Consider the following 72089-nt stretch of genomic DNA (forward strand, 5'->3'; position numbering starts at 1 on the left):
ATTTCCACCATGCTTGCTAATTATTCTTTTAAGGGTGGAGTAGCAAAGAAACTTGGAGACCCCGGAGTACCTACTATACCTTGCTCCATTAAAAGAAATTATATTAAAACTGCTTTATGTGATCTTGGATCCGGTGTTAGTGTTCTGCCTTTCTCTTTATATCGTAGACTTGACTTGAATAAGCTGACACCTACCAAAATATCTTTGCAAATGGCTGATAAATCAACTGCTATACGTGTCGGTATTTGTGAGGATGTGCCTGTTGTGGTTGCAAACGTTACTATTTTAATGGACTTTGTTATTCTTGATATTCCCGAGGATGATAGTATGTCTATTATTCTTGGAAGACCTTTTCTTAATACTGCAGGGGCTGTTATTGATTGCAACAAAGGCAATGTCACTTTTCATGTTAATGGTAATGAGCATCTGGTACACTTTCCGAGGAAACAACCTCAAGTTCATAGTATCAACTCTATTGGAAAAATTCCATCGATTATATTTGGAGGTTTTGAATTTCCTCTTCCTACTGTCAAGAAGAAATATGATATTCTTATTATTGAGGATGTGCATATCCCCGTTGAGGTAACTTAGTGTTATTCGAAATTTCTCCGGTTTCATGATTATCGGAATGAGTTTGTTAACAAGACTTGATCAACCTTGTTAGTGGATTCTTTTTGATGAGCATGAGATGGATGAAACTAGAAGCACAAACTTCTGTACCCTCTCTATACTTTCTGTTATCTATATTAAATAAAGTAAAAATAGTATTTTCTGTGTGTTTCCTGACTTATCTGTGCAATACAAAAATATCCCGAAAATAAAAGTCCTCAGAATGCCATGCCAATTTAATATGATTTTTTCGGGAATATTTGAGGATTTACTGTGCAAAAATTACTGCGGGAGGAGCTGCCACCTGGCCACGAGGGTGGTGGGCGCCCCCCCTATAGGGCGCGCCCCCTCCCTCGTGGGCCCATGGTGGCCCTCCTCCACTTATCCCAGCACCCATCTTCTTCCTCTATCTCACACAAACCCTAAAAACCAACTCAAGCACGAGTTCCAGCCACTTTTGCTGCGATTTTCAATCTCCTTGCTCAAAGCACCTCTCGCAAAACTGCTTGGGGAGATTGTTCCTTGGTATGTGACTCCTCCATTGGTCCAATTAGTTTTTGTTTTAGTGATTTATTCTTTGCAAATTTGTGCTGCATAGGTGACCATGTTCTTGAGCTTGCATGTCAAATTTATATGGTTCCAAATAGTTCTAATGCTCGATATAGGCTCTAGGCACTTGTAGGAGTAGTTGCTATTAATATTATTGAAGTTGGTTCACTTTTGTTTGAAGTTACTAAAAATTTCAGAATTTTTCAGAGAAAAACAATATGTTTAGGAAGATGTTCCAAGGTGGTTCCTCTAAGCAAGGACCCAAGATTGCTATGCGCGATGCTGACGAGGATCCACCAAGAGACGCTCCAGTACGGCCTTGCGAATGGCCATCGAAAAAATTTATGGACCGTGCGGGAATTAAAGAAGAATTCAAAGCATATTTGTGCAATGCCGGTCTTGAGGATTTTGAGGCTAACAAATGCCCCCAATATCATGATCTCACAAGTTCATTTGTGAGGAGGTTTGAGTATTCATCTTCGCGTAATTCTTCTTCAGTCATGTTTGATCTTTTTGACAAATCTTATACCATGGACTTAGAGGATTTCACCTCTGCTTGCGAACTTCCATCATGGGGCAGTATTTGGGATCCCCCTAAATCTGAATTTAGAAACTTTCTTGCTAGTATAACTGTGGGGGAATCTAGAGATATAATGCAGGCTACCATAGGGAGCATTCACTTTCCTGCTATACATTATTTTGCTCTCTTCATCGGTATATGCATAAATGCTAAGGATGAAGCATGTCACATGTGTGTCCCTCATCTCAGCATTCTTAGGAGTGCTGTGTTAGGAGACCAATCTTATCATATGGGAGCCATTGTAGCTCATAGGTTGCATCATAATAGACATAATGGAGATTTCTTTGGAGGAATTTATGCAACCTGCTTAGCTCATTTTCTTGAAATAGACATTCGTGAGGGTGATATGGAGTTGCCTCCTGCATATTTAGATTATAACTCTATGGCTTCGCACCAGTTTGTCGAGAGGCCTGAATCACCTCTCTTATATCGTTTAATTTTTGATAAACGACGTGTTTTCCGTATTACTCTCCCTGCTCCTGCCTTCTTTGATTCATAGACAAAAGGAAGATATGTTATTACCAGAGAGGAGGTAGAAGAGTACAAGAGAAGAGCGAAGGCAACTCGACTCCACGCTACAGCTCAGCAGGCGATAACCGCTGCACATCAGTATGATCCCGACTATCCTTCCTGAACACAGTACGACCCCAACAACTATTATTATGGATATCCGCCAGGCCAGCCGTGGCCATAGACCAACTTAGGCCAAAAGCCTAAGCTTGGGGGAGTACGTATTTCTCACCGACATTACATTTATGATTCACACACACTCATTACTAGATGTTGGTGCTCATACTTTTTCACTGTAATATCCATGCTAGTTTATTTTCCTTTTCCTGCTTTCTTCTTGTGTGTTTGCTAAACCTTAAGAAAACCAAAAAAAATAGTAGTAGTTTATCTTTCTGCTGTAGTAGTAATAATTAAAAAGAAAACCCAAAAATATTTCCCGTTCTTCTTTTGCTTGTTGGGAGCTTTCCCATGTAAATAGTTTTATTTCTTTTCTTTTCTTTGGGGGTCGGTAGGAGAAGACCACAATTAAATTGTTGAAGTGGCTCTTATATGCATTATTGTTGATTTAACCAAGAGCCCATATTGCCTTGTCTTCTCCTGTTTATTGAATGCTCGCAGATTCCAGCTTAGTCCAATGCACGTGCACTCTTAGTATTATTCACACCGTTCGGTCGTGCAAGTGAAAGGCAATTATGATGATATATGATGGACTGACTGAGATGAGAAAAGCTGGTATGAACTCGACCTCTTTTGTTTTTGTAAATATGATGAGTCCTCGTTCTTGATTCAGCTTATTATGAATAAACATGTTTGCAATGACAATTAGAGATCATAGTTGCTTGTGCCATGCTTGATTAGCTATGAGTTATAATGGTTTACCTTGTATGCCAACATGCTATTGAGATGATTATGATGTGGTATGATGGGGTGGTATCCTCTTTTGAATGATTTAAGTGACTTGACTTGGCACATGTTCACGCATGTAGTTGAAACAAAATCAACATAGCCTTCACGATATTTATGTTCATGGTGGATTATATCCTACTCATGCTTGCATACAATGTTTATTAATTTTAATGCATGTACATGGCTGTTGTCGCTCTCTAGTTGGTCGCTTCCTAGTCTTTTGCTAGCCTTCACCTGTACTAAGCGGGAATACTGCTTGTGCATCCAATCCCTCAAACCCCAAAGTTACTCCAGATGAGTCCACTATACCTTCCTATATGCGGTATCTACCTGCCATTCCAAGTAAATTTGTATGTGCCAAACTCTAAACCTTCAAATAAACATTCTGTTTTGTATGCTCGAATAGCTCATGTATCAACAAAGGATGTCCTTATCTTCCGTGTTAGGCGGTTTATTCTCAAGAGGAGTGGACTCCGCTCCTCACTCACGAGAAAATGGCTGGTCACCGGGATGCCCAGTCCCATGCTTTATGCAAACTAAATCAAAATTAATTGCAAACAAAACTCCCCCTGGGACCTGATGTATGTTGGAGGCACTCGTTGTTTCGAGCAAGCCATGGATTGATGCTTGTTGGTGGAGGGGAGTATAAACTTTACCATTCGGTTTGGGAACCGCCTATAATGTGTTTAGCATGGAAGATATCGCCATCTCCTAGTTGCTACGTTGACAATGAAAGTATACCGCTCAAAATACAATTTATCTCTATTTCAAAACCAAGCTCTGGCACCTCTACAAATCCCTGCTTCCCTCTACGAAGGGCCTATCTATTTACTTTTATGTTGAGTCATCACCCTCTTATTAAAAAGCACTAGCTAGAGAGCACAGCCGTCATTTGCATTCATCACTGTTAATTTATATTGGGTATGACTATGATTGGATCTCTTTTAACATGAATTACAATGTCTAGTCAGTCCTTGATCTTTAAAGGTGCTCTGCATTTATGTTTTGCGGTCTCAGAAAGGGCTAGTGAGATACCATCTTGTTATATCATATTATGATTGTTTTGAGAAAGTGTTGTCATCCGAGATTTATTATTATGACTTGCTAGTTGATTATGCTATTGATATGAGTAATTGAGAAACCTGAGAATTATTGCAAATGTGGTTAGTTATGATCTATGCTGAAAACTTGAATACTGGCTTGACATAGTTACAACAACAAGAGCAAACAGAGTTTGTAAAAGTTTTTCTTTCTTTCTTTCAGATTGTCAACTGAATTGCTTGAGGACAAGCAAGGGTTTAAGCTTGGGGGAGTTGATACGTCTCTGTCGTATCTACTTTTCCAAACACTTTTGCCCTTGTTTTGGACTTTAACTTGTATGATTTGAATGGAACTAACCCGGACTGACGCTGTTTTCAGCAGAATTACCATGGTGTTGTTTTATGTGCAGAAAACAAATATTCCCGGAATGACCTGAAACTCCACGGAACATCTTAGAAAAAAACAATAAAAAATCCTCGCCAAAGATGAAGACCGGGGGCCCACACCCTTCTCACGAGGGTGGTGGGCGCCCCCCCCTAGGGCGCGCCCCCCTACCTCGTGGGCCCCCTGTTGCGTCTCTGACTCCAACTCCACCTCCATATATTGAGTTTCGATGAGAAAAAAATCAGAGAGAAGAAATCATCGCGTTTTACGATACGGAGCCCTAAAACCTCTCTGGAGGGCTGATCTGGAGTCCGTTCGGGGCTCCGGAGAGGGGGATTCATCGTCGTCGTCATCATCAACCATCCTCCATCACCAATTTCATGATGCTCACCGCCGTGTGTGAGTAATTCCATCGTAGGCTTGCTGGACGGTGATGGGTTGGATGAGATTTATCATGTAATCGAGTTAGTTTTGTTAGGGTTTGATCCCTAGTATCCACTATGTTCTGAGATTGATGTTGCTATGACTTTGCTATGCTTAATGCTTGTCAATAGGGCCCGAGTGCCATGATTTCAGATCTGAACCTATTATGTTTTCATGAATATATGTGAGTTCTTGATCCTATCTTGCAAGTCTATAGTCACCTACTATTTGTTATGATCCGGCAACCCCGAAGTGACAATAATCGGGACCACTCCCGGTGATGACTCTAGTTTGAGGAGTTCATGTATTCACTATGTTCTAATGCTTTGTTCCGGTTCTCTATTAAAAGGAGGCCTTAATATCCCTTAGTTTCCAATAGGACCCCGCTGCCACGGGAGGGTAGGACAAAAGATGTCATGCAAGTTCTTTTCCATAAGCATGTATGACTATATACGGAATACATGCCTACATTACATTGATGAACTGGAGCTAGTTTTGTGTCACCCTATGTTATGACTGTTACATGATGAACCGCATCCAGCATAATTATCCATCACTGATCCGATGCCTACGAATTTTCCATTTACTGGTTTACGTTTATTTACTTTCCCGCTGCTACTGTTATAATCACTACAAAATACCAAAAACATTACTTTTGCTGTCTTTACTTTTGTTGCCGTTGCCACCACTATCATATTACTTTGCTACTAAACACTTTGCTGCAGATACTAAGTTTCCAGGTGTGGTCGAATTGACAACTCAGCTGCTAATACTTGAGAATATTCTTTGGCTCCCCTTGTGTCGAATCAATAAATTTGGGTTGAATACTCTACCCTCGAAAGCTGTTGCGATCCCCTATACTTGTGGGTTATCAGCCACCATGCGCGCCTCCTCCGCGCGGGCGGAGACGACAATGGCACGCTAATTCCTCCTCGCCGGCGTGCTGGAGCACGCGCTCTTCTTCCTCTTCGTGCGCTGCGTGCATAGACGCGGCTCCACCAGCTGCTTGCGTGCTTGGCAGAGCGGTGGCATCGCGAGGAGGGACTGCAGACGACGTGAGCGGGCGAGCCTTTGGCTTCGTGGCACAGGGATGTCGGCGACACGGCAGTGATGGGCGAGAAATTGTTGGCCGGAGCAGGCGGGCGCCGGCATGCGCAACGGCGGCGGCATATTGATGAGTGCGCGTATGGGAGCTTAGTTTATTTTTATATAGGGTTGGTCAAAATTAAAAGGAAAACGTACTAGTACACGTAAACATTAGACTTAGGCAGCACTTTATTAGTTACCATAGCCACGATACGGAATCCTGTGCAAGCGCGTGAACCGCGGCCGTGCGGTCGGTACAACGGTGCGTCACCGTGTCGCGCTCAAAGGACATCCACCGAACCTTTTTGTGTGTGTGAAAACAATCCCCGAATATTACTCAACTTTTTTTCCTGGAAAAGTTCTTGACGCGACAATATTTCCATATATTCGAATTTAGCTCCAGTTCGTGTTTATTTGGATTTGGACGTTTTAGGTGCGCCCTAGTTTTTTAGTACTGATTTTGTGTGTGTGACTGAGAGAGAACGTGTGTATGTGTCCATATGTGTGTTGTGGCGGAAGGGCGATGTGGAGACGGTGTGCGTGTGATAGAGACATAGAGAGGTGTGAATGTGCAAATGATCATGCATGAGTGAGACATAGACAGATGGCGATACGTTGTGTATACATGAGAGAACGGTCTTCTATTTTACTTGTGTGTGTGTGAGAGAGAGAGAGAGGAGCATCCGTAACACAACAACCATCTCTCTCGATTCGTCCGTCGCTCGCACGACCGCATGTAAGACATGCATCAACGCGCACATTTTGACACCCTCACCCGACCCCTGCCCACCTCAAGGCTCGCACATCGCTCTTTATCTCGCACGCACAATCTCTTCGTGAATACCCTGTTTAGCATGTAGCTTTCTGTCACATACACACACATTTCTCTCCTTAGGTTTATTTTCTCTCAATATCTGACACACACACACACACATAGCACAGAACACACACACACCCTCCCCCGAGCACACAATTAATCCCCATCCAAGGTTATATGGAGACCACTCTCGCTTGTGCTTCTCTGCACCCTAGCATGCACAACACCTCAATCTTCAAAGAGGGCATCGAGGAGATCGAAGACGGTGAACACACTGCGCTAGAGAATCCGGGGCCATTTGGAAGCAGGATGATGTGACGACGGCTGACTGACTCCTCCCCCCACCCTCTCTCTCTCTCGGACAAAATTACCAATCGCTTTCTCCCCCGCACAAATTTATCAATCCCTCAACCCATGAGATCCTTCCCCTCTCGTCCATGTTTTTCCAGCTCTCTCATCAAACCTGTTGTCTCTTGTCCTTCCACCTGTATAGAATCCAGATGCACACGCATCTCACGTATATTACATGTCTCCATATTTCTCACAGAGCTAACTTCTTCCCCCCTCTCTCTCTCTATCTCTCTCTCTGTTTCATTAGGTTTGTCTCCTAATATCTCGTCCACATACATACAATCTTTCCCGCCCTATCTGCTCCATCTTCGCAACCTCTCTCTGCACGTTTCATTCACACATTGGGATATGTTCAAAATGTTGCTTTTATAATGGCTGATGTAGAGTTATTGTTGGTTTTGTTGCATCCTACAAAGTAATAACTATGAAATGCATTTTGATTGTCATTTGATTGGGATTATGTGAGTCTGAGCATGTTGTGAAGTACTATAGACCTCGTATACATCTTGGAATTCGACAATGATTGTAACTATTGAATTGTATAGACCATTACATTCGAAGTCAGTAGCCTAATATATTTATTTTACAATTTAAACAAATGATTAATTCACTACATACTAAGAAAACAAATGTGTACACCCTCCATTTTTATTTAAGTCCGCGTATTAGCATTGGTCAAAGTCAAGTTTTGTAAACTCTCAGAAAGTTTATAACAAAAAATATTAACATATACAGTAACAAATAAATACCATTAGATTCATTATTGAATGTACTTTCACATCATAAATATCTGCTATAGTAAATGTTTATATTTTTCTATAAACTTGGTCAAACTTTAGGAAGTTTGACTTTGGTCAAACCTAACATGCAGAGTTCACTAGTACTACTCGCTAGTTGCTTAGCTGAATCACCCAACACGCCACACGGGGAGTTCAGTGTCACAAAATTTTGATGTCGGTGGGAAAATCTCCCGCGACCCTGATTCGAGTAGTGGGAAGTTACCATCATAGCCTTCGAAACAGGCCTACGGATGACGGTTGGTAGGGGGCTGTTTTCGTAACTTCAGGTTCACCCTACCCAGCCAACCCCACCCCGGCACATAGAGTAGTACACCTAAATACTCCCCATTTTCTATCCCCACCGCAAAATAGACTTCTCCACGGCACCGCAGTGTAACGCCCTCGATGCGGCTATAGCTCCCACGTGTCGAGGCACGACTTAGAGACATAACCGCATTGAAAGCAATGTCGCAAGTTAGGCAATCATCACAACATCCCATGTAATGTATAATAAAAGGGGGAGATACATAGTTGGCTTACACTCGCCATGTCACATCAAAGTACATAAATAACATCCATCATACAAACACTCATGGCCCGACTACGGCGCCAAAATAGAAAAGAACCCAACATGCGACAAGGCCCCGAATCAAAACCCAACTAGGCACCACTACTGATCATCAGGAAAAGACACGTAGTAACGCTGAGAGTCTTCGTCAAACTCCCACTTGAGCTCGCACTCGTCACCTGGAGCGGAATCACCTGGACCTACATCTGGAGTTATAGTATCTGTGAGCCACAGGGACTCAGCAATCTCGCACCCTCGCGATCAAGACTATTTAAGCTTATAGGAAGGGTAAGGCAAATATATGTGGAGCTGCATCAAGCGACTAGCATATATGGTGGCTATCTTATTCGCAAAAGAGAGCGAGAAGAGGAGGCAAAGTGCGAGCGTGAAAAACTAGAGGAACAACCTGCGCAAGCATTACTCCAACACCGTGTCCACTTCCCGGACTCCGCCGAGAAGAGGCCATCACGGTAACACACTCAGTTGATTCATTTTAATTAATTAAGGTTCAAGTTATCTACAACTGGACATTAACAAATTCCCATCTGCCCATAACCGCGGGCACGGCTTTCGAAAGTTCAATCCCTGCAGGGGAGTCCCAACTTAGCCCATGACAAGCTCTCACGGTCAACGAAGGAATAGACCTCCTCCCAAGACATTCCGATCAGACTCGGTATCTCGGTAACTCAAGACACTTCGACAGGTTAAAACAAGACCAGCAACACCGCCCGAATGTGCCGACAAATCCCGATAGGAGCTGCACATATCTCGTTCTCAGGGCACACTCAGATGAGACTAGCTACGAGTAAAACCAACCCTCAAGTTTCCCCGAGGTGTCCCCGCAGGCAGCTCAGTTCGGACCAACACTCAGAGGGAGCACTGGCCCGGGGGGTTAAAATAAGATGACCCTTGAGTCTGCTTGAGTCTGCAGAACCCAAGGGAAAGAAAAGGCTAGGTGGCGAATGGTAAAACCAATGTTGGGCATTGCTGGAAAAGCTTTAATCAAGGCGAAATATCAAGGGGTTCCCATTATAACCCAACCGCGTAAGGAACGCAAAATCCGGGAACATAACACCGATATGACGGAAACTAGGGCGGCAAGAGTGGAACAAAACACTAGGCGAGAGGCCGAGCCTTCCACCCTTTACCAAGTATATAGATGCATTAAGATAACATAGCAATATAATGATATCCCAACAAGTAAATAAATGTTCCAACAAGGAACGGCTCCAATCTTCACCTGCAACTAGCAACGCTATAAGAGGGGCTGAGCAAAGCGGTAACATAGCCAATCAACGGTTTGCTAGGACATGGTGGGTTAGAGGTTCAACATGGCAATTGGGAGGCTGACAAGCAAAAGTAGGCATCGTAGCATTGGCATAGCAAGAGCGAGCAAACTAGCATAGCAAAGATAGTAGTGATTTCGAGGGTATGATCATCTTGCCTGCACAGTTGTCAGAGTTGACTGGATCCTCACAAGCAAACTCAACGGGCTCCTCGGTAGCGAACTCGTCTCCCGGCTCTACCCAAACAAGACAAACAAGCAACAAGGATACAATCAACCACGTGCAAGAACAAGCAATATGATGAAATGATGATATGCTATGCGGGATGCGATGCGGGATGCAAAATGCAAGATATGACAGGAAATGCATGAACCTGGCCTCAACTTGGAATTCCAAGGGTGCCACTGGAAAGATGAGATGAAATCGCTTGAAAACGATATAAAGATCATCGGAATCGGAGTTACGGTTTGGAAATGGCAAGCGTTAAAAATGACACCGGTCTGCGATTTACAGCAAGTAGGCATCTAAATGCAATGAATGAACATGCTACAGCCACCAAACATGACAACAAAATACATGGCAGGGATGCACACAAGATGCTTAACAAAAGACTAGCACTGAGCTACGGCCAATTCATCCATTATGAGGTTCAAACAAGCATGGCAAAAACGCAAATGCAAAACAGATTCCAGACTTAGTGAAATTAACACTTGTCTGAAATTTCAGATCACGAAGCCCTCTTCGGAGCAGCAAAACAACATGATACATGACCTGATTAAGACAAGTAAGAACATGGCATGGAGCTACTCAACAAGCTTAACAAAACCCAAAGTGACCTGGGGCCAAAAGGGTTCACAAAATATACTAACGGGCACACGAACATAGCTAAAACACAATCAGTTTTCAGACTTAGTGAAAACTGAGACATGCTGAAATATAACTCACGAAGGCATGTAAACGAGCTCGATGCACTCACTACGGTGCAAGTCATGGCAAGGCAAGCATACATCCATTAAGAAGGCACAAAATTCTAGCTAGACATGGCAAGAACAATGGCATAGCATGCACGGATCAACTACAATAGCATCGGCAAAATCGCAAACGAGTTGACGATCTGCCCAGATTCACCACGAAGCAAAAGTAGAGCTCGATTGACTCAAGCTAGGTTGCTCCATAATTGCAAACAAAGACATGGTATGGATAGAGCATAACATGATTAACAAAACTCCTTTACTGATCATCCTCAAAAGAGGCACGGATCACTAGGAAACAAGCTGAACATATGGCATCATGAACTAAATAATCCCAGACTTAGTGAAAACTACTAAGTCCCTGAAAACAGATTTACCGGGTGCCTCACTTTGCAAGCTTGCACAAGTCACCACACACATCCTAAAAATGCATGGGTTGCACCTCTGGAAAGATAACAATACTTAACAAAACATATGAAGGACTCACAGGCATATCATGCACACAATAATCATGGCAAAAATGACAAAAGTCTAAGATGAACTAGCAGATCTGACAATTAACTCACGAAGCCTCTTCTAACAGCATTTCGGGCATCAAGATAGAGCTCAAATGAAAATGATGCAATGGAATGAAATGATGTACTCGTCGAGACGAACATTTTGATATACTATATGTCCAAATCGGAGCTACGGATGCGGAGATACGCAGGTCAAAGTTTGCATAAAAATTAGGGTTCGGGAGGGAAAAAGTCAACCGAGATATTTTTCAGATCCAGATCCAGCGCGGTTCCCGATGCACTCGCCGAGTCTCGCCGGAGTTCCTGTTCACCGGGAAGGAGGATGACGCCGGAGGGGGAGAAGATGACCGGGGCGGCGAGGAGGTCGGTGGAGAGGGCGGCGGAGCCGGCCGCGGGTGGCGGCGGCGGCGCGCGGGCGGCCGCGCGGCCGGCGAGAGCGCCGGCGCGGGCGACGCCGGGCGGCGTGGAACTGGCCCCGCGCGGGGCGCCTCGGGCCCCGCGGGCCGGCGCGTGGGGAGGAGAGAGAGGAGGCCTGGGATGTTGGCGGGCGGCGCCTCGGTTGGTTGGCGGGCGGCGGCGGGTGACGTGGCGCGACGCCACTGGCCGGAGCGAGGTGGAGGGCGGACGTGTCCGTCGGTGGAAGAAACGTCCGGGCGCGAGGTGGAAGAGGACTAGGGTTTGTACCGCGAATGTTTCGGAGGGGATCACATATATATAGGTAGAGGGAGCTAGGAGAGTCCAAATGAGGTGCGTTTCGGCCACGCGATCGTGATCGAACGCTCTAGATGATGGAGCAGAGTTTGGTGGGTTTTGGGGCCAAATTGGAGGGGTGTTGGGCTGCAACACACATGAGGCCTTTTCGGTCCCTGGTTAACCGTTGGAGTATCAAACGAAGTCCAAATGATACGAAACTTGACAGGCGGTCTACCGGTAGTAAACCAAGGCCGCTTGGCAAGTCTCGGTCCAATCCGGAAATGTTTAATCCCCACACACGAAAGAAAGCTAGAAATGACCACCGGAGGAGAACGAAGCGCCGGAATGCAAAACGGACAACGGGGAAAATGCTCGAATGCATGAGATGAACACGTATGCAAATGCAATGCACATGATGACATGATATGAGATGCATGACAAACGACAACAACACACGGAGACAAAGACCCGAACCCGAGGAAATAAATATAACTTAACGCCGGAAACGGCAAGAGTTGGAGTACAAATAGGGAAAGTTACATCCGGGGTGTTACAAAAAGTTACATCCGGGGTGTTACAACACTCCACCACTACGAAAGGATCTCGTCCCGAGATCTAGGACTGAAAGAACTCCGGGTACTCAGAACGGAGGTGATCCTCGCGTTCCCAGGTAGCTTCACGGTCGGAATGGTGTGACCACTTGACTTTGAGAAATTTGATTGACTTGTTGCGAGTCTTGCGTTCAGTCTCTTCAAGAATAGCAACTGGGTGCTCACGATAAGAGAGATTTCTTCTTGGAGCTCAATGTCCTCGAAGTTGACGGTGCGGTCAGGAGTCTTGAAGCACTTTCGAAGCTGAGAGACATGGAACACGTCATGAACATTTGCAAAGTTTGAAGGAAGCTCGAGTTGATAGGCGAGGTCGCCTCTCTTGCTGACAATCTTGAAAGGTCCCACGTATCTAGGGGCAAGCTTCCCTTTGATACCGAAGCGACGAGTACCTTTCATAGGAGAGACACGGAGGTAAACATGATCTCCGATCTCGAAAGCCAAATCACGGTGCTTACTATCATAGTAGCTCTTCTGGCGGGATTGGGCTGCTTTGAGGTTATCACGAATGACTTTGCACATTTCTTCTGCTTCTGTGATTAAGTCGTTACCCAGCAGCTGACGTTCACCGGTTTCAGACCAGTTGAGAGGGGTACGGCACTTCCTGCCATACAGAATTTCAAATGGGGCCTTTCCCGAACTTGCTTGAAAACTATTGTTTAAGGAGAATTCAGCATAAGGAAGACAATCCTCCCACTTCATGCCGAAGGAGATCACACAAGCCCTGAGCATATCTTCAAGAATCTGGTTGACACGCTCAACTTGACCGCTTGTTTGAGGATGGAAAGCAGTGCTGAAGCGGATGTTGGTGCCCATGGCCTTCTGAAAAGAATCCCAAAACTTAGAGGTAAAGATGCTGCCACGGTCTGAAGATATCACTTGAGGAACACCGTGCAGAGAGACAATGCGAGAGGTATAGAGTTCCGCCAATTGAGCTGCAGTGATCGACTCTTTTATAGGAAGAAAGTGAGCCACTTTGGTGAGTTTATCAATGACAACGAATATAGCATCATTGCCACGCTTGGACTTTGGAAACCCAGTCACGAAGTCCATTTCAATGTGGTTAAACTTCCATTCTGGAATGGCAAGAGGTTGGAGGAGACCAGCTGGCCTTTGGTGTTCTGCCTTCACTCTTCTGCAGACATCACATTCATTCATGAATTGAGCAATCTCGCGCTTCATTCGAGTCCACCAATAAGTTTGCTTAAGGTCCTGATACATCTTTGTGCTCCCAAGGTGGATGGAGAGGAGAGAATTGTGAGCCTCGTTTATGATTACTTTACGGAGGTCACCTTTGGGCACAACAATACGATCCTCGAAGAAGAGAGTGTCCTTGTCATCAAGGCGGTAGCACTTGTACTTGGACTGACTCTTGGCAATCCCAATCTTCACCTTTTTCACCATAGCATCAAGAAGCTGGGCTTGGCGAATCTGGTCTTCCAAGGTAGGAGAGACTTGAAGGTTGGCGAGGAAACCTTGAGGAACAACTTGCAGATTAAGTTTGCGGAAAGCTTCACAAAGCTCGGGTTGATAAGGCATAAGAATCAGACTGTTGCAGTAAGCCTTTCTACTCAAAGCGTCAGCAATCACATTGGCCTTGCCTGGAGTATACTCGATACTCGGATTATACTCTTGAATCATTTCGACCCATCGAGTTTGCCTGAGGTTGAGATTAGGCTGAGTGAAGATGTACTTGAGACTCTTGTGATCAGTGAAAATATCCACTTTTCTTCCCAATAGAAGATGTCTCCAAGTCAAAAGAGCATGCACAACTGCCGCCAACTCGAGATCATGAGTGGGGTAGTTCTTCTCATTAGGCTTCAACTGGCGAGATGTATAAGAAACAACTTTCTTCTCTTGCATCAATACTGCGCCAAGACCTCGGAGAGAGGCATCACAAAAGACCTCGTACGGCTTGGATTCATCAGGCGGAGTCAGAACTGGAGCAGTGATCAACTTCTAAAGAGTTGAAAGCAATATCACACTCCGGAGACCAAACGTACTTGACGTACTTCTGAAGAAGATTTGAGAGAGGCTTCGCGATCTTAGAAAAGTTTTCAACAAATCTTCGGCAATAGCTTGCGAGACCGAGAAAACTTCGGAGTTGCTTCACGTTCTGAGGAGGTTCCCAATTCACAATTGCAGACACCTTCTCAGGATTCACGGAAATTCCCTTGGCAGAGATGATATGACCAAGATAAAGAACCTCATCGAGCCAAAATTCACACTTGGAGAACTTGGCATAGAACTGATGTTCTCTGAGCTTATCAAGAACCAAACGCAAGTGCTTGGCATGATCTTCCTTGTTCTTCGAGAAAATCAGAATGTCGTCGAGATAGACCAAAATGAAGTCATTGGTGTAGGCGTTGAAGATGAAGTTCATCGTGCGAGAGAACGTCGGAGGAGCGTTGGCAAGGCCAAAAGACATGACAGTGTATTCATATGAACCAAAGCTTGTTCTGAAAGCTGTCTTGGGAATATCTTCTTCACGAATGCGAATCTGGTGATAACCCATACGGAGATCAAGCTTGGAGAATACTTGGGCACCTTTGAGTAGTTCGAACAGCTCATTGATGTTGGGAAGTGGGTATTTGTTCTTGATGGTCTTCTTGTTCACTGGACGGTAATCAACACAAAGTCGGTCCGTTCCATCCTTCTTCTTCATAAAAAGAACAGCACAACCCCATGGAGAAGAACTAGGCCGGATGAGACCCATTCTTTCTTGCTCATCGAGTTGCTTCTTCAGCTCCTTCAACTCTTCAGGTCCGAGCTTGTAAGGACGTTTGCATACAGGTTCCGTACCAGGCTCAAGATCTGTAACGAATTCAACTGGCCGGTGCGGAGGCATTCCTGGAAGCTCTTCTGGAAAGACGTCTTGGTATTCGCAAACGACTGGAATTTGCGAAATAGCGTCCAATTCACCCTTCTCATTGAGAGAAAACAGACGGATGGAATTATCCCGAGCGGCAAAGACAATTACATCCTCAGACAAATGAGTCAATTGAATCTGCCTGGCTGGACAATCAAGCTGAGCCTTGTGCTTAGAAAGCCAATCCATCCCGGGAATAAGATCAATATCCGAGTTACCAAGAACCATTGGAGAAGCCAGAAACTTGAAATCACCCATCAAGATAGAAATATCTGGAACCATCAAACTAGAACTCAGACGCTTAGCTGGAGAGACAACTTGCATAGCTCTAGGTAAAGCCTTAGTACTAAAATTGTTCTCCGATGCAAATGGGAATGACATGAAGGAATGCGATGCACCAGAGTCAAAAAGTACTTTTGCAGGAATATCATTAACATGAAGGTTACCCATGATCACATCTGACGAGTCCTGTGCCTGAGCTGCATTCATCAAATTGACCTTGGCATGCTTGGGGTTATGCTTGACCACAGCTGTACTTGCCGATCTGACAGGAGGAGGAGTGGGAAGACGCCTCTGGTTGAAACACTTGTTGGCATAGTGACCCTTCTGTTGGCACTTGTTGCATGTGACCTCTGAAAGCGGACGGTGATACGGAGCACTCGATCTTGGAGCTTGAGACGAAGCCTTGTTCTGAAAGCCAGGGTTGGGTGGGTGGGAAGAACCACTGCCACCTTTGCTCTTCTGCTGATACGGCTGACGGAACGGAGGAGGAGGAAGCCAAAACTTCTGCTTCTTGGCCACTTGAGTAGAGGAAGAAGGAGTAACATCTCTGACTCGCTTCTTGGAAGCATCACACCTCAACTGAGCAGCCTCTTGTTTCAGTGCCATGTTGTAGAACTCATCGTATCTCAAGGGCTCAAAGAGGACAAGAGCGAGCTGAATTTCTTCTCTGAGACCACCCCTGAACTGATATATCATGCTCTTCTCATCAGGCACGTCCTGCTTGGCAAAGCGGGCAAGCTTCTAGAACAACTTGTTGTAGTCATAGACAGACAAAGAGCCTTGCTTCAGATTGCGGAATTCCTCACGCTTGCTTTCAATCACGCTCTAGGGAATATGATGAGCTCGGAAATCTCGACGGAAATCATCCCAAGTGATAACACGTCCACCTCTGGAGTCCTTGTACTGCTGGAACCATTCTGCAGCTTGATCTTTGAGTTGGAAGGAAGCGAACTTAACAAAGTCCTCAGGCCTGACGTTACTGCACTCGAAATGCTTACACAGATCCACAAGCCAATCGTCAGCATCGGTTGCCTCAACACAATTGCTGAAAGTCTTTGGCCCGTTAGCAAGGAACTGGTTGAGTGTAGCAAAGTGACTCTGATTGCTGCCTTGATTCCCTTGACTGCCTTGATTGCGCTCTTGAAGAATTTGCATGATCAGCTGTGTGTTTGCATTGGTTGCGGCCATCACAGCTTGCCATGCCTCTGGAGGAGGTGGAGGTGGTGGCGGATCAGGATTCGGAGTCGTGCGCGTTGGAGGATCCATCCTGAAGAGGTTGACCACCATTAGCACATTGACAGATAAATATTGAAGCTGAATCCAACGGAATGAAAATTGCAACATATTGTCTTCACATTCGAACAAAATGAACGAATGCATTCCTCTTCAAATGGTCACATATCCATAAATTGAGAAGCCACGTAGAATTAAGGTAGAGAAATAAATCAACAAGGTACGGATCAAGAACGAATAATCGGTAAGAAATCCCAATCTCAAACCAATATCCGTGGAAGAAGAACTAGAGCTACGAGAATTCCCACCTATGAAACTCCCGAAACTTTCCGGTTATGCAATCATGTGTTGGGGATACAGGGGAAGCATAATATCTCACCCAAACTAGCAAATCCTACATCCAGCTGTATCCATCCTTCAACACATAACCAAGAAACCTTCGGAAACCATCTACCTCAACCTTCGAAAAGCATCCGTTATACAAGTTATGGCGATACTCCCGAACTCCCACCCCAGTACTGGGTGGCGTCGAGGTTATCTCACCAACGAACTGCATAAAAGAGATTTTCGATGTCGGCGTACTAAACTCAGGTATTCCAGAACTGCAACGATAAAATTATGATGACAACACCTCAGAGCTCAACTCCCCGGGACACTTCCACTAAACCCCTGACAGGAGGCACCAAGTCAATGTTCTCATCATAAAACCATCGGAACGATTCCAAGATACCCGCGTGATCCTAAATTTTTTTTAGTGAAATTTGAGAAGAGAAGAGTCAAAACTCTATGTCAGGATGCCTTACCAGAGCGATGAGGAGACTGGGAAATAAAAATAATTCCTAAGCTCTCCAATATATAATTCCTAAAAGACTCAAAACATTTTTCTAGACACAACTCGTCCGCTAATAACGATCAAGCAATGGGGCTCCTAAGGTCGGGGAAGGCTCTGATACCAACTTGTAACGCCCTCGATGCGGCTATAGCTCCCATGTGTCGAGGCACGACTTAGAGACATAACCGCATTGAAAGCAATGTCGCAAGTTAGGCAATCATCACAACATCCCATGTAATGTATAATAAAAGGGGGCGATACATAGTTGGCTTACACTCGCCACGTCACATCAAAGTACATAAATAACATCCATCATACAAACACTCATGGCCCGACTACGGCGCCAAAATAGAAAAGAACCCAACATGCGACAAGGCCCCGAATCAAACCCCAACTAGGCACCACTACTAATCATCAGGAAAAGACATGTAGTAACGCTGAGAGTCTTCGTCGAACTCCCACTTGAGCTCGCACTCGTCACCTGGAGCGGAATCACCTGGACCTACATCTGGAGTTATAGTATCTGTGAGCCACAGGGACTCAGCAATCTCGCACCCTCGCGATCAAGACTATTTAAGCTTATAGGAAGGGTAAGGCAAATATATGTGGAGCTGCATCAAGCGACTAGCATATATGGTGGCTATCTTATTCGCAAAAGAGAGCGAGAAGAGGAGGCAAAGCGCGAGCGTGAAAAACTAGAGGAACAACCTGCGCAAGCATTACTCCAACACCGTGTCCACTTCCCGGACTCCGCCGAGAAGAGGCCATCACGGTAACACACTCAGTTGATTCATTTTAATTAATTAAGGTTCAAGTTATCTACAACTGGACATTAACAAATTCCCATCTGCCCATAACCGCGGGCACGGCTTTCGAAAGTTCAATCCCTGCAGGGGAGTCCCAACTTAGCCCATGACAGCTCTCACGGTCAACGAAGGAATAGACCTCCTCCCAAGACATTCCGATCAGACTCGGTATCTCGGTAACTCAAGACACTTCGACAGGTTAAAACAAGACCAGCAACACCGCCCAAATGTGCCGACAAATCCCGATAGGAGCTGCACATATCTCGTTCTCAGGGCACACTCAGATGAGACTAGCTACGAGTAAAACCAACCCTGAAGTTTCCCCGAGGTGGCCCCGCAGGCAGCTCAGTTCGGACCAACACTCAGAGGGAGCACTGGCCCGGGGGGGGTTAAAATAAGATGACCCTTGAGTCTGCAGAACCCAAGGGAAAGAAAAGGCTAGGTGGCGAATGGTAAAACCAATGTTGGGCATTGCTGGAAAAGCTTTAATCACGGCGAAATATCAAGGGGTTCCCATTATAACCCAACCGCGTAAGGAACGCAAAATCCGTGAACATAACACCGATATGACAGAAACTAGTGCGGCAAGAGTGGAACAAAACACTAGGCGAGAGGATGAGCCTTCCACCCTTTACCAAGTATATAGATGCATTAAGATAACATAGCAACATAATGATATCCCAAAAAGTAAATAAATGTTCCAACAAGGAACGGCTCCAATCTTCACCTGCAACTAGCAACGCTATAAGAGGCGCTGAGCAAAGCGGTAACATAGCCAATCAACGGTTTGCTAGGACATGGTGGGTTAGAGGTGCAACATGGCAATTGGGAGGCTGACAAGCAAAAGGTAGGCATCGTAGCATTGGCATAGCAAGAGCGAGCAAACTAGCATAGCAAAGATAGTAGTGATTTCGAGGGTATGATCATCTTGCCTGCACAGTTGTCAGAGTTGACTGGATCCTCACAAGCAAACTCAACGGGCTCCTCGGTAGCGAACTCGTCTCCCGGCTCTACCCAAACAAGACAAACAAGCAACATAGATACAATCAACCACGTGCAAGAACAAGCAATATGATGAAATGATGATATGCTATGCGGGATGCGATGCGGGATGCAAAATGCAAGATATGACAGGAAATGCATGAACCTGGCCTCAACTTGGAATTACAAGGGTGCCACTGGAAAAATGAGATGAAATCGCTTGAAAACGATATAAAGATCATCGGAATCGGAGTTACGGTTTGGAAATGGCAAGCGATTCAAAAATTGACACCGGTCTGCGATTTACAGCAAGTAGGCGTCTAAATGCAATGAGATGAACATGCTACAGCCACCAAACATGACAACAAAATGCATGGCAGGGATGTACACAAGATTCTTAACAAAACTCTAGCACTGAGCTACGGCCAATTCATCCATTATGAGGTTCAAACAAGCATGGCAAAAACGCAAATGCAAAACAGATTCCAGACTTAGTGAAATTAACACTTGTCTGAAATTTCAGATCACGAAGCCCTCTTCGGAGCAGCAAAACAACATGATACAAGACCTGATTAAGACAAGTAAGAACATGACATGGAGCTACTCAACAAGCTTAACAAAAGACCCAAAGTGACCTGGGGCCAAAAGGGTTCACAAAATATACTAACGGGCACACGAACATAGCTAAAACACAATCAGTTTTCAGACTTAGTGAAAACTGAGACATGCTGAAATATAACTCACGAAGGCATGTAAACGAGCTCGATGCACTCACTATGGTGCAAGTCATGGCAAGGAAATCATACATCCATTAAGAAGGCACAAAATTCTAGCTATACATGACAAGAACAATGACATAGCATGCACGGATCAACTACAATAGCATCGGCAAAATCGCAAACGAGTTGACGATCTGCCCAGATTCACCACGAAGCAAAAGTAGAGCTCGATTGACTCAAGCTAGGTTGCTCCGTAATTGCAAGTAAAGACATGGATGGATACAGCATAACATGATTAACAAAACTCCTTTACTGATCATCCTCAAAAGAGGCACGGATCACTAGGAAACAAGCTGAACATATGGCATCATGAACTAAATAATCCCAGACTTAGTGAAAACTATGAAGTCCCTGAAAACAGAGTTACCGGGTGCCTCACTTTGTAAGCTTGCACAAGTCACCACACACATCCTAAAAATGCATGGGTTGCACCTCTGTAAAGATAACAAGATGCTTAACGAAACATATGAAGGACTCACAGGCATATCATGCACACATTAATCATGGCAAAAATGACAAAAGTCTAAGATGAACTAGCGGATCTGACAATTAACTCACGAAGGCCTTTTCTAACAGCATTTCAGGCATCAAGATGAGCTCAAATGAAAATGATGTAATGGAATGAAATGATGTACTCGTCGAGGCGAACATTCTGATATACTATATGTCCAAATCGGAGCTACGGATGCGGAGATACGGCAGGTCAAAGTTTGCATAAAATTAGGGTTCGGAGGGAAAAAGTCAACCGAGATTTTTTCAGATCCAGATCCAGCGCGGTTCCCGATGCACTCGCCGAGTCTCGCCGGAGTTCCTATTCACCGGGAAGGAGGACGACGCCGGAGGGGGAGAAGATGACCGGGGCGGCGAGGAGGTCGGTGGAGAGGCGGACGGAGCCGGCGGCCGGTGGTGGCGGGCGACGGAGGCCGGGGCGGCGTCGGGCGCTGCGGGGACCCCTGGCACGGGGCGGCGGTGATGGAACTGGGCCCGCGCGGGCCTGCCTCGGGCCCCGCGGGCCGGCGCGGTGGGGAGGAGAGAGAGGAGGCGCCTGGGATGAGGTGGCGGCGCCCGGTTGGTTGGCGGCGGCGGCGGGGTGACGTGGCGCGACGCCACTGGCCGGAGCGAGGTGGAGGGCGGACGTGTCCGTCGGTGGAAGAAACGTCCGGGCGCGAGGTGGAAGAGGACTAGGGTTTGTACCGCGAATGTTTCGGAGGGGATCACATATATATAGGTAGAGGGAGCTAAGAGAGTCCAAATGAGGTGCGGTTTTCGGCCACGCGATCGTGATCGAACGCTCTAAGACATGGAGCAGAGTTTGGTGGGTTTTGGGCCAAATTGGAGGGGTGTTGGGCTGCAACACACACGAGGCCTTTTCGGTCCCTCGGTTAACCGTTGGAGTATCAAACGAAGTCCAAATGATACGAAACTTGACAGGTGGTCTACCGGTAGTAAACCAAGTCCGCTTGACAAGTCTCGGTCCAATCCGGAAATGTTTAAACCCCACACACGAAAGAAAGCTAGAAATGACCACCGGAGGAGAATGAAGCGCCGGAATGCAAAACGGACAACGGGAAAAATGCTCGAACGCATGAGATGAACACGTATGCGAATGCAATGCACATGATGACATGATATGAGATGCATGACAAAGACAACAACACACGGAGACAAAGACCCGAACCCGAGGAAATAAATATAACTTAACGCCGGAAACGGCAAGAGTTGGAGTACAAATAGGGAAAGTTACATCCGGGGTGTTACACGCAAACTTCATGCTCCTCCCCTTCTACATCGGCGCACTCGTCCATCGCAGCACATCTGCCTCATCGACAATATCGTACGCCGCACTGGAGCTAGTCCACCGTCGTTGTCGTACACGGAGCCTCTTCCCCATCACCGTCTTCCACGGTCTCGGATCTGCTTCCCGGAAACCGACGCCAAGAGCAGAAGCACCACCATCGTGGACAATGAACTGACTCCCGCTACCAACTATGACTCACAGAGGCCGCCGCGACCATCGTTCTCCTCCTCGATTGGTAATGTGTGTATTGAATCACTTAGCAACACATGTGCAGTTCCAGTTTTGGTCATACCTACCCTTCAAATTTCATGGGTGCTATTGTTCCCATAAAAGTAATTGGTTATAGCCTCCATTTTCCAACAGAATATCAGCTTGTAATTGTGCGTCGCTCCTGTATGCGCTGTGCTTGGGTAGGTTTTTCATCTGCAACCAGTAGTGTGGCGAATGATGGATTTTTTTAGAACTAGCAAGATGCCCATGCGTTGCACGCATCAAGATGCATTTGTATGAGTAGTTTATCTTGTGGGAGAAAAGGATGAACGAGGGAAGGCCTTATTTGCAAATCTGGAGAGGGTTGTGGGTATCTTTTTGCAAAATTGCCATTGTTTCATTCCTATCTGTCAGATATAAATCAGACGGCCTATATTGCAGGATGGAAGGCACACCATCATCACCAACTCTGTTTTTATAAGAAAAGAAAAAAGTAGAGAAAAAAGTAGAGAGTAGAGAAGTAGAGATAAATACTAAATATAAAATAAATATAATAGTAGTGAAGAGAGTAGAGATAGCAGAGACGTCGGGAAAGGATTGCACGCGCGCGGGAAAAAGCGGCCGGGCGTGCGCTAGTTTTGGCGCGCGGCGTCCGGCGTGTTATAAAATCCAACGCCCTCTCACCGCTCTATGCCTTGCCACCGCTCTCTCCCCACTCTGTGCCTCGCCACCGCTCTCTCTCTCCGCTCTTTCTCGCCTCGCCGCCGCCATGCCACCATGCCGTCGCGTCACTGGGAAACTTGGGGATACCCCGGAGTCCGCGCGCGCCCCTCCGGCGGCTTCTCCGCCGAGATCCGGTTCCGCAGGATGCTCCTCGGCCTCAGCAATTTCGGCACCACCAACAAGGCCGCCCACGCGTACGATGCGGTGGCATGGCGCCTCTGGTGGCCTCATAGAACATTGAACTTCCCCAACGTGCCGACGCGGGAGCGGGCACAGCAGATCGCGCCTCTGCCGCGGCTTATCACCAACGAGGATCGTCACGACAACCGGAGGCGGGAGCACCGTCTCGGCATCGCCGAGATGGATGAGGAAGCCATGGCGCTGTGGCGCCAACACTTCCCACAGGACATCAGCAACGAGCGCGAGTTCTACACGCAAAGGAGGGCGGAGAGGGATAAGAGGAGGGCGGAGGTAGCCGCCTATCGCGAGACAAGCGTAGGAGAAAAGTGGACGCTCAATTCAACATGAGGCTAGGAGCAGGGTCACCCTGGGAATCCGACAACGATCGGTATCTTCACGCCTATAGTCAGACTTCGGAGGAGGACATCACCGAGGAGGAGTCGGACGATGAGGAGTAGTTGAATAATCTATTTTTTATCTATCTATGCTGAGAACTATCCTCCACTCTCTAGTCTCTACTCTCTATCTCTACTTCTCAATATTAACACTGTAAATGCTTTTTTAAAGCATCGCGCATTGCGATTCTGTTGGATATGCTCTAACATGGCAGACGAGTGCTTTAATGCGCGAGTATTACTTGTAGTATATTTTTCTTGCCGTGTTGAGATTTTAAAACCACAAGTGCGAACATGTAGAGGAGCAATGAAGACCAACACGGGATATTGGGGACATCTTCAAGGAGCGTGGCAAGTTAAAGAGGAGCTGCACCTAACCTGTAAAACAAGCTTTGATAAGTAACACCCTTTCAATTACTTTCATTTAGCCTCGTGTTCTTCGATGTGTATATGTTGTAGTTTCTGTTTCTCTTAAGCCTCGTGTTATTCGATGTGCAATAAGAAGAGTCTTAATCATCCTAATGCTTTCGTTTTTGGCTTGATGTAGGAAGTGGGTGTTCTCACCTTGTAGTCTATTTTTATATTTTTTTCCTTTTCAATTCACTTCTCCCAGTTCTGTTTATCTGGCTTCTACTAAATGGATCTAGGTTGCTAGTATTGATCTAACAAAGAAGCAACTTCATGTCAGGATGCAGTTCCCGCGAGGAGGGAAGTATGGTCAACCTCGGGATCATGTTTCCAAAATGAGGCTAGATTACACACAAGGTGCCAGTTCCCTAATGATGCTGGATTAGACACAAGGTGCAAATTCCCAGATGATGTTGGATTACACACAAGCCAGGTGGAGTCGTCAGTTGTTCGTGTCCTCGTGGCTCTAGTAAAGGCTGAAAGAAAGCGTGCAGCCACCCTTGAGAATGAGCTGAGGTCCTGAAGAAGCGAAAAGAGCAATCATATGCTCTCTTCACCCATGCCAAAGAAGAGATGGAAGAAGCTAGAATTAAGCTAGAAGAGGCAGAGCAGGCTAGGCGTCTCTTGCTATCTAAAACTGTTGTCAATACAAAATTTCCTTCATAGTAGCTAGGCTCAAATGTTTATCCAGTCAGCATGCCTGTTGTGATGTCCGTGCATCTACTAATGTGGCACAATTATTTTTCGGGTCATGTAATAACAGCAATTACTTTCCAAACAATAACAGACAAAGCATTGGACATGGTATAGTTCACGCGCAAGCCCGACATTCCAAGTTCACCTTCCACATCAAACTCATGTTCACAGATATCTGCACATTCATACATAATTTCCACAACCATGATTCACTTCAAAGCCAAAAAAATTGAGTAGAGTTATGAATAAAGAAAAACCTCTAGTTCCTGCTACCAGTGCGAGCACAACAAGTCAAGACCATGCGTAATTAATTATATTTTGGTCATTTTTTGTGTTCTAAAATGCCGACCGGCTCGCGGAAGGACGTGTTGCCAGCACATGAGCGGATTCAATGAAGGCAGGCGGGGCAGTCTGAAGCCGGTTGCATGCGGCGAGGAGGCGTGTTCAGCCGGGCCTGCAGCGAGTGGGGCCCTCTGGGCCGACGTGCCGGTTTAATGCCTGCGCTATGAGAGGTCGCGTCCGTGTCAGAGCAATCACTCCCTCCAATCCTTTTTGTTCGGGTATAACAAAATCTCGTTTTCCATTCACATTTTACAAGTAAAATTCATGGACAAACTTTGACCCAAAATACGATGGGGACTAGTAAACCAAAACGGACGTAGTAGTTTTTTTAATCAAAGAAGGGTTTCCCCCTTCCGATTTTCATTACTAAAAACCAACATCTAAATCTAAACCATAGTATTTGCCCTAGAACTGTTGGGGGACGTAGTAATTTCAAAAAATTTCCTACGCACACGCAAGATCATGGTGATGCATAGCAACGAGAGGGGAGAGTGTGATCTACGTACCCTTGTAGACCGACAGCGGAAGCGTTGTGACAACGCGGTTGATGTAGTTTACGTCTTCACGATCCGACCGATCCAAGCACCGTTACTCCGGCACCTCCGAGTTCTTGGCACACGTTCAGCTCGATGACGATCCCCGGGCTCCGATCCAGCAAAGCGTCGGGGAGGAGTTCCGTCAGCACGACGGCGTGGTGACGATCTTGATGTTCTACCGGCTCGCAGGGCTTCGCCTAAGCACCGCTACAATATGATCGAGGTGGAATATGGTGGAGGGGGGCACCGCACACGGCTAAGGAACGATCACGAAGATCAACTTGTGTGTCTAGAGGTGCCCCCCTGCCCCCGTATATAAAGGAGCAAGGGGGAGGGCGGGGCCTAGGAGGGGGCGCGCCAAGGGGAGTCCTACTCCCACCGGGAGTAGGACTCCTTCCTTCCTTGTTGGAGTAGGAGAAGGGGAAAGAGGGGGAGAGGAAAAGGAAAAGGGGGCTGCCCCTTGTCCAATTCGGACCAGAGGGGGGGCGCAGGCCTCCTTCCTTTTGGCCTCTCTCCTCTATTCCCGTATGGCCCAATAAGGCCCATATACTCCACGGTGAATTCCCGTAACTCTCCAGTACTCCGAAAAATACCCGAATCACTCAGAACCTTTCCGATGTCCGAATATAGTCGTCCAATATATCGATCTTTACGTCTCGACCATTTCGAGACACCTTGTCATGTCCCCGATCTCATCCGGGACTCCGAACTCCTTCGGTACATCAAAACTCATAAACTCATAATATAACTGTCATCGAAACCTTAAGCGTGCGGACCCTACGGTTCGAGAACAATGTAGACATGACCGAGACATGTCTCCGGTCAATAACCAATAGCGGAACCTGGATGCTCATATTGGCTCCTACATATTCTACGAAGATCTTTATCGGTCAGACCGCATAACAACATACGTTGTTCCCTTTGTCATCGGTATGTTACTTGCCCGAGATTCGATCGTCGGTATCTCAATACCTAGTTCAATCTCGTTACCGGCAAGTCTCTTTACTCGTTCCGTAATACATCATCTCACAACTAACTCATTAGTTGCAATGCTTGCAAGGCTTTATGTGATGTGCATTACCGAGAGGGCCCAGAGATACCTCTCCGACAATCGGAGTGACAAATCCTAATCTCGAAATACGCCAACCCAACATGTACCTTTGGAGACACCTGTAGAGCTCCTTTATAATCACCCAGTTACGTTGTGACGTTTGGTAGCACACAAAGTGTTCCTCCGGCAAACGGGAGTTGCATAATCTCATAGTCATAGGAACATGTATAAGTCATGAAGAAAGCAATAGCAACATACTAAACGATCGGGTGCTAAGCTAATGGAATGGGTCATGTCAATCAGATCATTCACCCTAATGATGTGATCCCGTTAATCAAATAACAACTCTTTGTCCATGGTTAGGAAACATAACCATCTTTGATTAACGAGCTAGTCAAGTAGAGGCATACTAGTGACACTCTGTTTGTCTATGTATTCACACATGTATTATGTTTCCGGTTAATACAATTCTAGCATGAATAATAAACATTTATCATGATATAAGGAAATAAATAATAACTTTATTATTGCCTCTAGGGCATATTTCCTTCAGTCTCCCACTTGCACTAGAGTCAATAATCTAGTTCACATCACCATGTGATTTAACACTAATAGTTCACATCTTTATGTGATTAGTTCACATCTTCATGTGACCAACACCCAAAGGGTTTACTAGATTCAGTAATCTAGTTCACATCGTTATGCGATTAACACCCAAAGAGTACTAAGGTGTGATCATGTTTTGCTTGTGAGAGAAGTTTAGTCAACGTGTCTGCCACATTCAGATCCGTATGTATTTTGCAAATTTCTATGTCAACAATGCTCTGCACAGAGCTACTCTAGCTAATTGCTCCCACTTTCAATATGTATCCAGATTGAGACTTAGAGTCATCTGGATTAGTGTCAAAACTTGCATCGACGTAACCCTTTACGACGAACCTTTTTGTCACCTCAATAATCGAGAAACATATCCTTATTCCACTAAGGATAATTTTAACCGCCGTCCAGTGATCTACTCCTAGATCACTATTGTACTACCTTGCCAAAATCAGTGTAGGGTATACAATAGATCTGGTACGTAGCATGGCATACTTTATAGAACCTACGGCTGAGGCCTAGGGAATGACTTTCATTCTCTTTCTATCTTCTGTCGTGGTCGGGTTTTGAGTCTTACTCAATTTCACACCTTGTAACACAGACAAGAACTCTTTCTTTGACTGTTCTATTTTGAACTACTTCAAAATCTTGTCAAGGTATGTACTCATTGAAAAAAAAACTTATCAAGCGTCTTGATCTATCTCTATAGATCTTGATGTTCAATATGTCAGCAGCTTCACCGAGGTCTTTCTTTGGAAAATTCCTTTCAAACACTCCTTTATGCTTTGTAGAATAATTCTACATTATTTCCGATCAACAATATGTCATTCACATATACTTATCAGAAATGTTGTAGTGCTCCCACTCACTTTCTTGTAAATACAGGCTTCATCGCAAGTCTGTATAAAACTATATGCTTTGATCAACTTATCAAAGCATATATTCCAACTCCGAGATGCTTGCACCAGTCCATAGATCGATCGCTGGAGCTTGCATATTTTGTTAGCACCTTTAGGATTGACAAAACCTTCTGGTTGTATCATATACAACTCTTCTTTAATAAATCTATTAAGGAATGCAGTTTTGTTTATCCATTTGCCAGATTTCATAAAATGCGGCAATTGCTAACATGATTCGGACAGACTTAAGCATATATACGAGTGAGAAACTCTCATCGTAGTCAACACCTTGAACTTGTCAAAAACCTTTTGCGACAATTCTACCTTTGTAGATAGTAACACTACTATCAGCGTCCGTCTTCCTCTTGAAGATCCATTTATTCTCAATTGCTTGCCGATCATCGGGCAAGTCAACCAAAGTCCATACTTTGTTCTCATACATGGATCCCATCTCAGATTTCATGGCCTCAAGCCATTTTGCGGAATCTGGGCTCACCATCGCTTCTTCATAGTTCGTAGGTTTGTCATGGTCATGTAGCATGACCTCCAGAACAGGATTACCGTATCACTCTGGTGCGGATCTCACTCTGGTTTACCTACGAGATTCGGTAGTAACTTGATCTGAAGTTACATGATCATCATCATTAGCTTCCTCACTAAGTGGTGTAGTAATCACAGGAACAGATTTCTGTGATGAACTACTTTCCAATAAGAGAGAAGGTACAATTACCTTATCAAGTTCTACTTTCCTCCCACTTACTTCTTTCGAGAGAACCTCCTTCTCTAGAAAGGATCCATTCTTAGCAACGAATGTCTTGCCTTTGGATCTGTGATAGAAGGTGTACCCAACAGTAACTTTTTGGGTATCCTATGAAGATGCACTTTTCCGATTTGGGTTTGAGCTTATCAGGATGAAACTTTTTTTACATAAGCATTGCAACCCCAAACTTTAAGAAACGACAACTTTGGTTTCTTGCCAAACCACAGTTCATACGGTGTCGTCTCAACAGATTTAGATGGTGCCCTTTTAACGTGAATGCAGCTGTCTCTAATGCATAACCCCAAAACGATAGTGGTAGATCGGTAAGAGACATCATAGATTGCACTATATCCAATAAAGTACGGTTATGACGTTCGGACACAGCATTATGCTGTGGTGTTCCATGTGGCATGAGTTTGTGAAACTATTCCACATTGTTTTAATTGAAGACCAAACTCGTAACTCAAATATTTGTCTCCGCGATCAGATCGTAGAAACTTTATTTTCTTGTCACGATGATTTTCCACTTCACTCCAAAATTCTTTGAACTTTTCAAATGTTTCAGACTTATGTTTCATCAAGTAGATATACCCATATCTGCTCAAATCATCTGTGAAGTTCAGAAAATAACGATACTTGTCGTGAGCCTTAACACTCATCGGACCGCATACATTAGTATGTATTATTTCCAATAAGTCAGTTGCTCGCTCCGGAGAACGAAGTCTTAGTCATCTTGCCCATGAGGCATGGTTCGCAAGCATCAAGTGATTCATAATCAAGTGATTCCAAAATCCCATCAGCATGGAGTTTCTTCATGCGCTTTACACCAATATGACCTAAACGACAGTGCTACAAATAAGTTGCACTATCATTATTAACTTTGCATCTTTTGGTTTCAATATTATGATTATGTGTATCACTACGATCGAGATCCAATGAACTATTTTCATTGGGTGTGTAACCATATAAGGTTTTATTTATGTAAACAGAACAACAATTTATTCTCTTACTTAAATGAATAACCGTATTACAATAAACATGATCAAATCATATTCATGCTTAATGCAAACACCAAATAACACTTATTCAGGTTCAACACTAATCCCGAAAGTATAGGGAGTGTGCGATGATGATCATATCAATCTTGGAACCACTTCCAACACACATCGTCACTTCACCCTTAACTAGTCTCTGTTTATTCTGCAACTCCCGTTTCGAGTTACTAATCTTAGCAACTGAACTAGTATCAAATACTGAGGGGTTTCTATAAACACTAGTAAAGTACACATCAATAACATGTATATCAAATATACTTATGTTCACTTTGCCATCCTTCTTATCTGCCAATCACTTGGGGTAGTTCCGCTTCCAGTGACCAGTCCCTTTGCAGTAGAAACACTTAGTCTCAGGCTTAGGACCAGACTTGGGCTTCTTCACTTGAGCAGCAACTTGCTTGCTGTTCTTCTTGAAGTTCCCCTTCTTCCCTCTGCCCTTTTCTTGAAACTAGTGGTCTTGTCTCACATCAACATTTGATGTTTTTCTCGATTTCTACCTTCGTCAATTTCCGCATTACGAAGAGCTTGGGAATCGTTTCCGTTATCCCTTGCATATCATAGTTCATCACGTAGTTCTACTAACTTGGTGATGGTGACTACAGAATTCTGTCAATCACTATCTTATCTGGAAGATTAACTCCCACTTGATTCAAGCGATTGTAGTACTCAGACAAACTGGGCAAATGCTCACTAGTTGAGCGATTCTCCTCCATCTTTTAGCTATAGAACTTGTTGGAGACTTCATATCTCTCAACTCGGGTATTTGCTTGAAATATTAACTTCAACTCCTGGAACATCTCATATGCTCCATGACGTTCAAAACGTCTTTGAAGTCCCGATTCTAAGCCATTAAGCATGGTGCACTAAACTATCAAGTAGTCATCATATTGAGCTAGCCAAACGTTCATAACGTCTGCATCTGCTCCTGCAATAGGTCCGTCACCTAGTGGTGCATCAAGGACATAATTCTTCTGTGCAGCAATGAGGATAAACCTCAGATCACGGATCCAATCCGCATCATTTCTACTAACATCTTTCAACACAATTTTCTCTAGGAACATATCAAAATAAATACAGGGAAGCAACAACGCGAGCTATTGATCTACAACATAATTTGCAAAATACTACCAGGACTAAGTTCATGATAAATTTAAGTTCAATTAATCATATTACTTAAGAACTCCCACTTAGATAGACATCCCTCTAATCCTCTAAGTGATTACGTGATCCAAATCAACTAAACCATGTCCGATCATCATGTGAGATGGAGTAGTTTCATTGGTGAACATCACTATGTAGATCATATCTACTATATGATTCACGCTCGACCTTTCGGTCTCCATGTTCCGAGGCCATATTTGTATATGCTTGGCTCGTCAAGTATAACCTGAGTATTCCGCGTGTGCAACTGTTTTGCACCCGTTGTATTTGAATGTAGAGCCTATCACACCCGATCATCATGTGGTGTCTCAGCACGAAGAACTTTCGCAACGGTGCATACTTAGGGAGAACACTTCTTGATAATTAGTGAGAGATCATCTTATAATGCTACCGTCAATCTAAGCAAGATAAGATGCATAAAAGATAAACATCACATGCAATCAATATAAGTGATATGATATGGCCATCATCATCTTGTGCTTGTGATTTCCATCTTCGAAGCACCGTCGTGATCACCATCGTCATCGGCGCGACACCTTGATCTCCATCGTAGCATCGTTGTCGTCTCACCAATCTTATGCTTCCACGACTATCGCTACCGCTTAGTGATAAAGTAAAGCATTACAGCGCGATTGCATTGCATACAATAAAGCGACAACCATATGGCTCCTGCCAGTTGCCGATAACTCGGTTACAAAACATGATCATCTCATACAATAAAATTTAGCATCATGTCTTGACCATATCACATCACAACATGCCCTGCAAAAACAAGTTAGACGTCCTCTACTTTGTTGTTGCAAGTTTTACGTGGCTGCTACGGGCTTAAGCAAGAACCAAGCTTACCTACGCATCAAAACCACAACGATAGTTTGTCAAGTTGGTGCTGTTTTAACCTTCGCAAGGACCGGGCGTAGCCACACTTGGTTCAACTAAAGTTGGAGAAACTGTCACCCGCTAGCCACCTTTGTGCAAAGCACGTCGGGAGAACCGGTCTCGCGTAAGCGTACGCGTAATGTCGGTCCGGGCCGCTTCATCCAACAATACCGCCGAAGCAAAGTATGACATGCTGGTAAGCAGTATGACTTATATCGCCCACAACTCACTTGTGTTCTACTCGTGCATATAACATCAACACATAAAACCTAGGCTCTGATACCACTGTTGGGGAACGTAGTAATTTCAAAAAATTACCTACGCACACGCAAGATCATGGTGATGCATAGCAACGAGAGGGGAGAGTGTGATCTACGTACCCTTGTAGACCGACAGTGGAAGCATTGTGACAACGCGGTTGATGTAGTCTTACTTCTTCACGATCCGACCGATCCAAGCACCGTTACTCCGGCACCTCCGAGTTCTTGGCACACGTTCAGCTCGATGACGATCCCCGGGCTCCGATCCAGCAAAGCGTCGGGGAGGAGTTCCGTCAGCACGACGGCGTGGTGACGATTTTGATGTTCTACCGTCGCAGGGCTTCGCCTAAGCACCGCTACAATATGACCGAGGTGGAATATGGTGGAGGGGGGCACCGCACACGGCTAAGGAACGATCACGAAGATCAACTTGTGTGTCTAGGGTGCCCCCCTGCCCCCGTATATAAAGGAGCAAGGGGGAGGGGGCGGCCGGCCTAGAAGGGGCGCGCCAAGGGGAGTCCTACTCCCACTGGGAGTAGGACTCCTTCCTTCCTTGTTGGAGTAGGAGAAGGGGAAAGAGGGGGAGAGGAAAAAGGAAAAGGGGGCTGCGCCCCTTGTCCAATTCGGACCAGAGGGGGGGCGCAGGCCTCCTTCCTTTTGGCCTCTCTCCTCTATTCCCGTATGGCCCAATAAGGCCCATATACTCCCCGGCGAATTCCCGTAACTCTCGGTACTCCGAAAAATACCCGAATCACTCGGAACCTTTCCGATGTCCGAATATAGTCGTCCAATATATCGATCTTTACGTCTCGACCATTTCGAGACTCCTCGTCATGTCCCCGATCTCATCGGGACTCCGAACTCCTTCGGTACATCAAAACACATAAACTCATAATATAACTCATCGAAACCTTAAGCGTGCGGACCCTACGGGTTCGAGAACAATGTAGACATGACCGAGACATGTCTCCGGTCAATAACCAATAGCGGAACCTGGATGCTCATATTGGCTCCCACATATTCTACGAAGATCTTTATCGGTCAGACCGCATAACAACATACGTTGTTCCCTTTGTCATCGGTATGTTACTTGCCCGAGATTCGATCGTCGGTATCTCAATACCTAGTTCAATCTCGTTACCGGCAAGTCCTCTTTACTCGTTCGTAATACATCATCTCACAACTAACTCATTAGTTGCAATGCTTGCAAGGCTTATGTGATGTGCATTACCGAGAGGGCCCAGAGATACCTCTCCGACAATCGGAGTGACAAATCCTAATCTCGAAATACGCCAACCCAACATGTACCTTTGGAGACACCTGTAGAGCTCCTTTATAATCACCCAGTTACGTTGTGACGTTTGGTAGCACACAAAGTGTTCCTCCGGCAAACGGGAGTTGCATAATCTCATAGTCATAGGAACATGTATAAGTCATGAAGAAAGCAATAGCAACATACTAAACGATCGGGTGCTAAGCTAATGGAATGGGTCATGTCAATCGATCATTCACTAATGATGTGATCCCGTTAATCAAATACAACTCTTTGTCATGGTTAGGAAACATAACCATCTTTGATTAACGAGCTAGTCAAGTAGAGGCATACTAGTGACACTCTGTTTGTCTATGTATTCACACATGTATTATGTTCGGTTAATACAATTCTAGCATGAATAATAAACATTTATCATGATATAAGGAAATAAATAAATAACTTATTATTGCCTCTAGGGATATTTTCCCTAGAACTACCAGGTTCAACATCTCGCAACATATACCCATACAACCATACGCCAAGGAGGTACGTAGTACTATGAATTCCATTTTTGCTCCATACCAATCGTTCTAAAAACTACTTAGTACTTATAACGCGCCATTGAAAATCGGAACTCTTAACCCCGCTAAAAATGATATTTTAAACATGGCTACTCGATCTGTGGCAACTGGCGAGCCACCGCCTCCAAGTCGTTCACCTGTGGTCCCGACCATCAACTCCTACGGATCAAATTATCACGCGAGCTGACTATTCCTACAAAGGTGCGCTCCACCATGTACCCGGTACCCGCGAATGCAGCAATCGTGCACCTAGGGTTTTAGGGTTTATTTTTTAATGTTGCCTTCACGTAACACTCATGTGTGCGAGACATTGAGATACCGACTGCGCGCGTGCGCCTCTTCTCTTCGTATATGTACTCCATCGTTTGTCTGGTATCCAAAAAATTATAATAACTACTAGCAATGTGCCAATGCGTTGCCACACGATCAGAGTAGATTAATAAATATTCACCGATTTGATAGAAAAAAAGTCTTGTTTTGAATTACGTATATCACTAAAAATATGTTATGTTCCACTCAAAATATATTCCTTTGTCGGTTTTCATGAGATAAGGGAGGAATGTTGTTGGTTTCAAGATTCAAGAAGTGGTATATGTCTAATTTCTACTCTTACTAGCAAGATGCCCGTGCGTTGCACGGAACATCAAGATCTTGTGGGAGAAAAGGATGAACGAGGGAAGGCCTTATCTGCAAATGTGGAGAGGAGTGTGGGTAAATTGTGATACCACAAGTATAGGGGATCGCAACAGCTTTTGAGGGTAGAGTATTCAACCCAAATTTATTGATTTGACACAAGGGGAGCCAAAGAATATTCTCAAGTATTAGCAGCTGAGTTGTCAACTCAACCACACTTGGAAACTTAGTATCTGCAGCAAAGTGTTTAGTAGCATAGTAATATGATAGTGGTGGTAGTAGCAACAAAAGTAAAGACAGCAAAATTAATGTTTTTGGTATTTTGTAGTGATTGTAACAGTAGCAGCGGGAAAGTAAATAAGCGTAAACCAGTATATGGAAAACTCGTAGGCACCGGATCAGTGATGGATAATTATGCCAGATGCGGTTCATCATGTAACAGTCCTAACATAGGGTGACACAGAACTAGCACCAATTCATCAATGTAATGTAGGCATGTATTCCGTATATAGTCATACGTGCTTATGGAAAAGAACTTGCATGACATCTTTTGTCCTACCCTCCTGTGGCAGCGGGGTCCTATCGGAAACAAGGGATATTAAGGCTCCTTTTAATATAGAAACAGAACAAAGCATTAGCACATAGTGAATACATGAACTCCTCAAACTATGGGTCATCACCGGGAGTGGTCCCGATTATTGTCACTTCGGGGTTGCCGGATCATAACACATAGTAGGTGACTATAGATTTGCAAGATAGGATCAAGAACTCACATATATTCATGAAAACATAATAGGTTCAGATCTGAAATAATGGCACTCGGGCCCTAGTGACAAGCATTAAGCATAGCAAAGTCATAGCAACATCAATCTCAGAACATAGTGGATACTAGGGATCAAACCCTAACAAAACTAACACGATTACATGATAAATCTCATCCAACCCATCACCGTCCAGCAAGCCTACGATGGAATTACTCACGCACGGTGGTGAGAATCATGAAATTGGTGATGGAGGATGGTTGATGATGACGACGGCGACGAATCCCCCTCTCCGGAGCCCTGAACGGACTCCAGATCAGCCCTCCTGAGAGGTTTTAGGGCTTGGCGGCGGCTCCGTATCGTAAAACGCGATGATTTCTTCTCTCTGATTTTTTTCTCTCCGAAAGCAAATATATAGAGTTGGAGTTGGCGTCGGAGGGCATCCAGGGCGGCCACGAGGTAGGGGGTGCGCCCTAGAGGGGGCGCCCACCCTCGTGTGCAGGGTGTGGGCCCCTTGGTCTTCATCTTTGGCAAGGATTTTTATTATTTTTTCTAAGATGTTCCGTGGAGTTTCAGGTCATTCCGAGAATATTTGTTTTCTGCACATAAAACAACATCATGGCAATTCTGCTGTAAACAGCGTCAGTCCGGGTTAGTTCCATTCAAATCATACAAGTTAGAGTCCAAAACAAGGGCAAAAGTGTTTGGAAAAGTAGATACGATGGAGATGTATCAACTCCCCCAAGCTTAAACCCTTGCTTGTCCTCAAGCAATTCAGTTGACAAACTGAAAGAAAGAAAGAATAACTTTTACAAACTCTGTTTGCTCTTGTTGTTGTAACTATGTCAAGCCAGTATTCAAGTTTTCAGCATATATCATAACTAACCACATTTGCAATAATTCTCAGGTCTCATAATTACTCATATCAATAGCATAATCAACTAGCAAGCCATAATACTAAATCTCGGATGACAACACTTTCTCAAAACAATCATAATATGATATAACAAGATGGTATCTCGCTAGCCCTTTCTGAGACCGCAAAACATAAATGCATAGCACCTTTAAAGATCAAGGACTGACTAGACATTGTAATTCATGGTAAAAGAGATCCAATCATAGTCACACCCAACATAGATTAATAGTGATGAATGCAAATGACAGCTGTGCTCTCCAACTAGTGCTTTTTAATAAGAGGGTGATGACTCAACATAAAAGTAAATGGATAGGCCCTTCGCAGAGGGAAGCAGGGATTTGTAGAGGTTCCAGAGCTTGGTTTTGAAATAGAGATAAATTGTATTTTGAGCGGTATACTTTCATTGTCAACGTAACAACTAAGAGATGTCGATATCTTCCATTCTAAACACATTATAGGTGGTTCCCAAACAGAATGGTAAAGTTTATACTCCCACTCCACCAACAAGCATCAATCCATGACTTGCTCGAAACAACGAGTGTCTCCAACATACATCAGGTCCCAAGGGGAGTTTTGTTTGCAATTAATTTTGATTTAGTTTGCATAAAGCATGGGACCGGGCATCCCGGTGACCAGCCATTTTCTTGTGAGTGAGGAGCGGAGTCCACTCCTCTTGAGAATAACCCACCTAACACGGAAGATAAGAACAGCCTTGGTTGATACATGAGCTATTCGAGCATACAAAACATAATGTTTATTTGAAGGTTTAGAGTTTGGCACATACAAATTTATTTGGAACGGCAGGTAGATACCGCATATAGGAAGGTATAGTGGACTCATCTGGAATAACTTTGGGGTTTAAGGGATTGGATGCACAAGCAGTATTCCTGCTTAGTACAAGTGAAGGCTAGCAAAAGACTGGGAAGCGACCAACTAGAGAGCGACAATAGCCATGTACATGCATTAAGATTAATAAACATTGGATGCAAGCATGAGTAGGATATAATCCACCATGAACATAAATATCGTGAAGGCTATGTTGAGTTTGTTTCAACTACATGCGTGAACATGTGCCAAGTCAAGTCACTTAAATCATTCAAAGGAGGATACCACCCCATCATACCACATCATAACCATCTCAATAGCATGTTGGCACGCAAGGTAAACCATTATAACTCATAGCTCATCAAGCATGGCACAAGCAACTACGATCTCTAATTGTCATTGAAAACATGTTTATTCATAATAAGCTGAATCAAGAACGAGGGGCTCATCATATTTACAAAAACAAAAGAGGTCGAGTTCATACCAGCTTTTCTCATCTGAGTCAGCTCATCATATATCATCATAATTGCCTTTCACTTGCACGACAGAATGATGTTAATAATATTAAGAGTGCACGTGCATTGGACTAAGCTGGAATCTGCGAGCATTGAATAAACAGGAGAAGACAAGGCAATATGGGCTCTGGGTTAATTCAACAATAATGCATATAAGAGCCACTTCAACAATTTAATTCTAGTCTTCTCCTACTGACCCCCAAGGAAAAGAAAAGAAATAAAAACTATTTACACGGAAAAGCTCCCAACAAGCAAAAGAAGAACGGGAAATATTTTTGGGTTTTCTTTTTAATTATTACTACTACAGTAGAAAAATAAACTACCACTAATTTTTTGGTTTTTCTTAAGGTTTATCAAACACACAAGAAGAAAGCAGGAAAAAGAAAATAAACTAGCATGGATATTACAGTGAAAGAGTATGAGAACCGACATCTAGCAATGAGTGTGTGTGAACATAATTGTAATGTCGGTGAGAAATACGTACTCCCCCAAGCTTAGGCTTTTGGCCTAAGTTGGTCTATTGCCAGGGATAGCCTGGCGGATACCCGTAAGTGTAGCTAGGGTCATACTGGGACGAAGAATACTTGGGATCATATTGATGTGCAGCGGTTATCGCCTGCTGAGCTGCAGCGTGGAGTCGGCCTGCCTCCGCTCTCCTCTCGTACTCATCTGCCTCCTCTCTGGTGATAGTGTATCTTCGTTTTGCCTGAGCATCAAAGAAGGCAGGAGCAGGGAGAGTAATACGGACAACGTGCCGTTTGTTAAAAATTAAACGATATAAGAGAGGTGATTCAGGCCTCTCGACAAACTGGTGCGAAGCCATAGAGTTATAATCTAAAAAGGCAGGAGACAACTCTGTATCACTCTCACGAATGTCTATCTCAAGAAAATTAGCTAAGCGGGTTGCATAAATTCCTCCAAAGAAATCTCCATTATGTCTATTATGATGCAACCTACGAGCTACAATGGCTCCCATATGATAAGATTGGTCTCCTAACACAGCACTCCTGAGAATGCTAAGGTCAGGGACACACATGTGACATGCTTCATCCTTAGCATTTATGCATCTACCGATGAAGAAAGCAAAATAATGTACAGCAGGAAAGTGAATGCTCCCTATGGTAGCCTGCATTATATCTCTGGATTCCCCTACAGTTATACGAGCAAGAAAGTTTCTAAATTCAGATTTAGGGGGATCCCTAATACTACCCCATGATGGAAGTTTGCAAGCAAGAGTGAAATCCTCTAGGTCCATGGTATAAGATTTGCCATAAAGATCAAACATGACTGAAGGAGAATTACGCAAAGATGAATACTCAAACCTCCTCACAAAGGAACTTGTGAGATCATGATACTGGAGGCATTTGTTAGCCTCAAAATCCTCAAGACCAGCATTGCGCAAATATGATTTGAATTCTTCTTTAATTCCCGCATGGTCCATAAAATTTTCCGACGGCCATTCGCAAGGCCGTATTGGAGCGTCTCTTGGTGGATCCTCGTCAGCATCGTGCATAGCAATCCTGGGTCCTTGCTTCTTAGAGGAACCACCTTGGAACATCTTCCTAAGCATAATGTTTTTCTTTGAAAAATTCTGAAATTTTTAGGAACTTCAAACAAAAGTGAACCAACTTCAATAAAACTGATAGCAACTACTCCTACAAGTGCCTAGAGCCTATATCAATCTTAGAACTACTTGGAACCATATAAATTTGACATGCAAGCTCAAGAACATGGTCACCTATGCAGCACAAATTTGCAAAGAATAAAGCACTAGAACAAAAACTAATTGGACCAATGGAGGAGTCACATACCAAGGAACAATCTCCCCAAGCAGTTTTGCGAGAGGTGCTTTGAGCAAGGAGATCGAAAATCACAGCAAAAGTGGCTGGAACTCATGCTTGAGTTGGTTTTTACTAATTACCAAAAAGTATAGAGAGGGTACAGAAGTTTGTGCTTCTAGTTTCATCCATCTCATGCTCATCAAAAAGAATCCACTAACAAGGTTGATCAAGTCTTGTTAACAAACTCATTCCGATAATCATGAAACCAGAGAAATTTTGAATAACACTAAGTTACCTCAACGGGGATATGCACATCCCCAATAGTAAGTATATCATATTTCTTTTTGACAGTAGGAAGAGGAAATTCAAAACCTCCAATTATAATCGATGGAATTTTTCCAATGGAGTTGATACTATGAACTTGACTCGTAAAGTGTACCGTATGCTCATTATCATTAACATGAAAAGTGACATTGCCTTTGTTGCAATCAATAACAGCCCCTGCAGTATTAAGAAAAGGTCTTCCAAAGAATAAAAGACATACTATCATCCTTGGGAATATCAAGAATAACAAAGTCCGTTAAAATAGTAACGTTTGCAACCACAACAGGCACATCCTCACAGATACCGACAGGTATAGCAGTTGATTTATCAGCCATTTGCAAAGATATTTCAGTAGCTGTGAACTTATTCAAGTCAAGTCTATGATATAGAGAGAGAGGCATAACACTAACACCGGCTCCAAGATCACATAAAGCAGTTTTAATATAATTTCTTTTAATGGAGCAAGGTATAGTAGGTACTCCGGGGTCTCCAAGTTTCTTTGGTATTCCACCCTTAAAAGTATAATTAGCAAGCATGGTGGAAATTTCAGCTTCCGGTATCTTTCTTTTATTAGTAATGATATCCTTCATATATTTAGCATAAAGATTTGTTTTGAGCACATCAGTTAATCGGATACGCAAAAAGATAGGCCTAATCATTTCAGCAAAGCGCTCAAAATCCTCATCATCCTTTTTCTTGGATGGTTTCAGAGGAAAAGGCATGGGTTTCTGAACCCAAGGTTCCCTTTCTTTACCATGTTTCCTAGCAATAAAGTCTCTTTTATCATAACGTTGATTCTTTGATTGTGGGTTATCAAGATCAACAACAGGTTCAATTTCTACATCATTATCATTATTAGGTTGAGCATCATCATGAACATCATCATTAATATTTTCATTAGGTTCATGTTCATTACCTGATTGTGTTTCAGCATCAGACATGGAGATATCATTTGTATTATCAGGTGGTTCAGCAATAGGTTCACTAGAAGTTTGCACAGTTCTATCATTTTTCTTCTTCTTCTTTTTAGAAGAACTAGGAACATCAATATTATTTCTTTGAGAATCTTGCTCGATTCTCTTAGGGTGGCCTTCAGGATACAAAGGTTCCTGAGTCATTCTACCAGTTCTAGTAGCCACTCTAACAGCATAATCATTTTTCTTACTATTCATTTCATCAAGCACTTCTTTTTGAGCCTTATGTACTTGTTCTACTTGAGTGGTAACCATAGAAGCATGTTTGCTAACAAGTTTAAGTTCACCTTTAATATTAGCCATATAATCACCCAAGCGTCTAATCATATAAGCATTTCCCTTTAATTGTCTACCAAAATAAGCATTGAAGTCATCTTGCTTAAAGATAAAGTTATCAAACTCATCCAAGCACTGACTAGCAATTTTAGTTGGAGGGACTTCAGCTTTATCATATCTATAGAGAGAATTTACCTTTACTACCTGTGTCGGGATATCGGGATCAGGAGGTTCTTCAGTAAATAAAGAATTGAGATCATATGTTTCTTCAACAGGCGGTATATTAAGACCATGTATTTCTTCAATAGGAGGTAAATTCTTAACATCTTTAGCTTTAATACCTTTTTCTTTCATAGATTTCTTTGCCTCTTGCATATCTTCGAGACTGAGGAATAGAACACCTCTCTTCTTCGGAGTTGGTTTAGGAATAGACTCAGTAATTGGAGCAGGAGCTGGCTCAGGAGGTGCCCAATTATTTTCATTTGTCAACATATTATTCAATAGAATTTCAGCTTCATCCGGTGTTCTTTCCCTGAAAAGAGAACCAGCACAACTATCCAGGTAATCTCTGGAAGCATCGGTTAGTCCATTATAAAAGATATCAAGTATTTCAGGTTTCTTAAGAGGATGATCAGGCAAAGCATTAAGTAACTTGAGAAGCCTCCCCCATGCTTGTTGGAGACTCTCTTCTTTAATTTGCATGAAGTTGTATATTTCCCTCAAAGCAGCTTGTTTCTCATGAGCAGGGAAATATTTAGCAGAGAAGTAATAAATCATATCCTGGGGACTACGCACACAACCAGGATCAAGAGAATTAAACCATATCTTAGCATCACCCTTTAATGAGAACGGAAATATTTTGAGTATATAAAAGTAACGCGATCTCTCATCATTAGTAAACAGGGCGGCTATATCATTTAACTTAGTAAGATGTGCCACAATAGTTTTAGATTCATAGCCATAAAACGGATCAGATTCAACCAAAGTAATTATATCAGGATCAACAGAGAATTCATAATCCTTATCAGGAACATATATAGGTGAAGTAGCAAAAGCGGGGTCGGGTTTCATTTTATCTCTAAGTGATTCTTTGTTCCATTTAACTAATAACCTCTTAAGCTCATATCTATCCCTGCAAGCTAAAATAGCTAAAGAAGATTCTTTATCAAAAACATAACCCTCAGGAATAACAGGCATATTTTCATCATCACTATCATCATCGTATTCAGATTCAATAATTTCTTTTTCTCTAGACCTAGCAATTTGTTCATCAAGAAATTCACCAAGGGGCACAGTAGTATCAGGCATAGAAGCAGTTTCATCATAAGTATCATGCATAGCAGAAGTGGCATCATCAATATCATGCGACATATCGGAACGAATAGTAGAAGTAGGTTTAGGTGTCGCTAGCTTACTCATAATAGAAGGTGAATCAAGTGTAGAGCTAGATGGCAGTTCCTTACCTCCCCTCGTAGTTGAGGGATAAATTGTTGTCTTAGCGTCTTCCAAGTTCTTCATAGTGTCCAGCAGATATAAATCCCAAGTGACTCAAAGAATAGAGCTATGATCCCCGTCAATGGCGCCAGAAATTAGTCTTGATAACCCACAAGTATAGGGGATCGCAACAGCTTTTGAGGGTAGAGTATTCAACCCAAATTTATTGATTTGACACAAGGGGAGCCAAAGAATATTCTCAAGTATTAGCAGCTGAGTTGTCAACTCAACCACACTTGGAAACTTAGTATCTGCAGCAAAGTGTTTAGTAGCATAGTAATATGATAGTGGTGGTAGTAGCAACAAAAGTAAAGACAGCAAAATTAATGTTTTTGGTATTTTGTAGTGATTGTAACAGTAGCAGCGGGAAAGTAAATAAGCGTAAACCAGTATATGGAAAACTCGTAGGCACCGGATCAGTGATGGATAATTATGCCAGATGCGGTTCATCATGTAACAGTCCTAACATAGGGTGACACAGAACTAGCACCAATTCATCAATGTAATGTAGGCATGTATTCCGTATATAGTCATACGTGCTTATGGAAAAGAACTTGCATGACATCTTTTGTCCTACCCTCCCGTGGCAGCGGGGTCCTATCGGAAACTAAGGGATATTAAGGCATCCTTTTAATATAGAAACAGAACAAAGCATTAGCACATAGTGAATACATGAACTCCTCAAACTATGGTCATCACCGGGAGTGGTCCCGATTATTGTCACTTCGGGGTTGCCGGATCATAACACATAGTAGGTGACTATAGATTTGCAAGATAGGATCAAGAACTCACATATATTCATGAAAACATAATAGGTTCAGATCTGAAATAATGGCACTCGGGCCCTAGTGACAAGCATTAAGCATAGCAAAGTCATAGCAACATCAATCTCAGAACATAGTGGATAATAGGGATCAAACCCTAAAAAAACTAACTCGATTACATGATAAATCTCATCCAACCCATCACCGTCCAGCAAGCCTATGATGGAATTACTCACGCACGGTGGTGAGCATCATGAAATTGGTGATGGAGGAGGTTGATGATGACAACGGCGACGAATCCCCCTCTCCGGAGCCTCGAATGGACTCTAGATCAGCCCCCCGAGAGGTTTTAGGGCTTGGCAGCGGCTCCGTATCGTAAAACGCAATGATTTCTTCTCTCTGATTTTTTTCTCTCCGAAAGCAAATATATAGAGTTGGAGTTGGCATCGGAGGGCATCCAGGGGGCCCACGAGGTAGGGGGCACGCCCTAGAGGGGGGGCGCCCCCACCCTCGTGGACAGGGTGTGGGCCCTTGGTCTTCATCTTTGGCGAGGATTTTTTATTATTTTTTCTAAGATGTTCCGTGGAGTTTCAGGTCATTCCGAGAATATATTTTTTTCTGCACATAAAACAACATCATGGCAATTCTGCTGAAAACAGCGTCAGTCCGGTTTAGTTCCATTCAAATCATACAAGTTAGAGTCCAAAACAAGGGCAAAAGTGTTTGGAAAAGTAGATACGATGGAGACATATCAAATTGCCATAGTTTCCTTCCTATCCGTCAGATATAAATCGGACGACCCGTATTGCAGGATGGCAGGCCCACCATCATCACCAACTCTGTTTTTTATCCCTACTCTTATAAAAATCATAGTCGGTGATGATCATGTGCCTGCCATCCTGCAATATAGGCCGTCCGATATATATCTGACGGATAGGAAGGAAACTATGGCAAATTTGCAAAAAGATACCCACACCCCTCTCCACACTTGCAAATAACGCCTTCCCTTGTTCATCCTTTTCTCCCACAAGATAAACTACTCATACAAATGCATCTTGATATTCCGTGCAACACATGGGCATCTTGCTAGTTGTTGCAAAAAGCCCATGTGTGGGAGAGAGAGAGAGAGGGAGAGAGGAGGAGGACGGAGTGCATGTGTTGAAGGAAATATGCCCTAGAGGCAATAATAAAGTTATTATTTATTTCCTTATATCGTGATAAATGTTTATTATTCATGCTAGAATTGTATTAACCGGAAACATAATACATGTGTGAATACATAGACAAACAGAGTGTCACTAGTATGCCTCTACTTGACTAGCTCGTTAATCAAAGATGGTTATGTTTCCTAACCATAAACAATGAGTTGTTATTTGATTAACGAGGTCACGTCATTAGGTGAATGATCTGATTGACATGACCCATTCCATTAGCTTAGCACCAGATCGTTTAGTATGTTGCTATTGTTTTCTTCATGACTTATACATGTTCCTATGACTATGAGATTATACACCGGAGGAACACTTTGGGTGCTACCAAACGTCACAACGTAACTGGGTGATTATAAAGGAGCATTACAGGTGTCTCCAAAGGTAGATGTTGGGTTGGCGTATTTCGAGATTAGGATTTGTCACTCCGATTATCGGAGAGGTATCTCTGGGCCGTCTCGGTAATGCACATCACATAAGCATTGCAAGCATTACAACTAATATGTTAGTTGTGAAATGATGTATTACGGAACGAGTAAAGAGACTTGCCGGTAACGAGATTGAACTAGGTATTGGATACCGACGATCGAATCTCGGGTAAGTAACATACCGATGACAAAGGGAACAACGTATGTTGTTATGCGGTCTGACCGATAAAGATCTTCGTAGAATATGTAGGAGCCAATATGGGCATCCAGGTCCCGCTATTGGTTATTGACCGGAGACATGTCTCAGTCATGTCTACATTGTTCTCGAACCCGTAGGGTCCGCACGCTTAAGGTTACGATGATAGTTACGTTATGAGTTTATGCATTTTGATGTACCGAAGGTTGTTCGGAGTCCCGGATGTGATCACGGACATGACGAGGAGTCTCGAAATGGTCGAGACGTAAAGATTGATATATTGGAAGCCTATGTTTGGACATCGGAAGTGTTCCGGGTGAAATCGGGATTTTACCGGGTTACCGGGAGGTTACCGGAACCCCCCCGGGAGCCATATGGGCCTTCATGGGCCTTAGTGGAAAGGAGAAAAGGGCAGCCCAAGGGGGCTGCGCACCTCACCCCTCCCCTAGTCCTATTAGGACTAGGAGAGGTGGCCGGCCACCCTTCTCCCTCTTTCCCCCTTTGGGAATCCTAGTTGGAATAGGATAGGAGGGGAGTCCTACTCCCGGAAGGAGTAGGACTCCTCCTGCGCCACCTCTCCTTGGCCGGCGCCCCCTCCCCCCTTGGCTCCTTTATATACTGAGGTAGAGGCACCCCAAAACACACAAGTTGATCCACGTGATCTATTCCTTAGCTGTGTGCGGTGCCCCCTGCCACCATATACCTCGATAATACTGTAGCGGAGTTTAGGCGAAGCCCTGCTGCTGTAGTTCATCAAGATCGTCACCACGCCGTCGTGCTGACAGAATTCTTCCCCGACACTTTGCTGGATTGGAGTCCGGGGATCGTCATCAAGCTGAACGTGTGCTCGAACTCGGAGGTGCCGTAGTTTCGGTGCTTGATCGGTTGGATCGTGAAGACGTACGACTACTTCCTCTACGTCGTGTCATCGCTTCCGCAGTCGGTCTGTGTTGGGTACGTAGACAACACTCTCCCGTCTCGTTGCTATGCATCACATGATCTTGCGTGTGCATAGGAAATTTTTTGAAATTACTACGAAACCCAACATGTGTGACAAAGACACAAAGAGTGTGTGTGAGAGAGGTATCAGCTTAAAATGAGGCGATAGTGTGTGTGTGCACGATCGAGAGGGCGTGTCTCAAGAAGGGAAGAAAAATCTACATAGATACAAGGAGCAGGAGAGAGACATGTATGCGATAGTGGAAGCACGAGTGTGTGGGTGTGTAAACCTATCTAGAGGCTAGTCAATAAATGTTTGTGAGAGAAATACGAGTCGGGGTGCGAAAGCGAGAGTTTTGTGTGTGTGTGAGAGAGATGATAGTCGGGAATGGGAGTGGAAGCAGAAGTTGTGTTTGTGTGTCAGAGAGGGGGGATTTTGTCTGATCAGTAAACAAATGAATAATGTCAGTCTGGAATGGAGATGAAAAGGAGACCGCAACAAATGTTTTGTCTATAGGAGAGAGAGAGTAATTTTAGTGGTATGATTCATATCTAGAGACATATAGGGTGTGTGAGAGAATCCCATAGAGAGAAAGACGAGTGGAGACTGTGTGTGTGGCGGTGAAAAAGAAAGCTTAGGTACCTAGTGATACGAGAGAACGATAGAGACGTGAGAGTTAATGAAAACCGTGTAATGTATAATGATAGGGAGAGTGTGAAACTTCTCAAGGGAGACATCGAGAGACCATGTTTGCGAGGATAGGAGAAACATGAAGTGAGCATGCGGGTGAGCTGGAGAAAAGAGAGTGATAGCTACATGAAGGAGCATGCATGCGAGAGAGATGGGCGTGAAAGGATTGAACGTAAAAGGGCTTCAAATATTTGAATTCGAGATGATGATACATGTAATCCATACTCGAACCAAAATTGATCTATCAAACATGCATACTCATATGAATTCACGCACATCAATGTTATTTAATATGTAGATATTACTGATCCATACATTTTAGTAGAACATAATTTGGTTTAATTTTTTGAATTCAACCTTATGATTTTGAGATCATTGTATTTGTAAATCATATTATACATATAAAGGAGCAGAATTCTTTGTTGTGCTTTTGAAAGTATATATAAAAAATGATGTATATAGAATTTTATTCCAATCGAAAATGGATCCCGCCCGAAAAAAATAGAATACAAACGGGATTAGAATTGAGTTGGCACGGTAAATATGCACTCTGCAAAATTTGAACGACGCGGGGAAAGTCGCAGTAACCGCCCCAAACCAAAATCTGCGAGATGGAAGTTACTACTGCCTATCCCTGCCACGCAAAGCCTATCTGCTCAATTTTTTTAGGTTTCGATAGGGGTAGGTTTGTAATTTCACTCAAACGTGACATAATCGCCTCTCACCCGGATCCATACATGGTGGGCGCCAAAACACAGTGTGTCCTCGACCGAAATCGACTCCCTCCCCGATTCATACACGGTGGGCGCCAAAAACAAACTCTCGTCGGCAAATATTCGGTGTATGCGAGATTACCGTCCTATCTCCAACCAACTAATATTGATGTGATGTAGGAAATTTGAAACGGGGGCTAAGTTTGTAAATTTCCTCGCATTTGAGACAAGCGCGCCCTGGAGACATGGTTCCCCCTTCCTCTCCACCTACATTTCCCCATTCGTTCCTCCAAAACACCCTCTCCACCCCAGCCTCCTCCGTCCGCCACCCCATCCACCGTCGTCCTCCTCCACCATGCCGGAGCTGATACCCCGACGCCGCTATCCATTACAAGAGACCGACCTCTCTCATCCACGGCTTCAGACTAGGATCCTTGCATCCCGTCCTCTCGCTTCATCCCCGCCGTCATCCACCTTGCCGGCGCCGCTCCTACGACCGTCTCGTCCACCGCGCCCCTCCGCCACCGTCTACCCTCCTAGATCTGCTTCCACGCCGCCGACAGCCATCGCTACCACAGCACCGTTAAATTCTCAGTAGATGCATACATGGTGCCGCACCAAAGGCAGTACTCTTTCATATCTTCTCAACTTATTTATCGCAGCAAGAAAATAGATCGCCACTGCTTTACTCTGATTTCTTGTCCATCACTTACTTGCTAGTTGAAAGCAAACATTGCTTGTGAAGTTGCCTTTGTCCGGTTTGCACCTTCAGATCCGCCATGGCATGCTCAACACCATACTCCCAATGCTTATGGTTTTCCCCTTTTATACTCCACACTAGCTAAATCACAGTAGACTAAATTTCAAAATTGGGTCAGTTGATTTTTCAGAGCTCGCCGGAGTTCGCCAGTGTGAACAAAGGGGCTCGGGTGGGGACGGTGGTTGTGGGGGGCGGTGGTGGGGCCTCGCTGAACGAAGAAAACTCGACGTGGGTGGGGGCGGGGGTGGGGGTGACGGTGGCGTTGGAACACAGGCGGTGGTGGCCGGCGGCCCGTGTGGTGTTCTGTATGGGAAGAATCAGAGACAAGGAAGAAGAAGGGTTAGGAGACGTAGGATCTCCATCCAACCACCTGAAATGGTCAACTGACCCAAATGACAAAAGTCACGCGAGTTGCATGCAGACATGCCTTTATAATAAGTACCATCATCGTACCTGCTTAGCACTGCTCCTGAATCCATCAAGCTAAACAACGTGCCACTCATAATCCTACTTTACTTCCGAAAAAGAACGTGCACCACATATAGAGAGACAGCAGGGAGTTGCTTTCTTAATGTGCTCTGGTTCATCATGTGTGGGCACTGCGCAACGAACATTTTATTATCCAAAATATGCTTGCTCTTCTTTAGCATGTTCCTCTTCCGTTCTTCTTTAATAAGTACTCTCTCTGTTCCTAAATACAAGTCTTTGTATAGATTCCACCATGGACTACATATGGAGCAAAATGAGTGAATCTACACTCTAAAATGTATCTGGATACATCTGTATGTGATCCATAGTGGAAATCTCTACCAAGACTTATATTTTGGAAAGGAGGGAGTATGATAGTAGTACAATATGTTCCTTGTAGTGAAGATGAGCAGGGACATTTGCAGTGTAGAGGTCTATACGGTCGGTTGTGATGGACACTATGAACTCTTTGGGCCTCTTTGATTTGTAGGATTTTGTAAACATGGGAATAGGATTTGTAGTGGACTGCCCACTTGAATCCTATAAGAATGGCAAGGAAATGCGGGGAGCTGTGTCGCCTTTGAGAGTTACACTGATATTAACAGTACCGCACCTTCAGTTGAAGAGAGATGGTATCTGAAGCCTTTCTAGCCGTACCAGCAATACTAGCACATATATTCCAGCAAGTTCCACTTTGCTGATTTTACTCTGATGCTTACAGTTTTCCCGTTATATGTACACTATGATCTGTGTAGCTGCTTTGTGTCGCACTAGCAGCAGTCCACTCTTGAAGCTAAACACTGCAATGACTTACAAAATTGGCACCAAGGCATTGAGTGATTGTGCATATCTTGCATATATTGTCTTGCATTTCTTCTACTTTGTTGCACTGTCATCTGCTTAGTTTACTCATCATATATGTCGAGATGCCATGCCCATCCATTATCAATACATATTCCATCTGTCATCATACCATGTTTTTTCACACAAATGATGTTCTTGTGCATCAGACATCAAAAAGGAAGAGGGTGATTGCCGAACCTCAAGGAGCACCAGCAAAGTCCTTGAAAAACGTGGTTGTGCCGGAGAAATCAGACAACACCCCACTTATATCGGCTGTACAACCAGTGACACAAAACGTAGGACCGACTCCAGCAGACTGTACCCATACTTCACTAGCCACACCACTAGCCCCACCACACAGGACCTGCACCCAGCAAAAGGTATGCTGATTTCAGTTGCCATTGCACCAGCCGTACCTCAGAAAAATCTCACTCCAGCAAAAAGTATAGCAAGTCCACTGGCCGAAGACCTATCCCAACTGCAGAGACGGCCAAATCCTGCTGATTGGAACCCCATTCCAGTTATTCCCAGTTTAAAAGACAATGCTTTCAACGTTGTTAGGGACTACGTGCATATATTCCCATCACGGGAAGATTATAGTGAAGACAAACACCATTTTCGCATCTTCCTGGCCCACTTACGTGTAAGTGCTATTATTCATGGTGATTATTTTCCTGTTTTCTGCTGATTGAACACATCAATGATTTACATTAAATTGTTGTAAGTAGGCGAGGGTCAATCTGGATAGTCATGACGAGCAAATCTTGCTTGCGCTTTTCAAGGAAGCATTGTAGCAGTATCGGTGTTACCAAAGGAAATCACACTTTGATGGCAAGTCTATAAATGAATTTCTGGTGAAGTCTCCTGTGCTAAATTTAGAAGACATTGAATGGAAAAACCTTTTAATGCACTGGTATCCTTCCGAGGATGAGGTACTGTCTATGATATCGCATGAAAATTTCAACTTCTACTTTTTCGCATGTGCCTTACGGATCTTTTTTGCAGGAAATCTGCTCGAAAAGGAATTCCAGTTTGAAAAGAACGAGAGGATATCGCAAATCTGCTGCCCGCTGCTTTGCTCTTGTTAGTAACTATTGTCATGTATCACTGTACTTGCATACATACCTGGTTCATTATGTGACAGCAGTATGCATGATAGCTTGCTTATCAATTGTTCGCTCCAAATTATCTGATCTGTATGAATGGTTACATTAGTGTAGAATATATCCAATGCCAATGAAATTTTCTAGCTCTGCATTGTTCTTGTAAGTACCTGCTGTCCTTCATCAGTGTACTTATATTAACAGGTAGTTGTTCATGTACCATCACTCTGCAGCTTATTTTCCTTTGCCCTCCATTTTCTACACATAAGATCTATATTTACTCTTACCATAAGGTTGGATAACACCGATTGTACTAAAGAAGTTTAGCTCTGCATTGCTCTTGGCTGTACCTTTTGCTTGTATCGCTGTACTTACATTTATAGCTACTTGGTTATGTAGCATCACTCTTCATCTTATCTTAAATATTCTCCATTTTTCATTATATTGTCACATCTATATTTGCTCTTAACAAAATGTAGAATAAAGGCAATGGTTATGAAGAAGATTTTGTGGCAAACTTCTTGAATTGCCCCCCCCCCCATCAGCATGGACAAGGGCTTTATAGAGCCTGCCTTCACCAATAATGTAAGTTTGTCCATCTCAAGCCTTCAAACTTTGTTGTGTATATTTGGTTAGGCATGACTACAACAGTTGTTTATTTTTGGTGTTTGCATCAAATTGCATGTTTAAAGTTTATTATGTACTTCATAAACAAAAGTTTGTCCTTCTCAATTTAAGTTTTCAGTTGTACAACCAAGTTCCTTCTTCATACCATGTAAATTAAACTATACAAAGCAACTGAGCTTATTTTCCCAATCTGAAATGGGATAAATTGACAGCACACTAACCATTGATACTTATGAGTTCTTGATCTCTAATCCAATGGTGTCGTGAAGCTGCCAAATCCTTCACAATGTCATCCTGCCATGTCTTGACCTAAACAATACCATATTGTGTTAATGCTATTTTAAACTGTGTCACTTTATTCGTCAGTAATAAATGTGATGAATTGTCAGCACTGATACTTATAGAGAAGGACTGATTTGGAAACTCAGGATGAGGTAACATGTGCTAATACCTCTGCTATCTTCAAGAATTCTTGGTGGCAGTATCGGAATTACCTGAAGAAAACATACTTCACCAGCAAAGAAACTCATCAAATTCCCTTACATTCTCCTAAGACACATTTACTGGATGATGACGGGGAACGCCTTGTTCTGTATTGGCCCAGAACCAAGAATGTGGTAAGGTCTATGAGCTCATTTTCTATTTTTAAGTACTATATTCTTGGATCTTACTGTACTCTATTAATGTAGAACAAGTGCCTAAACCTGAAGAACAACTGTTCTAATTTAAGATTCCATTGCTATCATAGTTCAAAAAAGCGCTAGGCGTTAATTGTGCGTTTTGCCACCGCCGTGCACTTTACTGACCAAAGTGCATGTTTATGCGTAGTTATGCACAGATTAAGCGTAGTAATGCGCAATGCATTTTGCCAACGCCTAGAGCCTAGGCGCGCTTAAGCGCTCGCTTAGGCGCGCCTTTTTTTAACTATGATTGCTATCGTCCATACTGCTTTGCTCTTGTATCATTGTATTTACTCATACAAACTTATTTTTAAATTGAAGGATCCAATCGGAAGTCCAATGGCATAGCAGGTATGTTCACGCATGTTTCTTTAATAGGTTTTCTCTTATCAATAGCTCTATTGATTTCAATTTCAATTGTGTATACAGTTGACTTCTCATATCATGCACATTACTAGCATCACAACAGATCCAATAGTGTTGTTGTACATGTAGACCCGTGGTACCCATCTGAAATTGTCGGTGGGAACAACACCTATGGGATCACAAGAATCTCTACTACGGTTGCGGGGCGCGGGGTCGTGAGAAGAGTGGATCAAACAGATAGCACACGGTTTGTTTATCCAGGTTTGGGCCGCGAGGATGCGTAAAACCCTACTCCTGCTTTGGTGGATTGTATATCTGTGTTCTTGAGCTAGCTATGGAGCGTGAGGAGCTCCAAAAAGCCGAATCCCCCTCCTGGTCGCCTCGGGCCTCCTTTTATAGGAAAGGGGTTGCCACAGTGGCACACAAGAGGTGGAAAGGGTACAGTGATGTGAGGTTATCCCTCGCATTACATGACAAGGCGCATTTAATGCGTCTTGCCCAGGTGTCCTTGCTTTATCGGGGACGGGGGAGAGCCCTGTCTCGTCCGTCGCCGCTCCCTCTCGTGTCGACACGCGCCCTGGCCAGCGGCACCCGCAGTGACATGTAGGTAGGCAGGCAGCTGAGGTGGCGCAGTGGTGGGTCTCCACGAAGATCCGCATGCCGCCACGCAGGTGCCTGCCCAGCTGGTTGGGTCGGCAGCTGCATGCGAACGGCGGTGGAGGTTTGACTGGCGTGGGCCTGATGGTGGCCCTACGGGTGTTCTTGGCAAGGGCCTTGCCGGGGCCCCGGCAAGGGTCTTGCCGTGGCGCCTACTGTCATCCCCGGCAAGACTCTTGCCGGGGGCCTTGTGATCGTCCTTGGCTGGGATCCCGCCAAGGATCATCATCTTCTAAAGGGTGTATCTGATCTTGAATGTCTTCACCAAGATCTGCATGCCACCATGGGGATGTCTCTCGAATCCTTGCCCCATGGGGCAGTGGACTCAAGGGTGACTCACTCCGTAGGTGTGGGGCGAGCTGCCACGGCAAGGGTCTTGCCGGGTTTGCTAAAACCGCCTCGCGGCAAGGATCTTGCCGGGAGGAGTCCGCTTCGTCTCCTTTGCTCTTTGTGGGCTTGGTCTTGGCGCCGTTCTGCTTCTCTCGAGCTTCAGCCTTACCTTGGCTCACCTCCCTTGCCTTTCTCAGTGTGGTGGTGCCCGTGGCTCAGACTGCCCGTGCACAGTTATAGGGGTACAAAAAGCGTACCCCTCTTTTTGTACACTGACAGGAGCCCCCGGGCCTGGGCCACACGTAAGCACAATCGCGTCATTGGGCTAGGCCCAAAAACGGTGCGCGGGCAGGCGGGGCGGTTTTTTCTGCGGTAAGTCTCTTCGTGCGTTACGCTTCCCATGCTTCCCGCGCGTGGCGCGGCGTGGGGAGGTGTGTGTGACATGGGCGGCATGCGTGGGGCTGAGCTCTGCATGCATGCGTCATGTCGTAGTAAAGGGGGCAGTTCGCGCCTTTCCCATAAACGGAGGGAGGCCTGGAGGCGCGGCCCATTTACTAAACGGGGCCGAGGTGTGGTCTTCAAGGCGTCCACTCCCCACGATCACGGGGTGGGGAGAGGTCGCCTCACCCGTCTCCTCGGTCCTGCACGCCTGCCACGTGGATCTCATGCGCTTGGGGATGGCGAACGGTGGAGGCGGGAAACCGGGCCGCCGCGTGCTGGGGCGGCGGGTCGGTTCCAGTTCCCTGCGCCTTCCGCGTCTTGATTGGCTGAGCGGGGCGGCCGAGCCCCCACCCCGTTCGCTTATAAAGAGCGGGAGGGGGGATGGCGTCCCGCATTCCTTCATCTCCTCCTTCCTTCAGCTTCTGCTCCCCCTTCCATCCGCTATGGAGAGAGGGAATCCTGGTCCTTCAACGGTGACGGCGAGGGTCGCCGCTCGACAACGCGTCCCTCCTTCTCCTGCACCCGCGGTGGCAGAGCCAGCCACGAGGGGAAGGGGGAGGGGAGAGGCCGTGGGCGAGGCCGAGGTGCTCGGGGAAGAGGAGGACGGGGCGGCGCGCCGGCCTCGCCTCCGCCAGGAGTTCCTCCCCCCATGGAGGGCCACGTTGGGGATGACCCTTGCGAGTTCTTCGTCAGGCTGCACCGGCCGCCTTGCCGTCGCCTTCGTCTCCCGACTCCATTCGCGCGGGAGATGGAGCTGGATCTGCCGGAGTCGTTGTGGCTGCACATGAGGGGCTGTGGGATTAGCGGCACGCGGGTTCGCGTCGACTTCCCAGCCCCTCACGTTATGTATCTTCGTCGAGGATGGAAGACGTTCGCTCATATCCACCGCTTGACGGAGGGGCTCACTCTCCATTTCAAGCTGATGGAGGGTGGCCTTCTCTCCATCAAGGTCTTCGGGTGCTTCGGGACCCGTGCAAGGTGCTGCGTGGAGAGCTCTTCTGATAGCGAAGACTCCTCCTCGGGCGAGAGTGACGAGGAGGACAGCAGCAGCAACGACGAGGGTAGTAGGTGGCAGGATGACGGGTCCGATTAGGTGTCGGGCGCCGCTCCGTGCGGCACCGGCGACCCCATCATCCGTGTCGCCGGCTACCTGAACTTTTCGGGGTCGTCTCCTTGGGTGGCTGGAGTTGGGAGGCTGCGGAAGAGGAAGAGGGCGGGCGGCAAGGCCGTTAAATCGGAGTACGCGGGCACTAACGCCTCCGACGCGTGCTGACGTCCTGCCGCCTCGTCTTCGAGCTCTGCTTCCGGCGCTGCCATCACCATCCAGCCTTCGGACGGCCACCGAGATGTTCTCTTGGTGTCTTCTGCCACCCATAGCTCGCCTAGGCGCCCCTTTTGCCCTTTTTGCCTCCTTGACCTGCCTCCTGAGGAGAGGGACAAGAAAGGGATTACGGGCACCTTATCTCTTTTTAGTTTGTAAGCCTTCGGGCCTTAGCTGAATTTAAAACTTGTAATCCCATCATTCATGTTTTTCATTCCCTATGGGCTGTACCTGAGTGGAATGTTTTTAATGAAAAAGGGATGCTTGTCGGGTCATTTGTTTGTGGGTAGAACCCACGACAAGGAGTAAATCCTTGATATCTTTAAGATAAACATTTCCTTGCCCGGCAACAGGCCTTGCCGTCTCCCCACTTCGCTCGACCTTTTTCACACCTTTGGCGGAGGCAGGGATGAGGTGGGTTCAGGCTCCTTGTTTCATCCTCTCGCTGCCGCGACTACGACCAAACCTGGCCCCAGGACGAGCCCTAGGGCCTAGAGTTAGGGGAGCACGGTAGCTTTAGGAAAAAATGAGGTTTCACATACCTCAGTCCATAAGGGAATGCATGATAAGGGATGAAGAACTTATCTGAAGCTGTAGCCCCTGGCAACTCTGGTTTGCCGTGGGTGAATCTTTGCTCTTGCAGCCCCCGGCAATACTGGCTTGCCGGGGTCTAGATGCTGGTCTGTCCCTCTTCCCTTTTTCGTCCTCAAGTGATCCGGCAAGGATATCTGTGAGTCCTGCGAACCAAAGAAGACGAAAGAACTGCAAAGAGATGCACACTCGACCTCTAAGCTAGGGGTTAGTCGCCGCTAAGCACTATCAACCCTAACCAAGGACGAGACTCGACCTAGCATGCATGCTATAACTTAGGGCGCCAGTGCTTCATTTACTTGTGCTCAGGGTCTGCGCCTGGCTTTATACAAAGGGTTACATGCATCATCGGCAATGCTTGTACAAAAGGTGGCTTGCCGGGGGGCCCGGCAAGCCGCGCCTCACGGGTAAAACTTGCGAAGATGCTCAATGTTCCAGGAGTTACTCACCGGAACGGCATCTTCGGTCTCCAGGCGGACTGCGCCGGGCCTGGTGACTCGTATTACCCGATAAGGGCCTTCCCACTTTGGTGTCAACTTGTTGGAATTCTTGACCGATTGAACGCGCTGAAGGACAAGGTCGCCTTCCTCTAGGCTTCGGGCATGAACCTTGCGGCTATGGTAGCGGCGCAAGGCTTGCTGGTAGCGTGCTGCTCTCACAGCCGCCCGAAGACGATCTTCCTCAAGGAGCATTGCGTCATATTGCCGCAGTTGCTCTTTCTCAAGCTCATCATAAGAGAGCACTCGAGGTGACCCGTATATGAGTTCAGTGGGGAGAACTGCTTCTGCCCCGTATACTAGGGCAAAGGGTGTCTGGCCGGTGGCTCGATTTGGCATCGTCCTGATCGACCAAAGAACCATCGGTAATTCATCAATCCAGCGCCTTCCACTCTTGTGCAGCCTGTCAAAGGTCTTGGTCCTTAAGCCTCGCAGTACTTCAGCGTTTGCCCTCTCAGCTTGACCATTTCTTCGCGGGTGAGCAACGGAAGCGAAACAGACTTTGCTGCCGAGGTCTTGGATATATTGCATGAAGGTGCGGCTTGTGAACTGTGTGCCGTTGTCGGTGATGACCCTGTTGGGTACTCCAAAACGGCACACTAGTCCCTTTAAGAACTTGACGACTGACTGAGTTGTGACCTTCCTCACTGCCTCCACCTCCGGCCACTTTGTGAACTTGTCGATTGCAATGTACAAGTACTCAAAGCCCCTGACAGCGCGGGGGAAAGGGCCCAGTATGTCGAGCCCCCAGACCGAGAAGGGCCAGGAGAGAGGAATGGTTTGAAGGGCTTGAGCTGGCTGATGAAGCTTCTTTGAATGGAACTGACACGCTTCACACCTGGTGACTATTGTCATCGCATCCTGGAGGGCGGTGGGCCAGAAGAAGCCTTGCTGAAATGCCTTGCCGGCAAGGGCCCTTGACCCGATGTGGGATCCACATATGCCTCCGTGTATCTCCGCCAACAGCTCCAGTCCTTCCTCCCGAGGGATACACTTCAATTTCACACCGTTCGGCCTCTTTCTGTACAGGACGTCATCGACGAACTGGTACATGGTAGAGCGACGGGCTACTTTTTCCGCTTCTTCCTGCTCTTCAGGAAGTTCCCCTGTTTGGAGGAATCGGACGGTATGCTGTGCCCACGCTGGAGCCTGGGGCTCGACGGCGAGGACTAAAGGAATTTCCTCCGCTATAGGAGAGGCTGTCTCGACGGCAAGAGCTTGACGCTCCGCCAGAGCTAGCCGTCCCATGGCGGGCTCAGTGTCCCCGGCAACATCCTTGCCGGTGGCTCTGGGGAGCTCGGCGGGAAAGTACTTGTCGGTTCTTGATTTCCTCCTCTTGTTCTGCTCTGTTGATGGATCAACGGATGGCTGAGTTAGCTGGAACACAAAGGTACCTGGTTCCACAGGTAGCTTGAGGGTAGCGCGTTTTGACAGGTAAACGGCGATATCGTTCTCCGCTCAGGGAACATATTCAGCCTGTATACCGTCGAAACGCTCTTCCAGCTTTCTCACTTCATCGACGTAGGCCTTCATCAACGGGCTCTGGTAGTCCTTGTTGACTTGCTTGACGACAAGCTGCGAGTCGCCCCTGACGATGAGCTTCTTGATTCCGAGGTCCACCGCGATCCTAAGACCGGCAAGCAGCCCTTCGTACTCTGCCGTATTGTTTATTGACACCTCCCTGGGGAAGTGCATCTGGATCACGTACTGGAGGTGCTCTCCGGTGGGCGCGACAAGCAGTACGCCAGCCCCGGCGCCATGTAAGGAGAAAGCTCCATCAAAGTACATGATCCAACTGCAACTTGCCTCCTTGCCGGGGAGAGCAGTCTCTTGGGCTTCTTCGTCAGGCGTTGCGGTCCATTCTGCAATGAACTCCGCCAGGACTCGGCTCTGAATCGTCGAAGTACTTTCAAACTTGAGGCCAAAGCTGGACAGCTCCAGTGCCCATTCCAAAATTCTTCCTGTTGCATGTGGATTGTGCAATATCCGTTGTAGAGGGAGGCGAGTGACGACAGTGATCTCGTGTGCCTGGAAGTAGTGACGCATCTTCCTCGAGGCCATAAGAAGGCCGAAGAGCAGTTTCTGCACGCCGGAGTACCTTGATCTAGCTCTCTGCAGGAGGGAACTAACAAAGTAGACCGGGTGCTGCATCATTTTCTTCTTCGGCGGTACTTCAACTGGCTGTGTCGTCTCTGCATTGGTGGTCTCGGGCTCTGTCGCTGCCATTACCTCGTCGTCAACCTCTCTCTGTGCCACTAGTGCGGCGTTGACCACCTGGTTCGTTGCCGCCAGGTATAGCAGCAACGGCTCATGTGGCCTAGGCGCAACTAGTATTGGCGCGGAGGAGAGGCACTTCTTCAAATCTTGCAATGCTGCTTCGGCTTCTGGCGTCCACTCCATCAGGCCCGCCTTTTTCAGGATCTTGAAAAAGGGAAGGGCGCGCTCGGCAGACTTGGAAATGAATCTGCCCATGGCGGCGACGTAACCAGCAAGCCGACGCACATCCTTGATTCGCTTGGGTGCTTCAATCTGCTCTATAGCTTTGATCTTGTCCGGATTGGCCTCTATCCCATGCTGTGACACAAAGAACCCGAGAAGCTTGCCGGACGGGACGCCAAAGATGCACTTCTCAGGGTTCAGCTTGAGATTGATCTTGCGCAGGTTTGCAAATGTTTCTTGCAAATCCGGTATGAGGGTTACCCTGTCCTTGGTTTTGACCACTATGTCATCCATATAAGCTTCCATATTTCTATGGAGCTGGGGTTCAAAACCAATCTGGACCGCCCTTGCAAACGTCGAACCAGCACTCTTCAGCCCAAAAGGCATCTTCATGAAACAATACGTACCACATGGGGTGATGAATGCTGTTTTCTCTTCGTCTTCTCTTGTCATGAAGATCTGGTGGTAGCCGGAGTAGGCATCGAGGAATGACAACAGATCACACCCAGCTGTGGAGTCAACAATCTGGTCGATGCGCGGCAACGGGAAGGGGTCCTTAGGACAAGCCTTATTGATATCTGTGTAATCAATACACAACCTCCACTTCCCATTAGCCTTGCGCACTACGACCGGATTGGCCAACCACGTTGAATGGAGCACTCCTCTTACCAAACCCGCTGCTTCCAGTTTCCGGATCTCCTCTATGATGAACTCTTGTCGTTCCAAAGCTTGCTTTTTGACCTTCTGCTTGACGGGCCGCGCATGAGGACAGACAACAAGGTGGTGCTCAATCACCTCCCTGGGAACGCCGGGATTGTCGGAAGCTTGCCATGCAAACACACCGACATTCGCCCGCAGGAAGGTGACGAGTGCGTCTTCCTATTTGTCGTCAAGGGTGGAGCTTATGGTGAAAGCCCCTCCGGTGCCGTCCTCATTGACAGAAACCTTCTTGGTTCCCGGCGGTATGGCCCTGGGCTTCTTGTTTCTGCCGGTGGAGCTCTCTGGCACGTCCTCGACAGGAGCGCTACACTCCGGAGAGGTGCTCTTGCCGGAGTGGGTGTCCGAGGTCTCACCGGTCTTCTTCTTCTTCCCTCCCGGGGTCCCAGCGGCAGGAGCAAGTGCCCTAGTGGCGGCAGCTGCTGCAATTGCTTGCTGGTATAGTTGGTCAACGCAAATCAGCGCATCTTTCTTATCGGAGGGGATGGTGATGATCGTCATACGTCCTGGCATCTTCAGGGTGTTGTAGGCGTAGTGTGACGCCGCCATGAACTTGGCCAGTGCTGGGCGGCCAAGGATCCCGTTGTAGGGCAAGGGGATCTTGGCAACATCAAACACGATCCTCTCCGTCCTGTAGTTCAGATCGCTTCCAAAAGTCACGGGCAGCGTGACCTTTCCCTTAGGTTGGCTTCTTCCCGGGTTGACCCCCTGAAACGTGCCCGTCTCTTCGAGGTCTCCATCAGGAATCTGCAGTTTCTTGATCACGGCAGGCGAGATCAAGTTCATACCGGCCCCGCCATCGACTAGCATCTTTGTCACCTTGAGGTTGCATATTGTTGGTGAAACCAACAATGTCAAGCACTCGATCGCAGTAGTGAGATCAGGGTGATCCTCGGTGTCAAAAATGATAGGTGTGCTGGACCACTTCAGCGGCCTTTGGGCATCAAACGACGGCTCTGCCGCTGTAATCTCTCGCGCCCACTGTTTAAGCTGGCGGTGAGAAGTATGCAGCGAGGCGCCGCCGTCGATGCACATGGTCTCTGTAGCTTTCTGAAACTCTTGGTCGCCGGATTCGTCATCCTCTTCGTGATCGTCGTCTTCTGGCTTTTTGTCACGGCCCCGGGCGGGCCTCTCCCGTTGTTTATCCTTGCCTCGACGGCCCGCCTAGCCGTCACGCTTCTTGCCGGACCCCTTAGCACCATCTTGGCTCTTCTCCTTGTCCCGCCTCTCATATTTAGACCTCTGCTTCTCAGCGAGGAGCTCAACCTGTCGGCAGTCTTGGAGAGCATGGCCTTTGGTGCGATGGATCTTGCAGTACCGCTTGTCGGAGTTTCCTGGCTCCTCGGCAACCGCCAAGGCCCGTCAGGCGACACATCCGGCAATTTCCTTGCTAGGGTCATCTGCCTTGGTTTTCTTGGTGGAGCCGGTGTCATCAGATCCCTCGACGACAAGCACGGCTTTACCTTTGCTCTTCCTGTTGCGGCGCCGGCCCTTCTTCGCCGGGGCGGCAGTATCTTCATCTCAGGAGTCGGTTTCCACGCCGGCGTCTTCGCCGGGGTACTTCCTTCCCTCTTCAGCCCGGGCACATCTGTCAGCAAGAACATAGAGTTCTGCTACATCTTTCACCTTGTTCATTGCCAGCTCTTCGTGCATCTTGCGGTTACGCACGTTCTGATGGAACACGCTGATGATGGCGGCAGGGTGAACATCAGGGATATTGTACTGTATCTGGCTGAACCTCTGTATATACTTGTGGAGACTCTCGCCTCCCTTCTGGGGAATGACGTGCAGGTCGCTCGCTTGGCCATGGGCTTGGTGGCCTCCAGTAAAGGCGCCCACAAACTCATGGCACAAATCCGACCAGGAGGAAATAGAGTCTACCGGCAAGTGCATCAACCATGACATGGCGTTGGGTTTAAGAGCCAACGGAAAGTAATTCGCAAGCACCTTATCGTCGTGGGCTCCGGCAGCTTGCATCGCAATGGTGTAGATGCTGAGGAACTCGGACGGGTGGGTCTTGCCACTGTACTTTTCGCCCACGTTGGGTTTGAAGGTGCGGTGAGTGGGCCACTGGAACTGCCGCAGCTCACGGGTAAAAGACGGACAGCCTACCTCATAAGGTAGGCCTCCAGGGCTCTCCGGTGCCGGGTGGTCCACAGCAGGCCCTGCTCGCCTGTCTGACTGGTGGCGCGCTCCGCGCCGACGCTCGATAGTGGTTCGAGCGTCTTCATGTTCTCGTTCCCGAAGGACTTGGCGCTGGTCAAAGTGGGTCCGCGGGTCGGACGATGCTATGGAGATTTCGTCGCCCGCAACGTTGCGACGGGCTGGCGTCCGCGGTACCGGGCGAGGAGGAGGCGAGTGCACCATGGTCGCGGCGCTGCCGGCTTTCCTGCCACTGGTGCGTGGGACTCCGTCGGAACGTCGACCCGGGGGCTCCACCGGACTCGGTTTGTCTTTGTTGGCCACCGCAACAAGGCTTCGGATAGTAGCTCTCCATTCGTCGAGTTTCCCCGTAGTGGGAGGAAAATCAAGGAGCAACTGCGCACGCCAGGGCTTCTGCTGGCGTTGGTGGCAGCGAAACCTGCACGGATCGCGACGCGCTTCGACTTCTGACCATGTCAGAAGGAGCTCTATCACGACCCCGCGGTCGCATGCCATCTTCACCAGTGCCTCGGCGAGCGGGCAGGTCTTCTACCTCCCGGGAGTGGCGCTCGGGGCTCTTCCCGCGGCGACGCCCGAGGTCTTCGGCATGATTACGCCGTTCGTCGCGCGCCGCTTGAGAGGAGCACGCCGTCGACGCAGGCGTGGGAGTCTTGGAGGCCCTCGCATCACCTTCGGGCGGGGTGGCAGTGATCTTGGAAGGCCCCGCGCCACCCGCGGAGGCCCTGGCTCTGTCTTTGGATTTGGCGGCGTGCGGCCCATTACCAGGCGCACAAACATCGCCGCCTCCCAAACTCCGGCTGCTGGGACGGTGTTGGTGTTCGCGAACGGCGCCCCGGGTCCTTTCTGCGACCGGTCCGCTACTCGCCCGCGTCGAGACGGGATGTCTGGCTTCCGATGGGCCAACCGCCACCGTCGTCTTCTTCTTGGGCGCCATGACAATGAAGAAGCATCGAACAAACTGCTAAAGCCGATTCTCTCAACTGCGCCCCCTACCTGGCGCGCCAAAGATGTCGGTGGGACCGACACCTATGGGATCACTAGAATCCCTACTACGGTTGGGGGGGGCGGGGTCGTGAGAAGAGCGGATCAAACAGATAGCACACGGTTCGTTTATCCAGGTTCGGGCCGCGAGGATGCGTAAAACCCTACTCCTGCTTTGGTGGATTGTATATCTATGTTCTTGAGCTAGCTATGGGGCGTGAGGAGCTCCAAAAAGCCGAATCCCCCTCCTGGTCGCCTCGGGCCTCCTTTTATAGGAAAGGGGTTGCCACAGTGGCACACAGGAGGTGGAAAGGGTACAGTGATGTGAGGTTATCCCTCGCATTACATGACAAGGCGTATTTAATGCGTCTTGCCTAGGTGTCCTTGCTTTATCGGGGACGGGGGAGAGCCCTGTCTCGTCCGTCGCCGCTCCCTCTTGTGTCGACACGCGCCCTGGCCAGCGGCGCCCGTGGTGCGATGTAGGCAGGCAGGCAGCTGAGGTGGCGCAGTGGTGGGTCGCCATGAAGATCCACATGCCGCCATGCAGGTGCCTGCCCAGCTGGTTGGGGCGGCAGCTGCATGCGAACGGCGGTGGAGGTTTGACTGGCGTGGGCCTGATGGTGGCCCTACGGGTGTTCTTGGCAAGGGCCTTGCCGGGGCCCCGGCAAGGGTCTTGCCGTGGCGCCTGCTGTCATCCCCGGCAAGGCTCTTGCCGGGGGCCTTGTGGTCCTCCTTGGCTGGGATCCCGCCAAGGATCATCATCTTCTAAAGGGTGTATCTCATCTTGAATGTCTTCACCAAGATCTGCATGCCACCACGGGGATGTCTCCCGAATCCTTGCCCCATGGGGGCAGTGGACTCAAGGGTGACTCACTCCATAGGTGTGGGGCGAGCTGCACGGCAAGGGTCTGGCCAGGTTTGCTAAAACCGCCTCCCGGCAAGGATCTTGCCGGGGGGGAGTCCGCTTCGTCTCCTTTGCTCTTTGTGGGCTTGGTCTTGGCGTCGTTCTTTTTCTCTCAAGCTTTGGCCTTACCTTAGCTCACCCCCCTTGACTTGCTCAGTGTGGTGGTGCCCGTGGCTCAGACTGCCCATGCATAGTTATAGGGGTACAAAAAGCGTACCCCTCTTTTTGTACACTGACAGAAATCTTGTTGTGCCATGTAGTTTCCCACGCTTTGTATTCTTTCACTGCTGCTTTGTCTTGAACTCATATGATTTGAACCATGTCTCTATTTTGATTTGGCAAGCCAATGCAGTGACCATAGGACATAGATATATGTTTGTTTGATGCTTTTATTATGTACTAGTACTTGGAAATAGAAGACTTGGTAGTTTAATCCTGTCCACCTTACTAATGAATTGGTTCACCGAAATGAGTTTCATATACTAGTACATGCTAAACCTGTTATGTGTCTGCTTGTTTCTTCTTCGAGAATGCTGACAGAATATTGGGGAAGAGTGCCTTATTAAGCAATGGTAAAGGAAGTAATGCAGATAAGGTTCAGGATAGTGACACATCCTTGTTGGTCTCCAACAAAGCTGATAAAACAGCTAAGACTATCTCGAAGACAGGGAGACAACCCCAAAGTCCTGTCTTGCTTTAGTGTTTGAGTTACTTGCCACTACCACTTGCACAAGCTATTCAAACTCACTGTCTCAATCAGTTCGATTTCTTGAGTCTCAACTACAAGCTGAAAGACATCGATCAACTGTGCTGCGACAAGAAGCGGAAGGACTGCGGAAGTCCATGGAGCATTCAGATGCATACTTTCTGGTGCAAGAACAAGCGTTGGAGGATTTTAGCGCCAATCAGGACAAAGCTAATAAGCTTGCTAAGCTTATTGCCAGCATGGTTGATACCCAGGATAACGTTTCTTGAGCTCTTCTGAAGTTGTTTTAGTTATGCTCTTGTTTTGCTGCCGCATTTATTTGCACTGGTGGCCAATTTTGATGGTTAGTGTATGTAATATGCTGCTTTGTTCCCTATATTTGCACTGGTGGCGAACTTTGATGCCCAGTGGAAATAATATGTGTAATAGCGGTAATAGGCTAGTGTTAATCGCTTACTTATTTACTTCCTTATTTTCTTGTTTAGTTGTTTGCTTGTAGTCACTGCAGTTCTTTTTCTGTGTTTTTCTAGTGGCCACAATAACCTATTTTTGGAAACTAGGCCAAAATAATCATGGCAACACACGGACTGTTGTAACCATGGGCCTCCTGCGGGCCGTATGATCCATGGGCCTTCTACCGGTCGTAGGATCCATTGGCCTTCTATACGGGCCGTAGGATCCATGGGCCTTCTACGGGTCATACGATCCATGGGCCTTCTACGGGCCGTACGATCCATGGGCCTTTTACGGGCCGTCGGATCCATGGGCCTTCTACGGGGCGCAACATCATTTCGCCAATCATGGGTCATACTATTCGTGGACCATAACGGGCCATTAATAGGCCGTATTTGATAACTCTATGAAAACAGCCCAATGGGTTTTTTTAGATGAAAACGGCCCAACATATTAACGGGCCACAAACGGGCCGACTATAACCACGGGCTAAATTTAGCCCACAAGCAGAAAATGACAGTAACGGGCCATAAGTAACCGAATGCTGGAAATGAGCCCAAGAATAAATGGGCCCTGAGAAGGCCGAAAGATAACCTGGGCTAGAAACGGCCCAATGGAATAATGGGCCGTTAATGGGTATGAAGTGCTACAATGTTCATTACGGGCCAGTTTCACCACGGTCCGTTAATGGGCCAAGAGTTACAAAGGGCCTCATATGGGTCGAAAGACGTCATGGGCCATACATGGGCCGGAAGTTAAAATGGGCTGTAATCATATTGGACGGCCCAGATGACGGTACTGGGCCTAATTCAGAGAGGTCGTAACGGGCCCTAGGTTAGCGGGCTGTAAATGGGCTATATGCGAACAAACCGTTAATAGGCTTTCCGTGGGCCGGCCCGTCACCCTTTGACCAAGTCAAATGGGCCAGCCTTTTCACAGGAATGGGCCTCTATTGGGCTGTGCCACATGTCAACGTATCATAGGCGCATTGGGTCCAATGAGTGGATGACATCTGTCCCAACGGTGAGTCGACACATGTTTCCTCCAGCCAATGATGATTTTACACATGGAAAATCCCCATTGTTCGGGGCTGTTAATGGGTTATCGGATCCAAAACCGGACCCGATAGCTTAACGGTGTTCCGTTACGGTGGATGCCACGTGTCAGTCACCCTTGACGAAAGCACTTCTGTGACGCGCGATTTATCGTCATGGAAGTAGACACTTCCGTGATGATAATTTTGGTAATGTCATGGAACACTTCTACGACAGCACATGCATGACTATCTTGATTCTTTCATAAAATCATCATGGATGTACATGCATGACAAAAAACATGGCCTACTGTGACAAACACGTATCATCACGGAAGTGTATTTTTTTGTAGTGAATGCAAGATATGATGTGCAATGCATATGAGTACTCCAGAAGGGGAAGGATGATCATGGTATCAACTTGGAAAACCAAGCATGCCATTGGAAAGACGGAGTGATTTCGGTCGAAATCGGTATAAGGATCACCGGAAACTAATGCACGGTTTGCAAATGACGAGCAAAACAAGAACGATGCAAATCTGCGCTTAACACCATCATAGCACTTAAGATGCATCAATAAACTATGCTACAGCACTCCGACATGGCAACAAAGCACATGGCAGTAAAGTACAAGTGAAGCTTTACAAATCATGAACACTGAGCTCCTGCTAAAACTCACTAGAACAAGCCTAAAGTAGCATGGCAAAAATGATAACAAGCCTAAAGTAGCATGGCATAAACAACATCAGGTAGAAATGTTTAGAGCTAGCAAACAACATGCTATGGGAACATACCATGGCAAACAAAGGCATATCATGCTTGTATTAAAGGCAAAGAACAAAACTCCCTTACTATACTTTAGCCAAAGATGCACAAAAAGATGTTAGCATCAATGCAAACATGGCAAGTGATATGAACAGTTTTAGACTTGGTAGAAAAACATGGCATGGCAGAAACATATTCATGATAGCAACTTTGAAAGCTCATGCCACTCACCACAAAGCATTGCATGGCATCACAAGGTAACCAACAGTGAGAAGACACATTTGTGAAGCTAAACATGGCAAGAGCACGTTCATAGGGTGCATGGATCACTAACAAAACACATGGCAAAAATGCACTTCATGTTAACAATCTGCCAACAACAATATTTAGCAAAAGTAGACCATGGGAATTACAAGCTAAACTACTCCATAATAACAAATAGAGGCATGAATGGATAGAGCATAGCCATATCTTCAAAACACTCTTAATGAAGTTCATCAAAATATGCATATATCTACTTGAGGCAACAAGAAAACATAGCAACATAATGTAACAGGAAAAGACTTGGCAGAAATACTAAGTGTCTGAAAATAGCAACATCATGTGGCCTACTTTGCATGCTTGTGCTAGTCACCACAGAGCTCATAAAAATACAACGCTTGCACCACTATAAGATGGCATGAAGATGCTCCTAAAACATGTAGACATGATGCTCAAAGGATGAACACACAAAATGCTACGAAAATGACAAATCAGCAAGTTATGATGAATTCCAGCAGACAACATCAGATAGCACTTTTACAACAAAGATTAAGGCACCAATTTGGGCAGTAACATGCATGCAAATGACACTAACATGAAGAGCATCACGAGATGAACATTTTGATATGTCACATGCGCAGATCGGAGCTACGGGCACGGAGATATGGCATGTCAAAGAGGGACACATGATGTGAAGGATTCGAGAACTTAGAGGAATTATACCACTCCAGATCTAGGGTTTGGCGGCACGGAAACCGAGGTCGACCAGAGAACTCGTCGGAGTTGAGGGAGGCGATGGAGGAGGACATCGGAGGGGTCGGGGTGGCGGATCCGGCTGGATCTCACCGGATCCGGCACCGATGGAGACAAGGGCGAGGCCGGGCGGCGGGGTGCGGCGGCGACGGGCGACGTCGAGCGCGAAGACGGCCGGCGAGGGGCGGCATCGGCGACCGAGGCGGCGGGGCGCAATCACGGGCGTCAGCGGGCGAGCGCGGGGAGCCGGGCCTGGGAGGGCCGACCTCGGGCACGCGCGATGGTGGACGGCGGCGCGGTGACGTGGTGGCGTCTGATTCGCCGAGGGAACGGCGGCGGACGCGTCTGGCGCTGACGGACGTGTCCGGCGCATGAAGGAGGCAGTGGATGTACGGTTTTCCCGTGAATTTAGGGGGAGAGGCATATTTATAGGTAGAGGGAGCTAGGAGAGTCCAAATGAGGTGTGGTTTTCTCCCACACGTTCGTGATCCAACGACGGATAGCATGGAGGGGGTTTAGATGGGATAGTGTGCTGTTTTCGAGGGGTGTTGGGCTGCAATGAGAGAGGGGGTTTTGCAGTTACACGGTTAACCGTTGGGGCATCAAACGACCTTCAATTGGAACGAAATTTGATAGGTGGCCTACCGGTGATGTACCAAGGCCACTCGACAAATCTCGGTCCATTCCGAGAATGCTTTTCTCCCGCTCATGAAATGAGATTTAAGATGTGCAACGGGTGCATGTGTGAGTGTCGGATTCCGAAACAGACAACGGGGAAAATGACCGGATGCATGAGACAAACACGAATGCAGATGAGATGTACATGATGACATGAGATGAAATGCATGACATGAACAAAATACAAAACGAGGACAAAACCCAACCACGAAGGGTATAGCATATCACATAGCCGGAAATGGCAAGAGTTGGAGTTACAATTATGGAATGTTACATTTGAGGCGTTACACTTTGCCAAGGAAATTCTCCAGTATTGTCACAAAATATTTTCATTGGACCCGATGCACTAGGTATTACACCTAGATCGGATATGAACTCCTTCATCCAGACTCCTTCATTTGCTGCTTCTGAAGCAGCTATGTACTCCTCTTCACACGTAGATCCCACCACGACGCTCTGCTTGGAACTGCACCAACTAACAGGTTCACCATTCAATATAAATACGTATTCGGTTTGTGACTTAGAGTCATCCGGATCAGTGTCAAAGCTTGCATCGACGTAACCATTTACGACGAGATCTTTGTCACCTCCATAAACGAGAAACATGTCCTTAGTCCTTTTCAGGTATTTTAGGATGTTCTTGACCACTGTCCAGTGATCCACTCCTGGATTACTTTGGTACCTCCCTAAGCAAGGCACACATCAGGTCTGGTACAGAGCATTGCATACATGATAGAACCTATGGCTGGGGCATAGGGAATGTCTTTCATTTTCTCTCCATCTTCTGCAGTGGTCGGGCATTGAGTATGACTCAACTTCACACCTTGTAACACAGGCAAGAACCCTTTCTTTGACTGATCCATTTGGAACTTCTTCAAAACTTTATCAAGGTATGTGCTTTATGAAAATCTAATTAAGCATCTTGATGTATCTCTATAGATCTTGATGCCCAATATATAAGCAGGTTCACCGAGGTCTTTCATTGAAAAATTCTTATTCAAGTATCCTTTTATGCTATCCAGAAATTCTGTATTATTTCCAATCAATAATATGTCATCCACATATAATATTAGAAATGCTACAAAGCTCCCACTTACTTTCTTCTAAATGCAGGCTTCTCCAAAAGTCTGTATAAAACCATATGCTTTGATCACACTATCAAAGCATATATTCCAACTCCGAGAGGCTTGCACCAGTCCATAAATGGATCGCTAGAGCTTGCACACTTTGTTAGAACCTTTTGGATTGACAAAACCTTATGGTTTCATCATATACAACTCTTCTTTAAGATATCCATTAAGGAATGCAGTTTTGACATCCATTTGCCAAATTTCATAATCATAAAATGCGGCAATTGCTAACATGATTCGGACGGACTTAAGCATCGCTACAGGTGAGAAGGTCTCGTCGTAGTCAACTCCTTGAACTTGTCGAAAACCTTTCGCAACAAGTCGAGCTTTGTAGACAGTAACATTACTGTGAGCGTCAGTCTTCTTCTTGAAGATCCATTTATTCTCTATGGCTTGCTGATGATCGGGAAAGTCAACCAAAGTCCATACTTTGTTCTCATACATGGATCCCATCTCAGATTTCATGGCCTCAAGCCATTTCGCGGAATCTGGGCTCATCATCGCTTCCTCGTAGTTCATAGGTTTGTCATGGTCAAGTAACATGACCACCACAACGGGATTACCGTACCACTCTGGTGCGGACCATGCTTTGGTTGACCTACGAGGTTCGATAGTAACTTGATCTGAAGTTTCATGATCATCATCATTAGCTTCCTCACTAATTGGTGTAGGAATCACTGGAACCGATTTCTGTCATAAACTACTTTCCAATTCAGGAGAAGGTACAATTACCACAACAAGTTCTACTTTCCTCCCACTCACTTCTTTCGAGAGAAACTCCTTCTCTAGAAAGGATCCATTCTTAGCAACGAATATCTTGCCTTCGGATCTGTGATAGAAGGTGTACCCAGCAGTTTCCTTTGGGTATCCTATGAAGACACATTTCTCAGATTTGGGTTCGAGCTTATCAGGTTGAAGCTTTTTAGCATAAGCATCGCAACCCCAAACTTTAAGAAACGACAACTTGGGTTTCTTGCCAAACCATAGTTCATATGGTGTCCTCTCAACGGATTTAGATGGTGCCCTATTTAATGTGAATGCAGCCGTCTCTAAAGCATAACCCCAAAAAGATAGCGTTAAATCAGTAAGAGACATCATGGATCACACCATATCTAATAAAGTGCGGTTACGACGTTCGGACACACCATTACGCTGTGGTGTTCGTGGTGGCATGAGCTGCGAAACTATTCCGCATTGTTTCAAATGAAGACCAAACTCATAACTCAAATATTCTCCTCCACGATCAGATCGTAGAAACTTTATTTTCTTGTTACGATGATTTTCCACTTCACTCTAAAATTGTTTGAACTTTTCAAATGTTTCAGACTTATGTTTTATCAAGTAGATATACCCATATCTGCTCAAATCATCTGTGAAGGTCAGAAAATAATGATACCGCCACGAGCCTCCACACTCATTGGACCACATACATCAGTATGTATTATTTCCAATAAGTCAGTTGCTCGCTCCATTGTTCCGGACAACGGAGTTTTAGTCATATCTTGCCCTTGAGGCATGGTTCGCAAGCATCAAGTGATTCATAGTCAAGTGATTCCAAAAGCCCATCAGCATGGAGTTTCTTCATGCGCTTTACACCAATATGATCTAAACGGCAGTGCCACAAATAAGTTGCACTATCATTATTAACCTTGCATCTTTTGGCTTCAATATTATGAATATGTGTATCACAACAATAGAGATTCGACAAAAATAGACCACTCATCAAGGGTGCATGACCAAAAAAAGATATTACTCATATAAATAGAACAGCCATTATTCTCTGATTTAAATGAATAACCGTCTCACATCAAACAAGATCCAGATATAATGTTCATGCTTAACGCTGGCACCAAATAACAATTATTCAGGTCTAAAACTAATCCCGAAGGTAGATGTAGAGGTAGCATGCTGACCGCGATCACATCGACTTTGGAACCATTTCCCACGCGCATCGTCACCTCGTCCTTAGCTAATCTTCGTTTAATCCGTAGCTCGTGTTTCGAGTTGCAAATATGAGCACCAGAACCAGTATCAAATACCCAGGCGCTACTACGAGCATTAGTAAGGTACACATCAATAACATGTATATCAAATATACCTTTCACTTTTCCATCCTTCTTATCCGCCAAATACTTGGGGCAGTTCCGCTTCCAATGATCAGTCCCTTTGCAGTAGAAGCACTCAGTCTCAGGCTTAGTTCCATACTTGGGCTTCTTCACTTGAGCAGCAACTTGCTTGCCGTTCTTCTTGAAGTTCCCCTTCTTCCCTTTGCCCTTTTTATTGAAACTAGTGGTCTTGTTAACCATCAACACTTGATGCTCCTTCTTGATTTCTACCTCTGCAGCCTTTAGCATCGCGAAGAGCTCGGGAATTGTCTTATCCATCCCTTGCATATTATAGTTCATCATGAAGCTTTTGTAGCTTGGTGGCTGTGATTGAAGAACTCTGTCAATGACACTATCATCAGGAAGATTAACTCCCAGTTGAGTCAAGTGGTTGTGGTACCCAGATATTCCGAGTATATGTTTACTGACAGATCTATTCTCCTCCATCTTGCAGCTATAGAACTTGTTGGATACTTCATATCTCTCAACTCGGGCATTTTCTTGAAATATAAACTTCAACTCCTGGAACATCTCATATGCTCCATGAAATTCAAAACGTCTTTGATGTCCTGATTCTAAGTCGTAAAGCATGGCACGCTGAACTATCGAGTAGTCATCAACACGCGACTGCCAGG

Source organism: Triticum urartu, chromosome 1 (genome assembly GCF_003073215.2).
Source record: "Triticum urartu cultivar G1812 chromosome 1, Tu2.1, whole genome shotgun sequence".
Taxonomy (NCBI): Eukaryota; Viridiplantae; Streptophyta; class Magnoliopsida; order Poales; family Poaceae; genus Triticum; species Triticum urartu.